This window comes from Ovis canadensis, chromosome 9 (assembly GCF_042477335.2).
Source record: "Ovis canadensis isolate MfBH-ARS-UI-01 breed Bighorn chromosome 9, ARS-UI_OviCan_v2, whole genome shotgun sequence".
Taxonomy (NCBI): domain Eukaryota; kingdom Metazoa; phylum Chordata; class Mammalia; order Artiodactyla; family Bovidae; genus Ovis; species Ovis canadensis.
Window position 1 is genome coordinate 20757399 of NC_091253.1, and position 72089 is coordinate 20829487.

The 72089-nt window shown below is 37.6% G+C and overlaps 2 pseudogenes; both read left to right on the plus strand.

Annotated features, from left to right (window-relative positions):
• The first annotated feature begins 2240 nt into the window (after positions 1 to 2240).
• LOC138445593 (mediator of RNA polymerase II transcription subunit 4 pseudogene) lies at positions 2241 to 3136 on the plus strand (annotated as a pseudogene).
• A 6358-nt stretch (positions 3137 to 9494) lies between these two features.
• On the plus strand, positions 9495 to 39501 carry LOC138446277 (stathmin-like; annotated as a pseudogene).
• Positions 39502 to 72089: the final 32588 nt, after the last annotated feature.

The following is a 72089-nucleotide window of genomic DNA, read 5'->3' on the forward strand; positions in this document are numbered from 1 at the left end:
TCTTGCCTCTTCTTTTCCTATACACATCCATATCTGTTTGTGTTTACAAGTACACAATTCTTAACAGCAAGCCATACTCCACTTTCCTGTCACTCTAATTTCTGGTAGTTTCCCTACCTAAATGGATATGGTTAAATGTAAAAGTATTTGGGTGAGATTAAGATCATAAAGTCTATAAAAACAGTTTTCTGTGCCTATAAGTGTAATGGGACAGTCAGAACAACCTAACGTCTCTAGGGTTTGTTTTTTTTTTTCATTAAAAATTCCCCTTCAGTTCAGTTCATTTCAGTCACTCAGTCATGTCTGACTCTTTACGACCCCATGAATCACAGCACGCCAGGCCTCCCTGTCCATCACCAACTCCCGGAGTTCACACAGACTCATGTCCATTGAGTCCGTGATGCAATCCAGTCATCTCATCCTCTATCGTCCCCTTCTCCTCATGCCCCCAATCCCTCCCAGCATCAGAGTCTTTTCCAATGAGTCAACTCTTTGCATGAGGTGGCCAAAGTACTGGAGTTTCAGCTTCAGCATCATTCTCTCCAAAGAAATCCCAGGGCTGATCTCTTTCAGAATGGACTGGTTGGATCTCCTTGCAGACCAAGGGACTCTCAAGCGTTTCCTCCAACATCATAGTTCAAAAGCATCAATTCTTTGGCGCTCAGCTTTCTTCACAGTCCAACACTCACATCCATAAATGACCACTGGAAAAACCAGAGCCGTGACTAGACGGACCTTTGTTGGCAAAGTAATGTCTCTGCTTTTAAATATGCTACCTAGGTTGGTGATAACTTTTCTTCCAAGGAGTAAGCGTCTTTTAATTTCACAGCTACAGTCACCATCTGCAGTAATTTCGGAAGCCAACAAATTAAGTCTGATGCTGTTTCCACTGTTTCCCCATCTATTTCCCATGAAGTGATGGGACCAGATGCCATGACCATTGTTTTCTGAATGTTGAGCTTTAAGTCAACTTTTTCACTCTCCTCTTTCACTTTCATCAAGAGGATTTTCAGTTCCTCTTCACTTTCTGCCATAAGGGTGGTGTCTTCTGCGTATCTGAGGTTATTGATATTTCTCCCAGCAATCTTGATTCCAGCTTGTGTTTCTTCTAGCCCAGAGTTTCTCATGATGTACTCTGCATAGAAGTTAAATAAGCAGGGTGACAATATACAGCCTTGACATACTCCTTTTCTTATTTGGAACCAGTCTGTTGTTCCATGTCCAGTTCTAAGTGTTTTTTCCTTACCTGCGTATAGGTTTCTCAAGAGGCAGGTCAGGTGGTCTTATATTCCTATCTCTTTCAAAACTTTCCATAGTTTATTGTGATCCACACCGTCAAAGGCTTTGGCATAGTCAATAAATCAGAAATATATTGCCAATAAGTTGTCTTCCAGTGTTTTGTCTGTAACTTCTGAGAAATAAGATCAGTTTTATAGACCTTTTCTTTTATTGTTGTGGGGCTTTGCAAGCTGCATTTTCTAGATTACTTTACTAATAGATATTCTATTAGTATCTAGAAATAAAAAGAATACTCAAAGGTACCAGCTGAAGCTACTCAAGCCCTCCCCTTGAGGTCTGACTATTTATTACTCTATGAGATTCTTCTGTGATTTAAAATTCTGGTAATCACACAGGTTTCTGATGTTCCCCTCTCCTTAGGATTAGTAACTACTCTTAAAGATACTACCATTATTTAACCTCAGGGTTACATTATTCTTTAGTCTCTCTGAAATCTGTGTAACTGATTCCCAAATTCAAATTCACTTGGGATGACCTAGTGTAGTGTCTGTATTCCCAATTAGCCATTGATTGATATAGTTACCTCTCAGACTTCAGGGATCCTCTGTGCTTTGTGGTGTATGTGTGTGTATTTGAGTTTCCTACAAGACTATAGGAAAAACTAAGTTTAGGGCTAGTTAGGCAGATGCCTTTGTAATCAAGAAGTACAAACTGTTTTAAAATACATACTTAAAAGGATGATTTGGGAGAATGGCATTGAAACCTGCATAATATCATATGTGAAATAAATCATCAGTCCAGGTTCAACGCATGATACAGGGGCTGATGAACTGGGATGACCCAGAGGGATGGTATGGAGAGGGAGGTGGGAGGGGGGTTCAGGATGTGGAACAGTGTACACCTGTGGAGGATTCATGTTGATCTATAGCAAAACCAATATAATATTGTAAAGTAGTTAGTTTCCAAGTGCGCAGCTGCGCGCACACCTGCCCGTGGGCACCATGGCGGCGGCGGCGAGCGGCGAGGAGGAGCGTCTGGGTGGCGGCTTGGGAGTGGCTGGCGGTAACAGCACGCGACAGCGGCTGCTCTCAGCGCTGGAAAATCTGGAGGTCTTGTCGAGAGAACTTGTAGAAATGCTGGCAATTTCAAGAAACCAAAAGTTGCTACAGTCTGGAGAGGAAAACCAGGTCCTGGATTTGTTAATTCACAGAGATGGGGAATTTCAGGAACTAATGAAATTGGCACTTAATCAGGGAAAATCCATCATGAAATGCAAGTTTTAGAAAAAGAAGTAGAAAAGAGAAACAGTGATATTCAGCAACTACAAAAACAGCTAAAGGAAGCAGAACAGATACTGGCAACAGCTGTTTATCAAGCAAAAGAAAAACTCAAGTCAATAGAAAAAGCAAGGAAAGGTGCTATTTCCTCTGAAGAAATAATTAAGTATGCACATAGGATTAGTGCAAGTAATGCTGTGTGTGCCCCACTGACCTGGGTCCCAGGGGACCCACGGAGACCATACCCAACTGATTTGGAGATGAGAAGTGGATTACTGGGTCAGATGAACAATCCTTCCACTAATGGAGTAAATGGTCATCTCCCAGGGGACGCACTTGCAGCCGGCAGACTGCCCGATGTCCTTGCTCCACAGTACCCATGGCAGGCAAGTGACATGGCGATGAGCATGCTCCCACCCAACCACAGTCACGACTTCCTGCTGGAACCTCCAGGGCACAACAAAGAAAACGAGGACGATGTAGAGGTTATGTCAACGGACTCTTCGAGCAGCAGCAGTGACTCTGATTAGAGGCCGTAAGACAAAAAGCATACAGAATTGAATACTATAGAAATCTGTTTTTTAAATGGCAAACGTGGAAAGCTAGCCAGGTGATGTTGGCTGTAGTGGAATTGTTCTGCCATTAAAAATCATAGTGGACTTTCTTTTTAAAGCCCAAAAGTTTGGTTTCAGTTCTAAACCACTAGGTTAATACTTTAAGAAAAATCACACTTTACTGTTGGGGTACAGCTTTTTCAGTTCAATGCTGTCTTAACTTGTTCTGTTCCAGTTGTGTTGGACTTGTGCATAGTACTGGAAATAAGATTTGAGGGGAATGACCCATGTGCATATCACTAATAGGCCTCCTGTAATTATTTAGAAAAGCATAAACAAGAGCAGCACGTCACTCAGTGTGCACTGTATACCAGAAACCTTCATTTGAAAGTAAAGGCTGTTATTTTCTGTCACAGGAAGAGGAGACGTCATCTCAGTTTATACTTTATGAATATTGTATTTTTTGTAAACAAACTTACTCTTGTTTGTAAAAAAATAAAAATTAAAATAAATAAACTTATTTTAAAAAAAGAGTCATGATTAAAGGGTTGCCTTTTGAACCACTGGGGGGGAAAAACCCTCTTTAGATAAATACAAACTCTCATTGAAATATGTAAGAAAAATTTTAGCAAAATTTATATTGTTCATGCTACAAATAATTTTCCATTTTCACAACTGTCAGTTATATTTAAATTTGTATACATTGTTAGCTTTTTACTCATGCTTCCTCTCACATGTTTTTTCTTCTGCCAAACACTGTTATTTATTGTCTCTGCTTCCATATATTTACAAACTGGCTTACTTCTTCATGTTTCCTATATCTGAGATCCATGCCAATTGATTTTATGAAAGCATTCTCCAGTGTACTCATAACTGCAGTTTCTCTTTATATTAAAAATAAATCCTCTAGATCTTAAGTTAAATTATTAAATGTGATCATTAAATATAATTAACTACACCAGATATTAGGTCTATGTATGTAAATAGAAAGATAATTTAGCTACTATGCCACATTTCCTGTATTCTCTCATTATTTAAAAACCTTTAAATGAGAAGAGACAAGTAGGACTCCAATGGGAAAATTCACATATAATCACTCCAAATAAACATTTTGTTCAGCAAGGACCTGGAACAGTATGCCAATGAAACTTCCATGAGAGTAGGTGAGAGATTATGTATGTAATTATTAGTATTACATCATTTGTCAATTCTAAAGCACTTACAAAATTTAGGAACTCAATCCACTGCCTGTGTTTATATTCTTATGTTTGAAATATCTATTATTTGGTAGCATATCTTACTCTGCTGTCTTTTCAGTTGTCATTAGCCTTATTCCTCCCTCTATTAATTTAGGGTTTGGTTTCTCAAATCCAAAGTCCCTACTAAAGTTTACAATGGCCCAAGTGCTTTGAGCACTTACTTTCTGCTCTTCCTGTTTGCTCATTGTGTTCAAATCTTACTGGCTTTCTCACTTTCCCTACATCTTCATGTGGCTGCTTCCTTTAACTTTATTCCATTCTCTGCTCAATTACTAACTCTCCAGAAATGTGACACCTGACCACAGTGTACATAATTCTCTAGTCCTTTCCTTGCACGTATCTCTACCAAAAGGTAGAATATGTTATATGTTTTGGATTCTGTGTCATCCACATTAGCATGTAAACTCCATCAGGCAGGTTCAAAACTTTTTCTATCCAATTACCACTGTATGCCCCATACCTGAAATGCAATGGAAATTAAGTAAATCAATATTGATGGGTTAATAAATACATAGCATTTAATAAGGTCCGCAACCAAGCTTAGGACTCAGGGCAATAAAAGTAAATGGGACTTTTCCTGTCTTCTCCCATACCTCTGTTCTATATTAGAGAAGCAGTGTTGTTGGCAAGGGTGGTGTGGTGGGTGGTGGTGGCTGTTGAGGAAGGGGAGAAGGATGATATGAACAAAACCTAAATGATTAGAGCAAGCATCAATGTCTGTTTCATCTTCACAAGCCCTGTTATCTAACTCTGGTGAAATCTGGGGATATTTTTCAGTATTATTCTTGGCTTAATTTACTGAGAATCAAGTAATAAATGGAGCCAAAGAAGTAAAAATTTAGAAAAAAATCTCTACACATTGAGTTTTGCTGCTTATGACAACCTCCTTACTATTCACTGATTCATTTCACATAAGCTCCTCCTGAAAAAATCAAAATTATTATTCATTATTTACAGATTAAAAATCAAATCTTACATGGGATAAGTTAATTGTGGGTCATTATCTTATTTGTAAATATTTCCAGCCTGTTGGTGCTAATGTTTTACTTTTAAGTCCTACCTTTCTGGGGTATTGTGAATAATTTATCTGACACCAGGAATCAGCTAACTACTGAAAACTGACCAAAATATTTCAAGTTAGCAGTTATGAGTCAACACAGAGCACAGACAGGTGACTTATCCCAAGAGTCAGAGCCTTTCTTTATCACACTGTATCCTTGGACACATGTGTTTCTTATTGAAGACTAAGTTAACAAATGAGTCTACACTGTTATTTGCCTATAGACAGCCCTTTGTCAAAGGGCACCAGCCCATCAGCCAGAGATGTATTCAAACTGATTCTCTTTTGGCAAGTCACACTTTTATCTCTCTCCCAATGCTCTGATGCATGTATAACTTTTATTGTGGTTTAGTTGATTGCCTGAAATTATTTTCCATTTCATGTAAATTTCCAAATGTCTTTGTGTGATTGGTGTTCACAGTTGAAAGAACATAAATTGTTCCCATTTCAGAAGGTGATATGTGAACATATTTCCCTGAGTTCCTTGAAACAAAGGCAGTTTTTGGGAAATCAAGTAATTGCTATTTATGTTTCTAGAAGTAGGTTTTACTTCGGTCTAAAATATCAACCTCATTTTGTGTATACTTGCATAACAAAATCTGTCGTCATTAGGTCAAATTATGTTTAACCGATTTGATATTCTTATCACATTTTAGAATTTTCCTAGGAGGTAAGTGTTAGTTTGGTAAGCTTAAGCATACACACTTAACATAAATTCAGATGGTCAGTTTAATTCAAAAAAAGTGAGGCAGGAATTGTAAGAAACCAAAATTACGAATTATTTAAGAAAAATGCTTATCTTGCTGCATTGTTTCAGTATGAAGTCTAATTTTTCAAGATTTTCCAGTTTAACTAACTTATCTATGTCATGGCACACTGATGGAGAATTTTACTAAGTTCAATGTTCCTGAGTCACTTCTATCAGGGAAACTGTGTAGAGCACATATGAGCTGTCATTTACCATTATCAGTTCTTCATTTATACCTTACAAGATGATGTGGCAGTTTTGGAATTTTTCTATGAGTGATGTTCCTGCACACATGTGTTATTGTGCATGCCTTGGCTTGACTAATAGTGTCATTTCCATTGTTCACTTATCTTGTTGAGAAATGATACATGCAAATTATATAATATTTTCATTTAATACTCATTATTTTCAATATAATTGTAGACATTGTAAATAAAATAGGAAAATAGACTTCATAGCATTCATCATTATCTTAGTGCTTATACTCATTAATAAATAATTCTGAGTCCATTCATACTGTGAATTTTAATTGATTAGTTTTCTTGCCTGGAGAATCCCATGGACGGAGGAACCTGGTGAGCCACAGCTCATAGGGACGCACAGAGTCAGACACAAGTGCAATTTCTTAGCACAGCACATTGATAGTTATGAATACCAGGGATACTTTTTCCACCAGATATAGTAAGTGTAGTTGCCTAAAGCTCACCCATGGCAATTTTATGAGCTTGTGAAAACGTTTTAATTTTAAACAATTTTTAGAAAACAAAGGAAAATATACATGATAATAATAAATAATAGTATTACAAATGTGTATAGCCTGGATTATATTATGTAATGTACATTATCTATGAGTTGCTATCTATATCTATATGTATCTATATCTATCTATCCAGCTATGTAGATAGAGAGAAGCAGAGAGACCCACAAAGGCAAAAGTATCTGAATCAATAATAGACCTAATATGACAAAAAGCCACTATTTTTAGAACATTATTACTTACTTCATTTATTTTCACCCCCATCATTACAGCTGCTTTGGATATCGTGGCCCTTCATTTACATTATATGCACATGATTTTATTGTATCCATCTGCCTTTTTCCCTTAAACTGGAACTTTAGTAAAAGATCATGCAACACACTAAGGAATATCATCCTGACAAAGTTGGCAATAATAGTGCAGTCCATCTGCATATGGGCATCTCCCACATGACTCTTGTTACCGTTGACAGAAACACATTCACCATCTCATTCAAATTTGCTAAGATGCTCTCAAGTAAATGCATCACCAAAAGCAGAAATAGTTCTCACCACTTCTATACAAAAATATCTTGAGTTGTCTATATAAGGAACCCCACGTGCCCAAAACTGTCCCATGAACCATTTTCACCTCTGAATGCAGGAGCTGTGGCCTCTGATGGCAGCTGTCCCAGTGTGTCTGGTCCTTGTGTTTTGGAATAACAGGGGCTACTGTATCTGGCCTGAATGAAAGTAGCACAGGGATTTTTTTTTTTGGGGGGGGGATTCTTTGTTTGTTTGCTTGTTTGTTTTCTTTTTAAACTCGTCTGCAACTACTTTCAACTTGTCCTTTCAATGCTTTGGTTGCTGGTTTTGTTTACTTTCACAGTAAACATTCACTTTCCTTCAAAGAGTCATGAAAAATAACATGTTTTAAATCATTATATGTATTCATCCAAATTTTTTGGCTCCTAGTTCTCTTCTTTCATCCTTCAAGCCAAAAATGGTGAGTTTGTACACTGCATCACTCTGACCTCCTCTTCGGTTTCCTTCCACTTTGGGGGAGTGATTATATTGAATCTCTAGTTAATCCAGGATAATACACTTCATTAAAGATCATTTGGTTAGACCTTTAATTTTATCTAAATCCTCTTTGTCCTTTATATTCATATGTATTTAATTTACATGTTCTGGAGGTTAGTATGTAACCATTTATGTTTGAAGGTCACTATTCTGACTACCATAGAGATGCATTGTAAAGTGTTCTCCTTGGATGAACTAAGGCTACTGAGTACTTCAATTAAACGTATATTTTGGATGATACCCTTTATTTTGTTTACAGTAGAAAACTGTTTTTATGGAAATAGAAGAGAGATGAATAAAGTGACTTTAAACTTTTAAAAACTAATATCATAGATACTATAATACATGAAGATTTTATGAATCAATATTTTACTTTAATTACGTTAAATTATATAGTTTATATCACAATGGGCAGATAACTAACATTTTTCCCAGTGAAGATTATTATCTTCCAATACAATTGAGAGCAGAAACAAACAACAACAACAAATTCCTAGAACTAAGTTCATGTGAATTGAGGAACCTGTGATATATTTGATGGGCCTTCTATAGTGTTTCAAATAAGATTGATACACATCTACTTAAATTGAATATTTACTAGGATTAATTTTCAGAATTGTGAAAGCATCTATTTTATGAGTACAAAGTAGAGGTAGTAGGAAAGATAGGACTTCTTGAAGAAAAGTTCTAGAAGAAAACAAAGACACTGCATTATATGACATCAGTCTCAGCAATAGATTTTCAGAACTGTGTCTGTAGGCAAAGGCAACAGAAACAAAAGTAAACAAATAAGACTATATTAGACCAAAAGGCTTTTGAAAAGTGAAGGAAACTATCAACAAAAGAAAACACAGCCTGCTGGTTGATAAAACATTTGCAAGCAATATAGGAATTAACACTGTTATAATAGAAGATTTTAATGTTCAAAATATGCAAAGTACTCATATAATTCAATATCAAAAGAACAAATAACTCAGTGGTAACGTGAACAAAAGGAGACGTCCCAGGTGGCTCAGTGGCTAAAACTCCACATTTCTTATGCAGGGGATATCGGTTCAATATCTGGTCAAAGAAAAAAGATCCCACATTCCATGGAGTGCAGCAAAAATAAAAGTTGGCAAAGGATCTGAATATTTTACCAAAGATGGCATACAGATAGCCAGCAGGTACATGAAAAGATGCTCAACATCACTGATCATCAGGGAGTGCAAATCAAAGTCAGAATATAATATCACCTGACACCTGTCACAACGACTATTATCAAAAAGACCACAAATAACAAAAGTTAGAATGGATGTAGACAAAAGAGAGCACTCATATATTGTTGAAATTTAAATTGCTACAGCAACTATGGTGTACAATATGTAGGTACCTCAAAAGTTAAAAATAGAATTGCTGTATGATTCAGCAATTCCACTCTTGGATATTTATCTGAAGAAAATTAAAACATTAATTTGAAAATATATATGCAACCCAATATTTGTGGCACCACTATTTACAAGAGTCATGATATAGAAGCTACTAGACAAATGGATAAAGATGGTGATAAATGATGATGATGATGATGATGATGTATGTGTGTCCACACACACAAAAGAATATTACTCAGGCATAAAGGGAATGAAAATTTGCCATTTGCAACAAGATGAGTGAATATAGGACATATTGTATTAGGTAAAATAAGTCAAACAGAGGTAGACAGATACTCTATGGCTTGCATATATGTGGCTCTAAAAAATCCAAACAAATAAGTGGTAATAAAAAAACAGAAATAGAGTCATGGGTGATACAGGGAATAAATAAGTGGTTGTCAGAGAGAAGAGTGATGGACTGGTGAGAGAAATCAGAGAGGGAGTTTGAGGAACAAACTTTTAGTACAAAATAGATGAATCACAGGTATGAAATCTTCAATGTGGGGAATATAGTCAATAACAGTGTAATTTATTTGTATGCTAACATATAGTAACTAGAATTATTGTGATGATAATTATGAAATGTATAGAAGTACTGAATTATTATTCCATGTAATAGGAACTAAAGTGTTGTAGATAAGTTGCATTTCAAAAAGAAACAAATAAAGAAATTTACAGGAAAATATTCAGATTTGTGGTCAGCAGAGGTGGGAGTTTGGGGAAAGTGGATTGGATGTAGACAATCAAAAGATAAAAAGGTACAGTTATAAGATAAATGAATACTAGGGATGTAATGGAAAAAATTATAAATATAATTAAAAATATTGTATGTTACATATAAAAAATGTTGAGAGTAAATCCTAAGCTTTCTTTAAAAAAAGAAAAAAAATCTTTTTAAACTCTGAAATACTAGAGTATGACATTAAAATTGATTATGATTTTACATGAAGTTTAAAATAAAAAAAAGATAGATTTCAGTAGAGAAGAAAAATATTCTAATTTCTTAAGATTAAATATGTGCAGGATAAAATTCAAGTTAACCCTGAAAATAAATACGAAAATTATTTGTTACACATAAGAATAGTAATTCAGAAGATAGAACATGTGGTTTTATTCGCTTTCAAGTGTTTTTAAATAAACGTCAAAGCCAAAAATTAATTTGTGAAAAATAAAATTTGCAATATCTTTACAAGAATGCGTTCATTTCCAACAGATTTTCAAAACAAATGGTAGTCATCATTATCAAATGGATTTTTAAGTTTGGAAAAGCTATTCCTCACTAGACATATCTCTTGACTATGGAGAATTTTTTCTTTCAAACTGATTTTGTCTTATTCTTTTTACCCAGGCTTCAAAGTACAGGAAGTTGCATTTGTTTAACCTACTTAACTGACAGTATTGTATAAAATACATAGCAAGCACAAAACAGCAACTGAATAAGACATTACCACCCAACAGAATTGAAAACTGCATAAAAGAGTTGGAATTATTCATATTTTGGCAAGAAATGTCTGTCACTCTGCCTATACTATTATTTTCTTTCCTATTCTATACCTTTAAAATGACATGTTGACATGAGTTATTTTTACCAGTAACAATTGAAGCTAGAACGTATTGGAAAACATTTTGTATGTTATTTTAATACTTGACATAAAAACTGTAAGTTGAAATCATGAAATTGTTGTATTACCTCTATCTTTTGATCCTACCCTCCCCTCATCCATTTGGGATTGCTTTATTCCTTGTTTGAAGGTCCCAAGCTATCATATTCATTCTATTTGTAAATTGAATATTGCACGGGATTTTGTATTGCTCAGAATAAATGCAATGCAATTCTAATTTTAAAAATATATATATTTAAATGACACTTTAAAAGAATCCAAATATGTAACGTGGCCATACTGCTGACTTTTAAACATTAGTATACAATCTCAAATAGTGTCCCCATTTAGAGCCTGTATGAATCCGTTCAACCCTGAAGGTGATATGCTCTTACTGTAAAAATGAAGGTAGCTTTTTAGATATGAAAATTAAAAAAAAAAAAAGGGCTACCTTCCTCAGTATACTTTCAATACAACTAAAATTTTGGTTTGGGGAGAAAAATGTAACTAATTGATCTGATATCATTAAGAAGTGTAAGACTATGTCAAAATTTAAAGTTTCATGAGACAAACTAACACCCTCAGTACACATTTTTTTTGCCCATTTGGTAAAAAATGCTGTCAGGAACCCTGATGTTATACTATAATCTCACAGTTGAGACCCTATCCTGAATTCTCTTAACAACAGTCTCTTAGAGGAGGTAAATGATTTCCATGAGACTTCATGTTTTTAAGTAGATAGTTGTGAATCCCTATGTCCATGGGATTTCCTGGCAAGAATACTGGAGTGTATTCTGTTGGTGGGAATGCAAACTAGTACAGCCACTATGGAGAACAGTGTGGAGATTCCTTAAAAAATTGTAAATAGGACTACCTTATGACCCAGCAATCCCACTGCTGGGCATACACACCGAGGAAACCAGAATTGAAAGAGACACATGTACCCCAATGTTCATTGCAGCACTGTTTATAATAGCCAGGACATGGAAATAACCTAGATGTCCATCAGCAGATGAATGGATAAGAAAGCTGTGGTACATATAGACAATGGAGTATTACTCAGCCATTAAAAAGAATTCATTTGAATCAGTTCTGATGAGATGGATGAAACTGGAGCTGATTATACAGAGTGAAGTAAGCCAGAAAGAAAAACACCAATAGTGTATACTAACACATATATATGGAATTTAGAAAGATGGCAATGACGACCCTGTATGCAAGACAGCAAAAAAGACACAGATGTGTATAACGGACTTTTGGTCTCAGAGGGAGAGGGAGAGGGTGGGATGATTTGGGAGAATGGCATTCTAACATGTATACTATCATGTAAGGATCGAATCACCAGTCTATGTCTGACGCAGGATACAGCATGCTTGGGGCTGGTGCATGGGGATGACCCAGAGAGATGTTATGGGGAGGGAGGTGGAAGGGGGGTTCATGTTTGGGAACGCATGTAAGAATTAAAGATTTTAAAATTAAAAAAAAATAAAAAAATAAAAACCCTAAAAAAAAAAAAGTATACTGGTGTGTATTGTTATTTCCTTCTCCATGGGATCTTCCCAACCCAAAGATCAAACCAGCGTCTCCTGCATTGGCAAGCAGATTCTTTACCACTAAGATCACTGAGAAGCCCTATGAATTTTACTGATCTTTAATTTTTAATGAATGCTGTCACCTTACTTCCAAAGTGTCTTTGTCAGCACGATTTCATCTATGTCATCATTTTATTTGGAATTCCTTCTCTCCTGTACAGTATTGTGTGCAGAGTTCATTTCCCGATGTAATGAACTGGACTAAGTAGACTTAGTTACAGCTATGAAGTCAAAAGCAACCCAAGTGCAGAGTAAAATCAACCAGTCTCCTAAGACATAACATAACCTCCCAGTTATTATCCTAACATACTGAAACCTTGTTCTGATTTCCGCATATGTGAAGAGTATTTTGTTTCTCTCAAGAAATTGTGCAACAAAATAATATAGTGAATCCCCATGTGAATTGTGATTCTTCTCATATTTTGCTTTCAAAAATTGCCAGGAACACAGTACACATCTGTAAAAAGCACCACAAAGTTTCCTATGATATTTATTGAAATAAATTTCACTAAAAAGAATTTTAAGATTAAAGTTGATAGATATTAAGTTACCTAAGGCATCAATCTAACAATCAATAAACTTTAACCATCAAGGTAAAAATGCAATTAATTACCTGTCATACCAGAAAACAAGCTAGTTCCTTAGAGGTTTACTCACATAGAAGTTTCTTCTATAGGAATTGTAAAGCACTGACACAGAAGGGGAAATAGTATGTGAGGTGTGTGTGTGTGCTTAGTCACTTAGAAAATACTATATTTCCTTCAAATTTCTTTGAAATAGTAAGGGCTATACTTTCAAACATTTGTATGAATATGCTGAAGTTACAAATAAAATTCTAAGAAAGTGCATTGGGAATTGAAGAACTTCAAATCAAATTATAAAATAAATAGTTTAAAAGTTTTGGAGATAAAAGGATAATATATCACACAAATCATATAATACTTAATGAAAATTATTTAGTATAAATTTATTTATTTTAATTGGAGGATAATTACTTTACAATATTGTATTGGTTTTGCCATAGATCAACATGAATCTGCCACAGGTATACACGTGTTCCCCATCCTGAACCCCCTGCCCACCTCCTACCCCATACCATCCCTCTGGGTCATCAGAGTGCACCAGCCTCGAGCATCCTGTTTCATGAATCAAACCTGAACTGGAGATTAATTTCACATGTGATATTATACATGTTTCAATGTCGTTCTCACAAATCATTGCACCCTAGCACTCTCCCACAGAGCCCAAAGGATTGTTCTATATATCTGTGTTTCTTTTGCTGTCTCAAATACAGGGTTATCATTACCATCTTTCTAAATTCCATATATATGCGTTCAGTTCAGTTCAGTTGCTCAGTCATGTTCGACTCTTTGTGACCCCATGAATTGCAGCATGCCAGGCCTCCCTGTACACACCAACTCCTGGAGTTCACTCAAACTCGTGTCCATTGAGATGGTGAGCCATCCAGCCATCTCATCCTCTGTTGTCCCCTTTTACTCCTGCCCCCAATTCCTCCCAGTATCAGAGTTTTTTCCAATGAGTCAACCTTGCCATGAGGTGGCCAAAGTACTGGAGATTCAGCTTTAGCAGCATTCCTTCCAAAGAAAACCCTGGACAGATCTCCTTCAGAATGGACTGGTGGGATCTCCTTGCAGTCCAAGGGACTCTGAAGAGTCTTCTCCAACACCACAGTTTAAAAGCATCTGTTCTTTGGCACTCAGCTTTCTTCACATTCCAACTCTCACATCCATACATGACCAATGGAAAGTCCAGAGCTTTGACTAGATGGACCTTTGTTGTTAAAGTAATGTCTCTGCTTTGAATATGCTATCTAGGTTGGTCATAACTTTCCATCTAATGAATAAGTGTCTTTTAATTTCATGGCTGCAGTCACCATCTGCAGTGATTTTGGAGCCCCCCAAAATAAAGTCTGACAGTGTTTCCACTGTTTCCCCATCTATTTCCCATGAAGAGATGGGACCAGATGCCATGATCTTCGTTTTCTGAATGTTGAGCTTTAAGCCAACTTTTTCCCTCCCCTCTTTCTCTTTCATCAAGAAGCTTTTGAGTTCCTCTTCACTTGGTGTCATCTACATATATGAGGTAATTGATATTTCTCCCAGCAATCTTGATTCCAGCTTGTGCTTCTTCCAGCCCAGCATTTGCATGATGTACTCTGCATATATGTTAAATAAGCAGGGTGACAATATACACACGGTCAACCCCGAAATCAGATTGATTATATTTTTTCCAGGCAAAGAGGGAGAAGCTCTATACAGTCAGCAGAAATAAGACCGGGAGCTGACTGTGGCTCAGATCATGAACTCCTCACTGCCAAATTCAGACTTAAATTGAAGAAAGTAGGTAAAATCACTAGACCATTCAGGTATGACCTAAATCAAATCTTTATGACTATACAGTGGAAATGGGAAATAGATTTAAGGGACTAGATCTGATAGATACAGTGCCTGATGAACTATGGACTGAAACTCATGACATTATACAAGAGACAGGGATCAAGACTATCCCCATGGAAAAGAAATGCAAAAAAGCAAAATGGCTGTCTGGGGAGGCCTTACAAAAAGTTGTGAAAAGAAGAGAAATAAAAATCAAAAGAGAAAAGGAAAGATATAAGGATCTGAATGCAGAGTTCCAAAGAATAGCAAGGAGAGGTAAGACAACATTCCTCAGTGATCAATGCAATGAAATAGAGGCAAACAACAGAATGGGAAAGACTAGCGATCTCTTCAACAAAATTAGAGATACCAAGGGATCACTTCATGGAAAGATGGGCTCGATAAAGGACAGAAATGATATAGACCTAACAGAAGCAGAATATATTAAGAAGAGGTGGCAAAAATACACATAACTGTGCAAAAAGGATCTTCACCACCAAGATAACCAAAAGGGTGTGATCACTCATCTAGAGCCATACATCCTGGATGTGAAGTTAAGTGGGTCTTGGAAACCATCACTATGAAGAAAGCTAGTGGAGGTGATGAAATTCCAGTTGAGCTATCTCTTTTTTTTAAAATATAAATTTATTTATTTTAATTGGAGGTTAATTACTTTACAATATTGTATTGATTTTGCCATACATCAACATGAATCCTCCACAGGTATACACATGTTCCCCATCCTGAACCACCCTCCCTCCTCCCTCCCTGTACCGTCCCTCTGGGTTGTCCCAGTGCACCAGCCCCAAGCATCCAGTATCATGCACCAAACCTGGACTGGCGATTCTATTTCAAATCCTGAAAGATGATGCTGTGAAAGTGCTGCACTCAATATGCCAGCAAATTTGGAAAACTCAGCAGTGGCCACAGGACTGGAAAAGGTCAGTTTTCATCCCAATCCCAAAGAAAGGCAATGCCAAAGAATGCTCAAACTACTGCACAATTGCACTCATCTCACATGCTAGTAAAGCAATGCTCAAAATTCTCCAAGCCAGGCTTCTGCAATACATGAACCGTGAAATTCCAGATGTTCAAGATGGTTTTAGAAGAGGCAGAAGAACCAGAGATCAAATTGCCAACATCCGCTGGATCATGGAAAAATCAAGAGAGTTCCAGAAAACTTATATTTCTGCTTTATTGACTATGCCAAAGACTTTGACTGTGTGGATCACAATAAACTGCGGAAAATTCTGAAAGAGATGGGCATACCAGACCACCTGACTTGCCTCTTGAGAAACCTATGTGCATGTCAGGAAGCAACAGTTAGAACTGGAGATGGAACAACAGACTGGTTCCAAATAGGAAAAGGAGTACGTCAAGGCTGTATATATATGTGTTAGTATACTGTACTGGTGTTTTTCTTCCTGGCTTTTTTCACTCTGTATAACAGGCTCCAGTTTCATCCGCCTTAATGAGATTTTTTAAACATAATAAATTCACAATACAATGAACATATAAAAATGTTATACAAAATTTGATATCTCAGAAACACGCTCAAAATAAGAAAATATGGTATTACAATAAGGAGATAAGACACAACTCTTCAATACATTTTCATGGAACAATTGAGTATATAAAAAAATATAATGCTTCATCTCCCAACATTTAGACATTAAATTGTTAAATGATTCAAATTTTAAATATAAATGAAGCAGAATAGAATACGTAAAATATTGAATAGTTAGTGATCTGAGATTTATCAAGGAAAGTTGCTTGCAAACCATTAAAGCAGGAGAAGCTAGAAAAGATGGATATAACTGACTATACAAAATGCGATATATATCTATCATGAAAAGAGAACCACAAACAAAACTGGGACTAACAGATACTTAAGTTGACATCTAAAACACAAATGAGTGTATGTTTTCATAATGTACAGGGAAACTATTCTAAATATGCTGTAAAATGCAAAATCAGTGAAGGAAAAGTGTGCTAAGGCAATTACCCAAAACAAAACATCTGCATGAAAATACATTAAAATTCAAAATATATATTCATTAATAGGCAAATTAAAGCCAATAAACAACATCACTTGTTTTATTTGGTGGGAATTTTTACAGCTCCAGGCCTGGGAGACAGCATCTTAAGGGACCCTGAAAGAACTGCTCCGAGAAGGCGGAGATCAGGAGAAAGAATCAGGTTATATAGAAGTTTGCAACAGAGGGCAGTTAGTCTGAGCACCAAAAGCATTTTTGTAGGGCTTCTCTGGTGGCTCAATAATAAAGAATCTGCCTGCCAATGCAGGAGGCACAGGCTCTGTCTCTGATCCGGGAAGATCCCACATGTCGCAGAGCAACTAAGATGGTGCACCACAACTACTCAGCCTGTGCTCTAGAGCCCGAGAGCTGCGACTACTGAGTCCACAGGCTGCAACGACTGAAGCCAATGCTCCTAGGGTCTGTGCTCTGCAACAAGAGAAGCCACCACAGTGAGAAACCCGTGCACCACAACTAGAAAGTCAGTTCAGTTCAGTCACTAAGAGGTGTCTGACTCTTTGCGACCCCATGGATGACCACAGGCCTCCCTGTCCATCACCAACTCCCGGAGTTTACTCAAACTCATGCCCATTGAGTGGGTGATACCATCCAACTGTCTCATCCTCTGTCATCCCCTTCTCCTCCCACCTTCAATCTTTCCCAGCATCAGGGTCTTTTCCAATGAGTCAGCTGTTTGCATCAGGTGGCCAAAATATTGGAGTTTCAGCTTCAACTTCAGTCCTTCCAATGAACATTCAGGACTGATTTCCTTTAAGGTGGACTGGTTGGATCTCCAAGCAGTCCAAGGAACTCTCAAGAGTCTTTTCCAACTCAACAGTTCAAAAGCATCAGTTCTTCAGCATTCAGTTTTCTTTATAGTCCTAATATCACATGCTTACATGACTATTGAAAAAAATCATAGCCTTGATTAGACACACCTTTGTTGGCAAAGAATTGTCTCTAGTTTTTAATATGCTGTCTTGGTTAGTCATATTTTTTCTTCCAAGGAGCAAGCATCTTTTAATTTCATGGCTGCAATCACCATCTGCAGTGATTTGGGAGCCCAAAATTAGTTTTCAAAACTCCTTTCCTTAGTAGTATTTTAATTGTGCTGTTTGGCTTTTTTAAAACAAATCAAACTCTCCATAAAGATAAATTTTACAATTGTTGTTTATTTAGATTTCAACACTTTAAGGGGAAAAAAAACCGCAAAACTTAAGAAAAAAGATATATTATTGATATTAACTGATATTTAACTTTAAAAGTTCTGAAATTGAATAAAATATCTTGTCACTGTTAAGTTGCAAATAGGATGTTTATAAAACATTTCTGTAGATGTCAAAATAAATTTTCACTCTTTATACATTTTAATTGCTCTGCTTAAACAGGTTGAAACAATTATATGTATTAGTCAAGACTACCGAATTTAGGGAAAAAATGTTTGCAAGGAAGAAAATCAGTTCTTTTCTCTATCTTTTATATTCATCAGATGAAACTTTGAAAGATAAAATTTTAATTTGTCTTTTGACAGATTTTGTTATTTGTCTGATCCACAACACTTTTCAAGTTATGTTGACATATTAAACTAGATAGCATATTGAAAAGCAGAGACATTACTTTGCTAACAAAGATCCCTCTAGTCAAGGCTATGGTTTTTCCAGTGGTCAAGTATGGATGCCAGAGTTGGATTGTGAAGAAAGCTGAGCGTGGAAGAATTGATGCTTTTTGAACTGTGGTGTTGGAGAAGACTCTTGAGATCCCTTGAACTCAAGGAGATCCAACCAATACATTCTGAAGGAGATCGGCCCTGGGATTTCTTTGGAGAGAAGGATGCTGAAGCTGAAACTCCAGTACTTTGGCCACCTCATGCAAAGTGTTGACTCATTGGAAAAGACTCTGATGCCGGGAGGCATTGGTGGCAGGAGAAGGGGACGACAGAGGATGAGATGGCTGGATGGCACCGCTGACTCGATGGACGTGAGTCTGAGTGAAATCCGGGAGTTGGTGTTGGACAGGGAGGCCTGGTGTGCTGCAATTCATGGGGTCGCAAAGCGTCGGACACAAATGAGCGACTGAACTGACTGACTGATTAGCTAACTTTAAATAAACCTAAAGTGCCAGCTGTTATTCTTGACAAATGTGGGTGAGATTATTCTAGTCACAAAGATTTCTGAAATCTGTAGGATGTTTTTAAAAATCTTTTGGTAATTTTATTTTTGAACATGAACAAAGACTTTTTTTTTTAATTTTTTCTTGTAGAAAAATTTGAGTCCATTTTGTGCTTAGTACAAACAAGCATACTAAATATTTTCAATTGTTTCCAACTCTTTCCTGTCCTATGAACTATAGCCTGCTAGGCTCCTCTGTCCATGCTATTCTCCAGACAAGAATACTGGATTGGGTTGCCAGGCCCTCCTCCAGGGGATCTTCCCAACCCAGGAATTGAAACTTTGTCTCTTACTTCTCTGACATGGGCAGGCGAGTTCTTTTCCACTATAGCATCACCTGGGATGTCCTTTGTGTTTTGTATAAGGGAACAAAAAATATAAATCAGCTTCAAAGACTGAGGCACAATGCTTTCTCCTACTTATAGTCACATAAATCTAACATAAGCATGCATTATATAGCACTATGTACCCTGTCTATACAGAAACTGATCTGGATTTACCATCTGTCTGTTTAAGGTAGGTTTTAGCATTTAAAATTCACCCAAACTTTGTTCCCATAACAGCGGTTCTGTTTTGCAGCTTTTATTGTTTTGCACAGTGTGTGGGTGTGTCCTCTTTCCCATATTATTATCCAATCTCTGTGAAGTGAGGATTCATGTGTTATCCTTAAAAAGAGTGTTTTATATTCATTGTAACTGAAGTATATAGTTAAGATATGGATAAAATTTTAGTTATAATATTTTTATGTGTCAACATTATTATGGCACATTATTTCAAGCTTTGGCCTTGTGGAACTGAATCTTAACTATTACTTTGATTGCAATATAATAAATTCAAGAATGGAATACAAAAGTTTTCTTCTTGTAAATTTATTTATATAATTTTGTCAATAGAAAGTTAGCTTTAATTCATGCCTGCCAATGTTAAATCTGCGGGCAACATTCATTAACGTCTTTAACAAAATTTTAAAAAGCTAACCAAAATTGTTTATTTTCTCATACAAAAAAATGTAAAAAGATAATTTTATGACTTATCAAAGTATTTTATAATAATTGCTTGAAACAGATTTTGTATATAAAATATTTCAGAGCATATCATATTTTAACAAATATAATACCAGTATTATAAGTCAGAGAAGAATTACTGATGTTAAATAGTACATGATATTTTTGTAACACTTGATTTGATGTATCTCCTGCTCTATCTTGGTGTATATTCTATTCTTCTGATTTATATTTTGGAATCAGTAGTAGATTTACAGTGAAGAAACAAGAAGTTCTCCCTGTCCCATTCACTGCTGCTAAATATTTTACAGTTCTACAAAACATGATCTATAAACCATCATCTTTTTCAGGAAACATGTTCCAAAAGAACCAAATACATGAGAAAATCAATGAAGTTTATCATTTTCTATAACATAACAAGCAGTATGTCTCACAGCATCAAATTATTTTAAAATAGGATGAAATTATCTATTCTAGCCTATAGATCAGCATGATAAAATCTATGAGAACATTTGCAAATGAATTTCTCTGTTCTCCTTTATTATTCCCATCATAAAGGTGTAAATTTCTGTGGGGCAAATTTCAATTCAAATTAATTTCCCTTATACAAAGCTATGACTTAGACGGTAAAGGATCTTCATGAAATGTGGGAGACTCATATTCAACCCTAGGGTCAGGGAAATCCCCTGGAGAAGGGGATAATGACCCACTCCAGTATTCTTACCTGGAGAATTCCATGGACAGAGGAGCCTGGTGGGCTACACTCTATAGGTTCTCAGAGTGAGATATGACTGAGTGACTAACACACTTTCACTCAAAATTATAAAATGTGTGTGTGTGTGTGTATGTTTTGGCTTTGTTGCTGTGCATTGCTCAGTCATGTCTGACTCTTTGCAACCCCATGGACTGTAGCACATCAGGCTTCCCTGTCCTTCATCAACTCTGGGAGTTTACTCAAACTCTTGTCCATTGAGTCAGTGATGCCACTGAACCACCTCATCTTCTGTCATCCTTCTCCTCCTGCCTTCTATCTTTCTCTGTATCTGGGTCTTTTCCAATGAGTCAGCTGTTCACACCAGATGGCCAAAGTATTGGAGCTTCAGCTTCAGCATCAGTCCTTTCAATGAATATTCGGGGCTGATTTCCTTTAGGATTGACTGGTTTGATTTCCTTGAAGTCCAAAAAACTCTCAAGAGTCTTCTTCAACATCACAGTTTGAAAGCATCAATTCCTCCAAACACAGACTTTTTATGGCCCATTTCTCACTGACTACTGGAAAAACCACAGCTTTGACTATAGGGATCATTGTAAGCAAATAATGTCTCTGCTTTTTAATATGCTCTCTAGTTTTGCTATAGCTTTTCTTACAGGGATAAACCATCTTTTGGTTTCATGGTTGCAGTCACCATCCTCAGTGTTTTGGACTTATATTACTTTCTTAAACAAAGAGAAAGTGTTAGTTGCTCAGTCGTGTCTGACTCTTGCAATTCCATTGACTGTAGCCTACCAGGATCCTCTGTCCATGGAATTCTCCAGGCAAGCATACTGGAGTTGGCTTTCATTCCCTTCTCCAGGGGATCTTCCTGACCCAGGCATCAAGCTGAGGTCACACACATTGCAGGCAGATTTTTTACTGACTTAGCCAAATTTAATTCTTGACCTCATTGTATTAATACTTTTTCTTATGTTGTCATGGCATATATAATACATTCTATGTCTTGAAAATCATCATGGGGATATTAAAGACTTTATACACTTATTTAAGTTCATGCATTTATTTATTTATTTTTATTTATTTATTTTTCTTTTCTAGCTACATCACAAGACTTGCAGGACCTTAGTTCCCTGACAAGAGATCGAATCCAGGATTGGCAATACTAAACACTGGAAGGCCAGGGAACCATGTTTAGCATACTTTTAAGATTTTTTTTTCTGAAGGTCACTATTACCTACTTTACACATACTTTTTTTTTTTTAATTTTGTCCTGAATAAATTGTTAAAGACTAAAATTGGAAGCTATTTTCAAAGTAGTGTGACTTACATTGTTGGCAACAGAAAATTAGTCTTCTCAATAATAATTAGGTTCAATTCAGTTCAGTTCAGTACCTCAAATCGTGTCCGAATCTTTGTGACCCCATGAATTGCAGCACTCCAGGCCTCCCTGTCCAACACCAACTCCCGGAGTTAACTCAAGCTTCCATCCATTGAGTTTGTGATGCCATCCAGCCATCTTATCCTCTGTCGTCCCCTTCTACTCCTGCCCCGAATCCCTCCCAGCATCAGAGTATTTTCCAATGAGTTAGCTCTTCGCATGAGGTGGCCAAAGTACTGGAGTTTCAGCTTTTGCATCATTCCTTCCAAAGAATACGCAGGACTTATCTCCTTGAGAATGGACTGGTTAGATCTCCTTGCATTCCATGGGACTCTCAAGGGTCTTCTCCAATACCAGAGTTCAAAAGCATGAACTCTTCAGTGCTCAGCCTTCTTCACAGTCCAACTCTCACATCCATACATGACTACTGGAAAAAATATAGCTTTAACTAGATGGACCTTTGTTGGCAAAGTAATGTCTCTGCTTTTGAATATGCTATCTAAGTTGGTCATAACTTTTCATCCAAGGAGTAAGAGTATTTTAATTTCATGGTTGCAATCACATTTGCTGTGATTTTGGAGCCCCCCAAAATAATGTCTGACACTGTTTCCCCATCTATGTCCCATGAAGTGATGGCACCAGATGCCATGATAATAATTTATTGAATATTGAGCTTTAAGCCAAATTTTTCGCTATCTTCTTTCACTTTCATCAAGAGGCTTTTTAGTTTCTCTTCACTTTCTGCCATAAGGGTGGTGTCATCTGCATATCTGAGGTTATTGATATTTCTCATAGTAATCTTGATTCCAGCTTGTGTTTCTTCCAACCCAGCATTTCTCATGATGTACTCTGCATATAAGTTAAATAAGCAGGGTGACAATTACAGCCTTGACATATTCCTTTTTCTATTTGGAACCAGTGTGTAGTTCCATGTCAAGTTCTAACTGTTGTTTCCTGACCTGCATATAAGTTTCTCCAGAGGCAGGCCAAGTGGTCTGGTATTCCCATCTCTTTCAGAATTTTCCACAGTTGATTGTGATCGACACAGTCAAAGGCATTGGCATAGTCAATAAAGAAGAAATAGAAGTTTTTCTGGAACTCTCTTGCTTTTTCCATGATCCTGTGGATGTTGGTAATTTGATGTCTGGTTCCTCTGCCTTTTTTAAAACCAGCTTGAACATCTGGAAACTTATGGATCACTTATGGCTGAAGCCTCGCTTGGAGAATTTGAGCATTACATTACTAGCGCGTGAGATGAGTGCAATTGTGTGATTGTTTGAGCATTCTTTGTCATTGCCTTTCTTTGGTATTGAAATGAAAACTGACCTTTTCCAGTCCTGTGGCCACTGCTGAGTTTTCCAAATTTGCTGGCATATTGAGTGCAGCACTTTCACAGTATCATCTTTCAAGATTTGAAATAGCTCCACTGGAATGTCATCACCTCCACTAGCTTTGTTCATAATGATGCATTCTAGGGCCCACTTGACTTCACATTCCAGGATGTCAAGCTCTAGGTGAGTGATCACACCATCGTGATTACCTTGGTCATGAAGATTTTTTTGTACAGTACTTCTGAGTATTCTTGCCACCTCTTCTTAATCTCTTCTGCTTCTGTTGCATCCATACCATTTATATACTTTATTGACCCCACCTATGCATGAAGTGTTCCCTTGGTATCTCTAATTTTCTTGAAGAGATCTCTAGTCTTTCCCATTCTGTTGTTGTTGATTTTTTTTTTCCTTTATTTCTTTGCATTGATTGCTGAAAAAGACTTTCTATTTTTCTTGCTATTCTTTGGAACTCTGCATTCAGATGCTTATATCTTTCCTCTTGTCCTTTGCTTTTCACTACTCTTCTTTTCATAGCTATTTGTGAGGCCTCCTCAGACAGCCATTTTGCTTTGTTGCATTTCTTTTCCATTGGGATGGTCTTGATCCTGGTCTCCTGTACAATGTCACGAACCTAATTCCATAGTTCATCAGGCACTCTATCTATCAGATCTAGTTCCTTAAATCTATTTCTCACTTCCACTGTATAATAAAAAGGGATTTGATTTATGTCATACCAGAACGGTCTATTGGTTTTCCCTACTTTCTTCAATTTAAGTCTGAATTTGGCAATAAGGTGTTCATGAACTGAGCCAGTCAGCCCCGGTCTTGTTTTTGATGACTGCATAGAGCTTCTCCATCTTTGGCTGCAAAGAATATAATCAATCTGATTTCGGTGCTGACCATCTGGTGATGTCCACATGTAGAGTCTTCTCTTGTGTTGTTGGAAGATGGTATTTGCTATGACCAGTGAGTTCTCTTGGCAAAACTCTATTATCCTTTTCCCTGCCTCATTCTATATTCCAGGGCCAAATTTGCCTGTTACTCCAGGTGTTTCTTGACTTCCTGGAAATCTTTTATGGGTGTTAGTTCTAAAAGATCTTGTAGGTCTTCATAGAACAGTTCAACTCCAGCTTCTTCACCATTACTGGTTGAGGAATAGACTTGGATTACTGTGGTATTGAATGGTTTGCCTTGGAAACGATCAGAGATCATTCTGTCACTTCCAGATTGCATCCAAGTATTGAATTTCAGACTCTTCTGTTGACCATGATGGCTACTCCATTTCTTCTAAGGCATCCCTGAATGCAGTAGGAGATATAATGGTCATCTGAGTTAAATTAACCCATCCCAGTCCATTTTAGTTCACTGATTCCTAGAATGTTGACGTTCACCCTTGCCATCTCTTGTTTGACCACTTCCAATTTGCCTTGATTCATGGACCTGACATTCCAATTTCCTATGCAGTATTGCTCTTTACAGCATTGGACCTTACTTTTATCACCAGTCACATACACAATTGGGTGTTGTTTTTGCTTTGGCTCCATCCCTTCATTCTTTCTGGAGATATTTCTTCACTGATCTCCATTAAAATATTTGGCACCTACCGACCTGTGGAGTTCCTCTTTCATTATCCTGTCATTTTACTTTATCTTACTGTTCATTTTGCTTCTTCATACAGTTCTCAAAAGCAAGAATACTGAAGTGGTTTGGCATTCCCTTCTCCAGTGGACCACATAATTTCAGACCTCTCCACCATGACTCACCTGTCTTGGGTGGCTCCACAGGACATGGCTTAGTTTCGTTAAGTTAGACAAGGCTGTGTTCCTAGCAAACACCCTCTTCCAACAAAACAAGAAGAGACTCTACACATGGACATCAGCAGATGGTCAACATCCAAATCAGATTGATCATATTCTTTGTAGACAAAATGGAGAATCTTTATACCATCAGCAGAAAAAAAGACCAGGAGCTGACTGTGACTCAGATCATGAACTCCTTACTGCCAAATTCAGATTTAAATTGAAAAAAGTAGGGAAAACCACTAGACCATTCAGGTATGACCTAAATCAAATCCTTTATGATTACAGAGTGGAAGTGAAAAATAGATTTAAGGGCCTAGATCTGATAGATAAAGTGACTGATGAACTATGGACTGAGGTTCATGACATTGTACAGGAGAGGGATCAAGACCATCCCAATGGAAAAGAAATACAAAAAACAAAATGGCTATCTGGGGAGGCCTTACAAATAGCTATGAAAAGAAGAGGAGTGAAAAGCAAAGGACAAGAGGAAAGATATAAGCATCTGAATGCAGAGTTCCAAAGAATAGCAAGAAGAGATGAGAAAGCCTTACTCAGCAATGAATGCAACGAAATAGAGGAAAACAACAGAATGGGAAAGACTAGAGATCTCTTCAAGAAAATTAGAGATACCTAGGGAACATTTGTTACAACGGTGGGGTTGATAAAGGACAGAAATGGTATGGACCGAAATGAAGCAGAAGATATTAAGAAGAGGTGGCAAGAATACACAGAAGAACTATACAAAAAAGATCTTCATGACCAAGATAATCATGACAGTATGATCACTCACCTAGAGTCAGACATCTTGGAATGTGAAGTCAAGTGGGCCTTAGAAAGCATCACTATGAACAAAGCTAGTGGAGATGATGGAATTCCAGTGGAGCTATTTCAACTCCTGAAAGATGATGCTGTGAAAGTGTTGCACTCAATATGCCAGCAAATTTGGAAAACTCAGCAGTGGCCACAGGACTGGAAAAGGTCAGTTTTCATTTCAATCACAAAGAAAGGCCATGCCAAAGAATGCTCAAACTACTGCACAATTGCACTCATCTCACACGCTGGTAGAGTAATGCTCAAAATTCTCTAAGCCAGGCTTCAGCATTACATGGACCTTGAAGTTCCGGATGTTCAACCTGGTTTTAGAAAAGGCAGAAGAACCAGAGATCTAGTTGCCAACATCCCTTGGATCATGGAAAAAGCAAGAGAGTTCCAGAAAAACTTCCACTTCTTCTTTATTGACTATACCAAAGCCTTTGACTGTGTGGATCTCAATCAACTGTGGAAAATTCTGAAAGAGATGGGAATACCAGAGCACCTGATCTGCCTCTTGAGAAACCTATATGCAGGTCAGGAAGCAACAGTTAAAACTGGACATGAAACTACAGACTGCTTCCAAATACGAAAAGGAGTATGTCAAGGCTGTATATTGTCACCTTGCTTATTTAACTTCTGTGCAGTGTACATCATGAGAAACGCTGGATTTGAAGAAGCACAAGCTGGAATCAAGATTGCTGGGAGAAATATCAATAACCTCAGATATGCAGATGGTACCACCCTTATGGCAGAAAGTGAAGAGGGACTAAAAATCCTCTTGATGAAAGTGAAAGAACAGTGTGAAAAATTTGGCTTAAAGCTCAACATTCAGAAAACGGTGATTATGGCATTTGGTCCCATCACTTCATGAGAAATAGATTGGGAAACAGTGGAAACAGTGTCAGACTTTATTTTTTGGGGCTCCAAAATCACTGCAGATGTTGACTTCTGCCATGAAATTAAAAGATGCTTACTCCTTGGAAGGAAAGTTATGACCAACCTAGATAGCATATTCAAAAGCAGAGACGTTACTTTGCCAACAAAGGTCCATCTAGTCAAGGCTATGGTTTTTCCTGTGGTCATATATGGATGTGAGAGTTGGACTGTGAAGAAGGCTGAGTGCTGAAGAATTGATGCTTTTGAACTGTGGTGCTGGAGAAGACTCTTGAGAGTCCCTTGGACTGCAAGGAAATCCAACCAGTCCATTCTAAGGACATCAGTCTTGGATGTTGTTTGGAAGGAACGATGCTAAAGCTGAAAATCCAGTACTTTGGCTACCTCATGCAAATAGTTGACTCATTGGAAAAGGCTCTGATGCTGGGAGGGATTGAAGACAGGAGGAGAATGGGATGACAGAGGATGAGATGGCTGGATAGCATCTCTGAATCGATGGACATGAGTTTGAGTGAACTCCAAGAGATGGTGATGGACAGGGAGGCCTGGCGTGCTGTGATTCATGGGGTCACAAAGAGTTGGACATGACTGAGTGACTGAACTGAACTGAACTGAACTGTGTTCCTAGTGTGATTAGATTGACTAGGTTTCTGTGATTATATTTTCAGTGTTCTGCCCTCTGATGTCCTCTAGCAACACATACCATCTTACTTGGGTTTCTCTTACCTTGGTCTTTTGGTATCTCTTCACGGCTGTCCAGCAAAGTGCAGCTGCTGCTCCTTACCTTGGATGAGGGGTATCTCTTTATTGTCACCCCTCCTGGTCAGTTACAAACCTCAGAGATTCAACATATAAAGTATTATCTTTTCCAAAATGTTCTGACTGTATTCAATTATATTACTCAATTGAGTAAAATGTATTATTTTTGTCCTAATGAGGATTCAGCTATTTCCTTCTCTACTTGATTGCTGTTTAGTTGCTGTCATTTCTTACTCATTTTGACCTCATGGACTGCAACACACCAGGATCTTTGTCCTAGCATCATCATCAGTGTGCTTAAACTCATATCCATTGAGTCGGTGATGCCATCCAACCATCTTGTCCTCTGTCATCCCCTTCCCTCCCTGTTTTCTATCTTTCCAAGCATCAGGGTCTTTTCCAATGAATTGACTCTCAACATAGGATGGCCAAAATTTTGGAGCTTCAGCTTCACCATCACTCTGTCCAGTGAATATTCAGTGTTGATTTCTTTTAGGATTGACTGGTTTGTTAGAAATATAAAATGATGCATGTCATAATAGACATATGGAACATGCTTAAGTCTTAAGGAAAATGTACATTTTATACATATTGTTTTAGCAATTCAAATATATATAGCATTAAAAAGTAGGCATAACTTCTCATTTATTTTCTCCTTTATAAATAGTAGAATGATCAATAGAATAGGCTTTGAGTGGGTGATAAGTTGCTTCAGTCACATATGACTCTTTGTAACCCTATGAATTGTAGCCGCCCCCCACCCCCCGGCCAGGCTCCTCTGTCCATAGGATTTTCTAGGCAAGAATACTAGAGTGGGTGACCATTTCTCCCTCTAGGGGATCTTTCTGATCCATGGATCAAACCCACATCTCTTAAATCTCCTGCATTGGCAGGCAGTTTCTTTACCATGAATGCCACCTGGGAAGCTCATGGGCTTTGGGAATATTCAAATAATATTTTGTTAGGTAATATGTATGTGCATGTATATTCACTCATTAATTCATTCAATTACTTTTTAATTGAAGTAGTTAGCATTCTTATTAGCATATATCTGTCCCATTGTGTAAGTCTTAGACGGAAAACTCAGAATAGAACTAAAGAAAATTTCAGAAGGATTAGTGAGTCCATCTTTTCTATGTCAGCTTACTTCAAGCAGGGTTTTCAAAGCACTAATGTTCCTATTAGCGACACAGACATACAGAACAAATGTATGGACACCAAGGAGGAAAAGGGGATAGGATGGGTGAGATGAACTAGAAGATTAAGTTCAACATATATACTGATAATATGTATAAAGTAGATAAATAATGAGAATATACTGTGTAGGTCAAGGAACTCTGTTCAAGACTCTGTGGTGACCTAAATGGGAAGGAACTACTGAAAAAGAGGAGATGTTTGTAGAGCTGACTCACTTTTCTGTACAGTAGAATCTAACACAACATTGCAAAACAACTATACTCCAATAAAAACGAATTTAAAATATTTTTAAAAAGAAATAAAAGGCTGAGTCTGAACAAATATTTTCCCATTTACCTTCTATGAGTTATCAGATTTATTTTTTTATTATTTTAGTAAAAACTACAACATTCTAACAAATAAATGATCAAACAAATTGTGATGCTTAAGGAGAAATTCCATGATTATTCAGCTTTTATTTGAGAGCAAGATAGGTCATTAAAATCAGTTTGCCTTTAGTTTCTTCTATGAGATTTATAACAAAAAGATAAGCTGAACTTTGGAGATTATGACTAGTTTCTATTATCATATAGCTTTCTGACATTTTATTATTACTTTCCAAGTTGATATAATTCAATCACTGCACAGTGTTCATAGCGTATAATACTGTCTTGTAAAGCAAATGTGAAGTAAAAAACGTTATCATAATGATAAAATTCTAAAAGTAATCGAGTAATTTTTCACTATATCCTTTAAAAAATACTTGCAGTTATGCATACAATTACAGTCTCAAGAACTATTTTTAAGGAAACTTTGTTTAGCTTGACTTGGTGAAATTTTCCATATTGCAAACATTTGTGAGCAATGCATCTGTTAATGAGGGGGAAAGATCCCTTTCACTCTTGCCCTGGAGGGTTGGTGAAAAGATGATTTATTTATTTTTTTTTTTAGTTTGCTTTCATGCATATGAGACTGTTTCATTTTTGGTACCAGAGATTGCTTCATGAAAAACTATGGAATTTTCCAGGTAAGAGTCCTGGAGTGGGTTGTCATTTCCTTCTCCAGGGGATCTTCCCAAACCAGGGATCAAACCTGGGTCTCCTGCACTGCAGGAAGATGCTTTACTGTCTGAGCCACCACGGAATTCCCATGAAACACTAAGGTAGTATAATCAGTGAAGGGTTTTACCAAATACATACGAATACACATTCGGCACTGTAGAATCTTATATTTGAAATACTTTTGGTTTCTGCTTCACTTCAATATCATGGATAACATACTAGATTTTTGTGATGAATAGTTTTAAATTAAAACGTTGAAACCACTATGGTGGGATAACTCACGTAGAGCCAGACATCCTGGCATGTGAAGTGTGAAGTCAAGTGGGTCTTAGGAAGCATTACTATGAACAAAACTAGTGGGGATAATGGCATTCCAGGTGAGCTATTTAAAATCCTAAAATATGGTGCTCTTCAAGAGTTGCACTCGACACGGCAGCAAATTTTGAAAACTCAGCAGTGGTCACAGGACTGCAAAATTTCAGTTTTCATTCCAATTCCAAAAAAGGGTTGTGCCAAAGAAATTTCAAACTACAACACAATTCCTTTCCTATCACATGCTAGCAAGATAATGCCCCAAATCCTTCAAGCTCAGCTTCAAAACTACTTGAACCAAGAACTTCCAGATGTACAAGATAGATTTAGAAAAATCAGAGAACAGAGATCAAATCACCAAAATTCATTGGATCACAGAAAAACCTAGGGAATTCTAGAAAAACACTTACTTCTGCTTCATTGATTATACTAAAGCCTTCCACAATGTGGGTCACAACAAACTGCAAAAATTCGTAAAGAGAAGGGAATGCCAGGTCACCCTATCTACCTCCTGAGAAACATGCATGCAAGACTGGAAGGAAAGAGATAGAAACAAGACATGCAACAATGGATTGGTTCAAAATTTGTAAAAGAGTACATCAAGGTTGTAGATTGTCCCTCTGCTCATTTAACTTATATGCAGAGTATATCATGTGAAATGCTGGACTGTGTGAAGCTCAAGCTGGAATCAAGATTGCCAGGAGAAATATCAATAACATCAAATATGCAGATGACATCACCCTCAAGCCAGGAGTGAAGAAGAACTAAAAAGCCTTTTGATGAAGGTGAAACAGAAGAGTGAAAAAGCTGGCTTAAAACTCAATTAAAAAAAAAAAAAAAAACTAAGATCATGGAACACAGTCATATCACTTCATGGCAAATAGACGGGGAGAAAATAGAAACCATGGCAGACTTTATCTTCTTAGGCGCCACAATCACTGCAGACAGTGACTACAGTGATGAAATTAGAAGATGCTTGCTCCTTGAAAGAAAGCTATAACAAACAGAGGCAGCATATTTAAAAATACCAGAGACATCACTTTGCTGACAAAGGTCCTTATTTGTCAAAATTACTTTTTTTTTTTTTTCTCCAGTAGGCATGTAAACATGTGTTCAGTTCAGTCTCTCAGTCATGTCCAACTCTTTGCAACCCCATGAACCTCATCATGCCAGGCCTCCCTGTCCATCACCAACTACCAGAGTCCACCCAAACCCATGTCCATCGAGAAGGTGATGCCATCCAACCACCTCATCCTCTGTCTTCCCCTTCTCCTCCTGCCCTCAATCTTTCCCAGCATCAGGGTCTTTTCAAATTAGTCAGCTCTTCTCATCAGGTGGCCAAACTATTGGAGTTCCAGCCTCAACATCACTCCCTCAAATCAACAACCAGGACTGATCTCCTTTAGAATGGATTGGTTGGACCCCCTTGCAGTCCAAGTGACTCTCAAGAGTTTTTTCCAACACCACAGTTGAAAAGCATCAATTCTTCAGTGTTCAGATTTCTTTAGTCCAACTCTCACATCCATATATGACCACTGAAAAAACCATAGCCTTGACTAGATGGACCTTTGCTGGCAAAGTAACGTCTGATTTTTCTGCCTAGGTTGGTCATAACTTTCCTTCCAAGGAGCAAGCGTCATTTAGTTTCATGGCTGAAATCACCAACTTCAGTGATTTTGGAGCCCAGAAAATTAGTCAGCCACTGTATCCCCTGTTTCACCATCTATTTGCCATGAAGGGACCAGATGCCATGATTTTAGTTTTCTTAATGTTGAGCTTTAAGCCAAATTTTTCACTCTCCTTTTTCACTTTCACCAAGAGGCTCTGTAGTTCTTCCTCATGTTCTACTACAAGGGTGATGTCATCTACATATCTGAGATTATTGATATTTCTCCAGCCCAGAGTTTCTCATGATGTACTCTGCATATAAGTTGAATAAGCAGGGTGACAATATACAGCCTTGACGTACTCCTTTTCCTATTTGGAACCAGTCTGTTCTTCCATGTCCAGTTCTGTTGCTTCCTGACCTGCATACAGGTTTCTCAAGAGGTAGGTCAGGTGGTCTGGTATTCTCATCACTTGAAGAATCTTCCACAGTTTATTGTGATCCACACAGTCAAGGGCTTTGGCATTTCAATAAAGCAGAAATATATATATATATATATATATATATATATATATATATATATATATATATATATATATATTTTTTTTTTTTTTTTTCCTGAAACTCTCTTGCTTTTTCAATGATCCAGAGGATGTTGACAATTTGATGCCTGGTTCCTCTGCCTTTTCTAAAACTAGCTTGAACATCTGGGAATTCATGGTTCACATATTGCTGAGGCCTAGCTTGGAGAATTTTGAGCATTACTTTACTAATGTGTGAGATGAGTGCAATTGTGTTACTTTACTAATGTGTGAATGAGTGCATTCTTTGGCATTGCCTTTCTATGTGATTGAAATGAAAATTGACCCTTTCCAGTCCTGTGGCCACTGCTGAGTTTTCCATATTTGCTGGCACATTACATGCAGCACTTTCACAGTGTCATCATTCAGGATTTGAGTGTTGGACAAAAAGAAGGTTGAGCACTGAAGAATTTATGATTTCACACTGTGGTGCTGGAGAAGCCTCTTGAGAATCCCTTGGACAGCAAGATTAAACCAGTCAATCCTAAAGGAAATCAACCCTCAATATTCATTGGACAGACTGATGCTGAAGTTGAAGCTGTAATACTTTGGTCACCTAATGTGAAGAGCCTACTCATCGGAAAAGCTCCTTATGTTGGGAAAGACTGACAGCAGGAAGAGAAGGGGGCAACGGAGGGTGAGATGGTTGGATGGTATTACCAACTGGATGGATTCGAGTTTGAACAAACACTTTGATCTAATAAAGGACAGGGAAGCCTGGTGTGCTGCAGTCCATGGAATCACTAAGAGTCAGACACAACTGAGCAACATTTTTATCTGTGTTTTCAATTCTTATCAGTTTGATTGCTATGTGTCTCAGTGTTTTTCTCCTTAGTTTTATTCTGCCTGGGACTCTCTATGCTTCATGCACCTGGTTGATTATTTTCTTTTCCATGTTAGGGAATTTTTCAGCTATTATCTCTTCAAATATTTTCTCAGGTCTTTCCCTCTCTCTTCTCCTTCTGGGACCCACCCCTATAATGTGAATGTTCATGCATATCCCCAGAGGTCTCTGAGACAGTCTTCATTTCATTTCTTTCTTTCTTTCCTTTTTTTTTTTTAATTCTGTTCTGTGGCAATAATTCCCAACATTCTGTTCTCCAGGTAATTTATCTATTCCTCTTTCTCAGTTATCCTGCTATGTATTGTGTCTCATGTATTATTCATCTCTGTTTGTTTGTTCTCTCATTTTTCTAGGTTTTTGGTAAAGTTTCTTTCATCCTCAGCTTCCCTGGTGGCTCAGACGGTAAAGTGTCTACCTGCAACGTGGGAGAGGTGGGTTCACTTTTTTCCTTTCCTTGAATCTTCTCAACTTTTCCCTCTATTCTTTTTCCAAGATCCTGAATTATGTTCACTATCATTGTTCTAGATTCTTTTTCCTGGGAGGTTGCCTATCTCTACTACATTTAGTGATTTTTCTGAGGTTTTATCTTGTCCCTTCATTTGGGACATGTTTCTTCTTTTTTATACTGTTTAATTTTTGAATATGTGGTTTTACTTTAGTCTCTGTGGGATTACAGTTCTTCTTTCTTCTTCTGTTGGCCCTCTGGTAGAGGAGACTAAGCTTGTGCAACTTTCCTGATGGAAGGCACTGGTGGTGGGAAAAACTGGGCCTTACTCTGTTGGGCAAGGCCTTGCTCAGTAAAGCTTTAATCCATTTATCTCTTTCCTGGTTGTTGTTTGGCCTGAGGTGAATCAGCCCTTGGGTATATGGACTCTATGGTTGGTTATTGGTAACTTCCAATAGGGTTTTCTTCCCTGGTGGCTCATACAGTAAAGCATCTGCCTGCAATGTGGGAGACCCAGGCTCGATTCCTGGGTTGAGAAGATCCCCTGGAGAAGGAGATGGCAACCCACTGCAGCACTCTTGCCTGGAAAATCCCATGGATGGAGGAGCCTGATAGGCTACAGTCCATGGGGTTGCAAAGAGTTGGACATGACTGAGCGACTTCACTTTCACTTTCAAGAGGGTTTGCACCAAAGGGGTCATTCTTGGCCTGATCCTGCCAGGGTCCATCCCTGTTGTGAGCCCCTGCAAACCCACACCACCTCAGGAAAACCACCAATGCTAGCAGGTGTTTTTGGTTAAGTCTCCTGTGGAGTCACTGGTACTTTCCTCTGAGTCTTGGTGCATGGAAGGTTTTGTTTGTTCCCTGGTGGCTCAAACAGTAAAGTGTCTGCCTACAATGTGGGAGACCTGGGTTCAATCCCTGGGTTGGGAAGATTCCCTGGAAAAGAAGATGGCAACCCATTCCAATATCCTTACCTGGACAATCACATGGACAGAGGAGCCTCGTGGGCTACAGTCCATGGGGTTACAAGAATCAGACACGACTGAGTGACTTCACATACACACACACACGTGCATACACACACACACACACACACACACGCACACACACGTGGGGTCTCTGTATCTCTCAGTCCTCTGATGTCTTGTAATCAAATCCCTCTGGCTTTAAGTCATATTCCCTGGGGATTCCCAGTCACTTCTTTGGATCACCAGGTTGGGAAACCTTATGTGGAGTTTTGAACACTCTCAACAGATGAAAAATTTCTTTCTTTTTGTTTGTTTATATAAATTTATTTATTTTAATTGGAAGCTAATTACTTTACAATATTGTATTGATTTTGTCATACATCTACATGAATCTGCCACGGGTGTAAACGTGTTCCCCATCCTGAACCCCTCTCCCACCTCCCTCCGCATACCATCTCTCTGGGTCATCCCAGTGCACGAGTCCTGAGCATACTGTATTATTCATTGAACCTGGACTGGGGATTCGTTTCACATATGGTATTAAACAGGTTTCAGTGTCATTCTCCTAAATCATCCCACTCTCGCCCTCTCCCACAGAGTCCAAAATGCTGTTCTATACATCTGTGTATCTTTTGCTGTCTCGTATACAGGGCTATCATTTCCATCTCTCTAAATTCCATATATATGTATTAGTATACCACATTGGTGTTTTTCTTTCTGGCTTACTTCATTCTGTATAATAGGCTCCAGTTTCATCCAACTTATTAGAACTGATGCAAATGTATCATTTTTAATGGCTGAGGAATAATCCATTTTGTATATGTATCACTACTTTCTTATCTATTCATCTGCTGTTGGGCATCTAGGTTGCTTCCATGTCCTAGCTATTATAAACAGTGCTGCAATTAACATTGAGGTACATGTGTCTCTTTCAATTCTGGTTTCCTCAGTGTGTATACCCAGGAGTGGGACTGCTGGGTCATATGGCAATTCTATTTCCAGTTTTTTAAGGAATGTCCACAATGTTCTCCATAATGGCTGTACTAGATTGCATTCCCACTAACAGGGTAAGAGGGTTCCCACTTCTCCACACCCTCTCCAGGATTTATTGCTTGTAGACTTTTGGATAGCAGCCATTCTGACTGGTGTGAAATGATACCTCATTGTGGTTTTGATTTGCATTTCTTTGATGAGTGATGTTGAGCATCTTCATATGTGTTTGTTAGCCATCTGTATGTCTTCTTTAGAGAAATGTCTGTTTAGTTCTTTGGCCCATTTTCTTTTTAATTTTTATTTTTACTTTATTTTACTTTACAATACTGTATTGGTTTTGCCATACATTGACTTGAATCCACCACGGGTGTACATGTGTTCCCAAACATGAACCCCATTGGGTTGTTTATTTTTCTTGAATTGAGCTGCAGGAGTTGCTTACATATTTTTGAAATTAATTATTTGTCAGTTGCTTCATTTGCTATTATCTTCTCCCATTCTGAAGGGTGTCTTTTCACCTTGCTTATAGTTTCCTTTGTTATGCAGAAACTTTTAATTAGATCCCATTTATTTATTTTGCTTTTATTTCAAATAGTCTTGGAGGTGGGTCATAGAGGATCCTGCTGTGATTTAAGTCAGAAACAGTTTTGCCTATGTTCTCCTCAAGGAGTTTTATAATTTCTGGTCTTATGTTTAGATCTTTAATCCATTTTGAGTTTATTTTTGTGTATGGTGTTAGAATGTGTTCTAGTTTCATTCTTTTACAAGTGGTTGACCAGTTTTCCCAGCACCACTTGTTAAAGAGATTGTCTTTAATCCATTGTATATTCTTGCCTCCTTTGTCAAAGATAAGGTGTCCATAGGTGCATGGATTTATCTCTGGGCTTTCTATTTTGTACCATTGATCTATATGTCTGTCTTTGTGCCAGTACCATACTGTCTTGATGACTGTGGCTTTGTAGTAGAGCCTGAAGTCAGGCAGGTTGATTCCTCCAGTTCCAGTCTTCTTTCTCAAGATTGCTTTGGCTATTTAAGTTTTGTTTTTGTTTTTGTTTTTGTTTTCCTATTTCCATACAAATTGTGAAATTATTTGTTCTAGCTCTGTGAAAAATACCCTTGTAGCTTGATAGTTAGTACATTGAATCGATAGATTGCTTTGGGTAGTATACTCATTTTCACTATATTGATTCTTCTGATCCATAACATGGTATATTTCTCCATCCATTAGTGTCCTCTTTGATTTCTTTCACCAGTGTTTTATAGTTTTCTATATACAGGTCTCTAGTTTCTTTAGGTAGATTTACTCTTAAGTATTTTATTCTTTCCATTGCAATGGTGAATGGATTTTCCCCTTAATTTCTCTTTCTATTTTCTCATTATTATTGTATAAGAATGCAAGGGATTTCTGTGTGTTGATTTTATATCCTGCAACTTTACTATATTCATTGATTAGCTCTAGTAATTTTCTGGTGGAGTATTTAGGGTTTTCTATGTAGAGGATCTTGTCATCTGCAAAGAGTGAGAGTTTTATTTCTTCTTTTCCAATATCAGAGCCAATACAGACCAATATCACTGTTGAACATAGATGTAAAAATCTTTAATAAAATTCTAACAAACAGAATCCAATAACACATTAAAAAGATTATACACCATGACCAAGTGGGCTTTATCCCAGTGATGCAAGGATTCTTCAATATCCACAAATCAATCAATGTAATTCACCACATTAACAAATTGAAAAATAAAAACCACATGATTATCTGAATAGATGCAGAGACAGACTTTGACAAAATTCAACATCCATTTATGATAAAATGTCTCCAGAAACAGGAATAGAAGAAACATACCTCAACATATTGAAAGCTATATATGACAAACCCACTGCAAACATTATCCTCAATAGTGAAAAATTGAAAGCATTTTCCCTAAAGTCAGGAACAAGACAAGGGTGCCCACTTTCAGCACTACTATTCAACATAGTTTTGGAAGTTTTGGCCACAGTAATCAGAGCAGGAAAAAAAAAAGAAGAAGAAGAAGGAATCCAGATTGGAAAAGAAGAAATAAAACTCTCACTCTTTGCAGATGACATGATCCTCTCCATAGAAAACCCTAAAGACTACACCAGAAAATTACTAGAGCTAATCAATGAATATAGCAAAGTTGCAAGATATAAAATCAACACACAGAAATCCCTTGCATCCCTATACACTTAAAATGAGAAAATAGAAAGTTAAATTAAGGGAATAATTACATTCACCATTTTGCCTTTCTAAAGTCGCAATTTATCTTTTAAAATTCCATTATTTTTTTATGATTTTTTGGTACTATTAGCTCAATAAGTTCTTTTAATGTGGTAAGAAGTAGTTATACTTGAGAGACACATCATATAATGAATAATTTATACTGGGAAAAGAAATACTGCAAGTAAATTAAATATATTCTCTCTGTTTTTTTTTCTCTTTTTTTCTCATACCTTCTACTAAAATTTAAACATTTGAAATAGACTGAAATAAATACATACATTTATATTTGTATCTGTAAACATTTAAAAATAATAGCTATATGTCCACATATAATATTTATCTTTACCACTATCAATCCTAAAAGATGATGCTGTTAAGTTGCTACACTCAATATGCCAGCAAATTTGGAAAACTCAGCAGTGGACACAGATTGCAAATGTCAGTTTTAATTCCGATACCAAAGAAAGCGAAAGCCAAAGAATGGTTACACTACCACACAATTCCATTCATTTCACATGCTAGCAAGTAGTGCTCAAAATTCTCCAAGCTAGGCTACAACTGTATGTGGAACAAAAATGTCTGGATGTTCAAGCAGGATTGAGAAAAGGCAGAGGAATCAGAGATCAAATTGCCAACATGTATTGGATCATAGAAAAAGGAAAAGAGTTATAGAACAACATCTACTTTTGCTTTATTCACTATGCCAAAACCTTTGACTGTGTGGATTACAACAAACTGTGGAAAATTCTTCAAGAGATGGGAATTCCGGACCACCTTACCTGTCTCTTGGGAAACCTGTATACAGGTCAAAAGCAACAGTTAGAACTGGACATGAAACAATTGACTGGTGCACATTCTGGTCTGTTGGTGCTCAGAGTGTGGCTGGGCGGCTTGAACTGAGCAGGGTTTTTCTTTCCCGTGAATCATGTAGAGTACACTTCCAGTCTCTTGTCTTCTCGTCACCATAGCTTCTTCTGAATCTAGGTGAAGGAATTGGAGAAACATGCCTCTGGCCAGGTTTTTGAGCTGATTCTCAGCCCTCAATCAAAAGAATCTCTCCCAGAATTTCCCCTTTCCTCTCCTAAGAACAAGGATCTTTCCCTGGAGTAAATTCAGAAGAAATTAGAAGCTGCAGAAGAAAGACACAAGCCCCATGAAGCTGAGGTCTTGAAGCAGCTCCATGAGAAACGGCTGTATGAGAAAGAAGAGCTTCAGAAAATGATAGAGAAGAACAACAACATCAGTAAAATGGTGGAAGAGAAGCTGACTCACAAGATGGAAGTCAACAAAGAGAACCCAGATGCACATACGTCTGCCAAACTGGAGCGTTTACGAGAGAAACACAAGCACATTGAAGAAGTGTGGAAGAACAAAGGATTCAAAGTTCCTGCTGATGAGACTGAAGCCAACTAATTTGTTTTGAGAACTGACTTTCTCCCCCTCCCCTTCCTAAATATCCTAAGACTGCATTGGCCAGTGTCATTTTACTTTCCCCCCCTGACAAATATTCTAGAAGCTGATGTAGGACTGTATAGGTAGATTCAGACGATATGGTGTTGATTTAGTGGAAAAGGGAAGAAATAAAATGTGTATTACTCTTTTTATAAAGTGTTGAAGTCTTTCTAATGTAGCTATTTTTCTTGTTGCATTTTTTTCTACTTCAGTACACCTGGTGTGCTGGGTTAATGGCTAGTACTGTATTGGTTCCATGAAAACATGCCTATAAAAAGAGGATGTAGAGGCTTCTTTCAAATTATTAGATGTTGAATATGTGTTGTCTTTTAAATCCTAATTATGTTCCAATCTTACAGATGCTACAGTACTTGAATGGTTAATAAAACTGCACAGTGCTATTAAAAAAAAAAGAGAGAGAACAATCTGTTTCAAAATTAGCAAAAGAGTATTACAATACTATATATTGTCACCCTGCTTGTTTAACTTATATGCAGAATACAACATGTGAAATGCCAGACTGGATGAAGCACAAGCTGGAATCAAGATTGCTGGGAGAATTATCAACAGTCTCAGATATGCAGATGATAAAAAGAGAAACTAAAAAGCCTCTTGATGAAAGTGAAAGAGGAGAGTGAAAAAGCTGGCTTAAAACTCAATCCTCAAAAAGCTAAGATTGTGGCATCCAGTCCCATCACTTCATGGCAAATAGATGGGGAAACAGTGACAGACTATTTTTCTTGGACTCCAAAATCACTGCAGATGATGATTACCACCATGCAATTAAAAGACCCTTGCTCCTTGGAAGAAAAGCTACGATAAACCTAATTAGTTCAGTCACTCAGTTGTGTCTGACTCTTTGCAACCCAAGGAACTGCAATATATCAGACTTCCCTGCCCGAGATCAACTCCTAGAGCTTGCCGAAACTCATGTCCAGCTGGTGATGTCATACAACCATCTCATCCTCTGCGATCCCTTTCTCCTCTGGCTTTCAATATTTCCCAGCATCAGAGTCTTTTCTAATGAGTTAGCCCTTCATATCAGTTGGCCATAGTATTGGAGCTCCAGGTTCAGCATTAATCCTTTCAATGAATATTCAGGGTTTATTTCTTTAGGATTGACTGGTTTGATTTCCTGATAAATTTAGACAACATATTAAGAAACAGAGACATAACTTTGCCAAAAACAGTCCATATAGTCAATGCTATGTGTTTTTTTCAACTACTCATGTATAGAGGATGTGAGAGTTGGACCATAAAGAAGGTTGAGTGCTGAAGAATTGATACTTTTGAACTGTAGTGCTAGAAACGACTCCTGAGAGTTCCTTGGACTACAAGGATATCAAACCTGTCAGTCTTTTTTTTTTTTTTTACCTGTCAGTCTTAATGGAAATTAGTTCTGAATATTCATTGGAAGGAATGAAGATAAAACTCCAATAAATTAGACACCTGATGCAAAGAACTGAATCATTGAAAAAGACCATGATGCTGGAAAAGATTGAATGTAGGAACAAAAAGGGATGAGTTTGAGAAATCTCTGGAAGATGGTGAAGGACAGGGAAGCCTGGAATGCTACAGTCCTTGATGTCACAAAGAGCTGGCACGACTGAGTGAGTAAACAACAGCAGCAACATCAACTTTGCTATGTACTGTGTACAACATGGAAGTTATACTTAATCTGACTGATACGCAGATACAGTGTACTTACCCAACTCCTGAAAGCTTCCGATGTTATCTCAATAAGACTACTGACTATTCAAAAATTTTAGAATGTATTTTTCAATGTATAAGACTAAATTCAGAAAATAATAGAAAGATCATACGTGAATTAAAAATTATTTCTTAAACTCAATTTCATAGCAATTAGGTATCACTTCAGTTCAGTTTGGACTTAAACTCAATTTCATAGCAATTAGGTATCACTTCAGTTCAGTTCGGACTTCCCTGGTGGCTCAGATGGTAAAACATCTGCCTACAATGCAGGAGGTCTGGGTTCGATCCCTGGTTAGGAAGTGCCGGGAACCAGTGTGAGGAATCCCACCCGTGATAAGGTCATGTGGCAGAGATCTGATGGGCAAGGAGAGTCAAATCTCAGGGCCTCCCCCTGGTATTTCCTGAGCATCTACCCAAAAAAAACAAAGTGTGCCGGCCTTTGTACTTTGCTTTTCCACTCTTCTGACACACTCTGGAAAAAGTCATCTCAAGGCTTTAGTCTTCTGCATTTGAAAGGGTGTTTCAATCCAAAAACCACTCTGATGGCTTTCTAGCCTGCTTGCAGGACTTGTATAGCTGCACATGTGATTGTTTGAGGCCTCCTGACTGCGGGAGGCACAGGTAGCTTAAAACATCCTAGGAATGTAGGGGCTTCTGAGGAGTCAAAATCATTAGAATAGGACTGATTAAAGATTCCATTTGTTGAGCCAATACTTGCTGACAAATTTTCATATCTTTTATTTGTAAAGATAGTTGGTATATAGAAAAACAGGTAGTAGACCTGGTATTAGCAACATTAAATCTTTGAGTTAAGTACTTTCTTTGTTATAACCCACTGCACCTTTGTTCTATAGGAATGTAACTTTATTTAGTACTTTGAGGGTGATGCAGAGTAAAGAAAAAACACTTCTAGGGAAAAGGAGTTTTCTGGTTGATAGACAATTATCCAGGAAGAGAGCCATAAAAATGTTAACAGGCCTCTTGGCCAGAAGATAATGCAAACTGCCTGAGACCTTTTGTATACGGGAGGGTATGCAAAAAGGCAGTCTGGTTTCAATGAGGGTCAGGACTGCTGCCCCTGCATAACTCTGCATATTCCATTATTTCTTTATGTACAACTTGAGATATATAAGCTGATTTTAAAAAATAAAGTTTTTGGAGTCTTGCACCAATGCTGGGCTTCCCCATGTCGTTCTTTTCTCCCCTTTTTCGGCTGAATTCCCATCTGGAGCTGAGGCTCACCATGTCTACTTACTTGCCCTGGCTGCTAGGATCCACGTGAAAGGGAGCCTAAGGTGGGGCACCCTTCGATATTCAAGTGGGCGCCAATGGCCTAACGTAGATGGTGCAAACCTCTTGTCTCAGTTTTCCCCATAAACCAAGTTATTTAGCCTCTTTTTCTCCACCTAAATTTCCTACTATACTATTTCTTCCTAATCTAATCTTATATCTCTAAATAAATAAGTTTCCTCACCTATCCATCTCCCCTTCAAATCACCCTGGATCCACTGGGACTGGACCCTGGCAGGGAAGATTTCCTGGAGAAGGAAATGGCAACCCACTCCAGTACTCTTGCCTGGAAAATCCCATGGACTGAGGACCTTGTTGCAGGCTACTGTCCATGGGGTCATAAAGAGTCAGGCACTACTGAGAGACTTTACTTTCAGTTCAGTTCAGTCGCTCAGTCATGTCTGACACTTTGCGACCCCATGAATCGCAGGATGCCAGGACTCCCTGTCCAACACCATCTCCCGGAGTCCACACAAACTCATGTCCATCGAGTCAAAGACGCCATCCAGCCATCTCATCCTCTCTTGTCCGCTTTTCCTCCTGTCCACAATCCCTATCAGCATCGGAGTTTTTTCCAATGAGTCAACTCTTTGCATGAGGTGGAAAAGTACTGGAGTTTCAGCTTTAGCATCATTCCTTCCAAAGAACAGCCAGGACTGACCTCCTTTAGAATGGACTGGTTGGATCTCCTTTTAGTCCAAGGGACTCTTAAGAGTCTTCTCCAACACCACAGTTCAAAAGCATCAATTTTTCGGCGCTCAGCCTTCTTCACAGTCCAACTCTCACATCGATCCATGACCACTGGAAAAACCAGAGCCTTGACTAGACGGACCTTAGTAGACAAAGTAATGTCTCTGCTTTTGAATATGCTGTCTAGGTTAGTCATAACTTTTCTTTCAAGGAGTAAGTGTCTTTTAATTTCATGGCTGCAATCACCACCTGCAGTGATTTTGGAGCCCCCGCCCCCCAAAAAACATCTGACACTGTTTCCACAGTTTTCCCATATATTTCCCATGAAATGATAGGACCAGATGCCACGATCTTCGTTTTCTGAAAGTTGAGCTTTAAGCCAACTTTTTCATTCTCTTCTTTCATTTTCATCAAGAGGCTCTGTAGTTCCTCTTCACTTTCTGCCATAAGGGTGGTGGCATCTGCATATCTGAGGTTATTGATATTTCTCCTGGCAATCTTGATTCCAGCTTGTGCTTTTTCCAGCCTAGCGTTTCTCATGATGTACTCTGTATATAAGTTAACTAAGCAGGGTGACAATATACAGCCTTGACGTACTCTTTTCCTGTTTGGAACCAGTCTTTTGTTCCATGTCCAGTTCTAACTGTTACTTCCTGACCTGCATATAAGTTTCTCAAGAGGCAGGTCAGGTCCTCTGGTATTCCTATCTCTTTCAGAATTTTCCAGTTTATTTTGAACCACATAGTCAAAGGCTTTGGCATAGTCAATAAAGCAGAAATAGATGTTTTCTTCTGGGACTCTCTTGCTTTTTCCATGATCCAGTGGATGTTGGCAATTTGATCTCTGGTTCTTCTGCCTTTTCTAAAACCATCTTCAACATCTGAAGTTCACAGTTCACGTATTGCTGAAGCCTGGGTTGGAGAATTTTACTAGCATTGTGAGATGAATTCAATTGCGCCATAGTTTGAGCATTCTTTGGCATTGCCTTTCTTTGGGATTGAAATGAAAACTGATCTTTTCCAGTCCTGTGGCCACTGCTGAGTTTTCTAAATTTGCTGACATATTGAGTGCAGCACTTTCACAGCATTGTCTTTTAGGATTTGAAACAGCTCCACTGGAATTCCATCACCTCTGCTAGCTTTGTTGGTAGTGATGCTTCCTAAGGCCCACTTGACTTCAAATTCCAGGATGTCTAGCTCTAGGTGAGTGATCATACCATCATGATTATCTTGGTCGTGAAGAACTTTTTTGTACAGTTCTTCTGTGTCTTCTTTCCATCTCTTCTTATAAATTCTGCTTCTCTTAGGTCCATGCCATTGCTGTCCTTTATTGAGCCCATCTTTGCATGAAATGTTCCCTTGGTGTCTCTAATTGTCTTGAAGAGATTTCTAGTCTTTCCTATTCTGTTCTTTTCTTCTATTTCTGTGCATTGGTCGCTGAGGAAGGCTTCCTTATTTCTTCTTGCTATTCTTTGGAACTCTGCATTCAGATGCTTATTTCTTTCCTTTCCTCCTGTGATTTTTGCTTCTCTTCTTTTCACAGCTATTTGTAAGGGCTCCCCGACAGTCATTATGTTTTTTTGCATTCCTTTTCCATGGGGATGGTCTTGATCCCTGTCTCCTGTACAATGTCACAAGCATCAGGCACTGTATATATATGATCTAGTCCGTTAAATCTATTTCTCTCTTCCACTGTATAATCAAAAGAGATTTGATTTAGGTCATACCTGAATGATCTGGTGGTTTTCCCTACTTTCTTCAATTTAAGTCTGAACTGGGCAATAAGGAGCACATGATCTTGGCCACAGTCAGCTCCCAGTCTTGTTTTTGTTGACTGTATAGAGCTTCTCCTTCTTTGGCTTCAAACAATATAATCAATCTGATTTTAGTGTCGATCATCTTTTGATGGCCATGTGTAGAGTTTTCTCTTGTGTTGTTTGAAAAGGGTGTTTGATATTAACAGTGTGTTCTCTTGGCAAAATTCTATTATCCTTTTCCTTGCTTCATTCCATATTCCAAGGCCAAATTTGCCTTTTATTCCAGGTGTTTCTTGACTTCCTACTTTTGCATTCCAGTCCCTTATAATGAAAAGGACATCTTTTTTGGGTGTTAGTTCTAAACGATTTTGTTGGTCTTCATAGAACCATTCAATTTCAGCTTCTTCAGCATTACCAGTTAGGGCATAGACTTTGATTACTCTGATGTTGGATGGTTTGCCTTGGAAATGAACAGAGATCATTCTGTTGTTTTTGAGATTGCATCCAGTACTTCATTTCGGACTCTTGTGGATCACAATGGCTACTCCATTTCTTCTAAGGGATTCCTGCTCGCAATAGTAGATATAATGGTCATCTGAGTAAATTCACCCATCCCAGTCCATTTCAGTTCACTGATTCCTAGAATGTCAACGTTCACCCTTGCCATCTCCTGTTTGACCACTTCCAATTTACCTTGATTCATGGACCTAACATTTCAGGTCCTATGCATTACTGTTCTTACAGCATTGGACCTTGCTTCTATCACCAGTCACATCCACAAGTGGGTATTGATTTTGCTTTGGCTCCATCCCTTCATTCTTTCTGAAGTTATTTCTTCACTGATCTCCAGTAGCATATTGGGCACCTACCCACCTGGGGAGTTCCTCTTTCAATATTCTATCATTTTGCCTTTTCATACTGTTCATGGGGTTCTCAAGGCAAGAATACTGAAGTGGTTTGCCATTATCTTCTCCAGTGGACCACATTCTGTGAGATCTCTCCTCCATGACCAGCCCATCTTGGGTGGTCCCACAGGGCATGGCTTAGTTTCATTGAATTAGACAAGGCTGTGGTCCTAGTGTGATTAGATTGACTAGTTTTCTGTGATTATGGCTTCAGTGTGTCTTTCCTCTGATGCCCTCTTGCAACACCTACTGTCTTACTTGGATTTCTCTTACCTTGGGCGTGGGGTATCTCTTCACGTCTGCTCCAGGAAAGCACAGCTGCTGCTCCTTTCCTTGGATGAGGGGTATCTCCTCACTGCCACCCCTCCTGATCTTGAACCTGTTGTAGCTCCTCTAGGCCCTCCTCTCCCATGCAGCCACCACTCCTTGGACATGGGGTTGCTGCTCTTGGCTGCTGCCCCTGACCTCAGGTGTGGGGTAGCTCCTCTAGCCTGCTGCTGTGCTGTCACAGCCTGCACTCTCGGCCGCCATCCCTGACCTTGGACACGGGTAGCTTCACTCGGCCAACACCCCTTACCTCAGACTTGGGGTAGCTTCTCTCAGCTGCTGCCCCTGACCTCAGATGTGGGATAGCTCCTCTTGGCCATTGCCCCCTGGCATAGGGTCCTCCTGGCTTCTGCCTTTGACCTCAGACATGGGGTAGCTCCTCTCGTCCATGCTTGGGCACCGTTGCAGCTGTCAGCACAATTAGGTATACTAGTATATAAATTTATGTTTAATAATGAATGATGTTTATTCCAGAAATAATTTTAAAGAAAAAAAAAACAAAAAACAAAAAACAACGTGAAATATTTATCAAGAAGTCTGTGGTTGAATACACAGTGAGACACACACATCATAGGCTACTGTGACACATACATATTGGAATCAAATCAACTGAATTGTATAGACTGTAGAGATAAAATGGTCTAGTGGGTAGCAGGATTCTATTCTCATGAAACTGAAATTGTGATAGTTTCACCCTCAACAGAAAAAAAATCCACTTTTTAGGAATAAGAGACTGCTTGTAGATCAACTTTATTTAGAACATTTCAAAAAATCTGAGAAGAAAAAAAAATGTTCAGTTTAAACTTGTGAGTAGTATTTTTCTCCAAACCAAGGTATAGAGCAAGACAGATACACAGAGTGATAAATCCATATTCTCATAAGGCTAAGAAACTCAACAGCACTTAGGCCAGGCTCACAGGGCTAAACAGGAAAAGTCACCATGTGGTATTTAATTAAAATAGGCTGCATAATAAAATTCTTTGCTTAAATGGACTGAAACCTCAAAGGGAAAGCAGCTTAGATAAAGAGTGATTTGGAAATAGGCAAAAATATAGATAGACTTTGATTATAGTCCCTTTTTCAGTTCAGTCAGTTCAGTCACTCAGTTGTGTCCAACTCTTTGTGACCCCATGAATTGCAGCACACCAGGCCTCCCTGTCCATTACCAATTCCCAGAGTTCACTCAAACTCATGTCCATCGACTCAGAGATGCCATCCAGCCATCTCATCCTTTGTTTCTTCCCCTTCTCCTGCTGCCCCCAAACCCTCCCAGCATCAGAGTCTTTTCCAATGAGTCAACTCTTTGCATGAGATGACCAAAGTACTGGAGTTTCAGCTTTAGCATCATTCTTTCCAAAGAACAGCCAGGACTGACCTCCTTTAGAATGGAATGGTTGGACCTCCTTGCAGTCCAAGGGACTCTCAAGAGTCTTTTCCAACACCACAGTTCAAAAGCATCAATTCTTCGGTGCTCAGCTTTCTTCACAGTCCAACTCTCACATCCATACATGACCACTGGGAAAACTATAGCCTTGACTAGACTGACCTTTGTTGGCAAAGTAATGTCTCTGCTTTTGAGTATACTATCTCCTGGTTGGCTAGGTTGGCCATAATTTTCCTTCCAAGGAGTAAACATATTTTAATTTCATGGCTGCAGTCACTATCTGCAGTGATTTTGGAGCACCCCCCCCAAAAAAAAAAAATAAAGTCTGACTCTGTTTCCACTGCTTCCCCCTCTTATTTCCCATAAAGTGATGGGACGAGATGCCATGATCTTTGTTTTCTGAATGTTGAGCTTTAAGCCAACTTTTTCATTCTCCTCTTCCACTTTCATCAAGTGGCTTTTGAGTTCCTCTTCACTTTCTGCCATAAGAGTGGTGTCATCTGCGTATCTGAATTTATTAATATTTCTCCCAGTAATCTTGATTCCAGCTTGTGCTTCTTCCAGCCCAGCGTTTCATATGATGTATTCTGCATATAAGTTAGATAAACAGGATGACAATATAAAGCCTTGATGTACTCCTTTTCCTCTTTGCAACCAGTCTGTTGTTCCATATTCAATTCTAACTGTTGCTTCCTGACCTGCATATAGGTTTCTCAAGAGGCATGTCAGGTGGTATGTTATTTCCATCACTTGAAGAATTTCCAGTTTATTGTGATCCACACAGTCAAAGGCTTTGGCATAGTCAATAAAGCAGAAATAAATGTTTTTCTGGAACTCTCTTTATTTTTAATTTTAAGCAATCTCAATTCTTGAAGTTGGTTCTAGTGATACTTAATAACTAGTGTTTTGCCTAGATTTAAAGAAGCAAATGTATGAAATTGGAAAAGAAATTAATTTACTCTCATATCTCATATAAGAGTGTTATTTTTCTTATTCTTGTAATTTTCTACAAGCAATTTTGAAAATGTTATAGCAAAAGATACATAAATAACCATAGACACAAGGAGAAAAGACGACTTGCTATTGAACAATAACAAAATAGAGATAGCAATGATCCCCAGAGGTTTGAAATATAGGGATTAGCCTTTAAATTAGTATGATTTCTCTGTTCACAGGAATAATGAAAAGATGAATAAGTTATTAGAACATTGAATAAAATTTCTAAAACTGAAAAAAGTAGTAATCAAGTAAAAACTAAATATTGAAGTATAACACCAAATAAATACAGACGAACACAGAGTTGTGTGTGTGCTCATTCATTTCAGTCATGTCTGACCCTGTGACACTATGGAATGAAGCCCACTAGACTCCTCTGTCCATGAGAATCTCCAGGCAAGAATACTGGAATGAGATATCATTTCCTCCTCCACAATAGCCAAACACAGAAGTATAATAATTTGTTATATGCAATATAGAATGAAATTCAAAAGTTGAATGAGTGGAAAATATATGAGATAGTGTGAGTGTTAAAGAGAATAAAATAATGTGTAAAAAGCAGGTATTTGGAATCCCCAAAGGAAAGGTCTAAAAGCAATATTAGCAGGGATAATATACAATGATTGTGCACAAAGGATAAGCAATATCAAAAAAGTTTCAAAAATTTATTAACACAAAGGCAAATTTTAAAATTTCTACATTTATCTCTATTCTTCTGTCTCTTTACCATCTATTCATTTCTGTGTCTGTGTATCTACAACATGTATCTACTTATATTATTTATTTATAAACTGCTTGACATTTCACAGCAAAACTGATGAAAAGTAATAAGGAAATGAAATTGTTTTCAGAAAAAAATATTTTTCTTAAAATATAATTTACATACCATAATATTTATTCTTTTAAACTATACAATAAAGTCATTCAAAGCAAATTCAAAATGTCTCACATTCTTCATTATTAATTACAGAACACTTTCGTTACTCCTAATTTTTCTTCCCCTAAGCCTCTGGCAAGCATTGATCTATTTTCTGTCTCTAAAGATTTACTCATTCTGGATATTTCCTATAAGTGAAAAGATAAAATGCACAATATTTTGTGCCTGGCAGTTTTCAGTTAGCATAATGTTCTCAAGATTCATTCATGTTGTAGTGTGTATCAACAGTACAACCTTTTCTTATTCTTGAAGACTATTCTATTGCATGATGTATAACATTTATTTATACAATTGATTTGGGCTATGACAGTTAATGTGTAAGTTTTTGTGTAGATATATCTTTATTTTCTCTCAATATATTCCTAGAAATAAAGTTTCAGCATTAATGCCATTTGAGTTTTATGTCATTTTCATGTGTCAGAAGTAGTATTCTTTTTTTTTTTTTCTTCAACCATTTGAAAATGTAAAAATAATTCTTAGCTCATGGACAGTGATAAAATAAACAGCAAGCATGTTTGGGAATGCATGTAAGAATTAAAGATTTTAAAATTTAAAAAATAAAAAACTAAAATTAAAAAAAAATAAACAGCAAGCATTATCTGGTACAAATGCCATGATGAATCAATCTTTACACCACATTTCTGGAGGAGAAGAGCTACACTGCAGCTCCTCTTAGGCAGCAAACCATGTCCTTTATGTTCACTTCACACCACCATAAATCTGCCCAGGCCTTCCTTCCTTGATTTTTTTTTTCTTTCTTTAACTAAGAAGATTGAACTATAATTTTTGCACATGGGAAACAAATCAACAACTGTATCTGTTTAATTTCATCCTAGCATCATTAATATGATGAAAAAAAAAAGATAATCAACTTTCTTTTAGGGAATGCAAAAGTAGGAAGTCAAGAAACACCTGGGGTAGCAGGCAAATTTGGCATTGGAATATGGAATGAATCAGGTCAAAGGCTAATAGAGTTTTGCCAAGAAAATGCACTGGTCATAGAAAAAACCCTCTTCCAACAACACAGGAGAAGATTCTACACATGGACATCACCAGAAGGTCAACATCGAAACCAGATTGATTATATTCTTTGCAGCCAAAGATGGAAAAGCTCTATACAGTCAGCAAAAAAAAAAAAAAAATACCGGGAGCTGACTGTGGCTCAGATCATGAACTCTTTATTGCCAAATTCAGACTTAAATTGAAAAAAGTAGGGAAAACCACTAGACTGTTCAGGTATGACCTAAATCAAATTCCTTATGATTATACAGCAGAAGTGAGAAATAGGTTTAAGGGACTAAATCTGATAAATAGAGTGCCTGATGAACTATGGACAGAGGTTTGTGACATTGTAGAGGAGACAGGGATCAAGAATATCCCCATGGAATAGAAATGCAGAAAAGCAAAATGGGTGTCTGAGGAGGCCTTAAAAATAGCTGTGAAAAGAAGAGAAGTGAAAAGCAAGGGAGAAAAGGAAAGATATAAGCATCTGTATGCAGAGTTCCAAAGAATAGCAAGAAGAGATAAGAAAGCCTTCCTCAGCAATCAGTGCAATGAAATAGAGGAAAACAACATAATGGGAAAGACTAGAGATCTCTTCAAGAAAATTAGAGATGCTAAAGGAACATTTCATGCAAAGATGGGCTTGATAAAAGACAGCCATGGTATGGACCTAACAGAAGCAGAAAACATTAAGAAGAGGTGGCAAGAATACACAGAACTGTACAAAAAAGATCTTCACGACACAGATAATCAAGATGGTATGATCACTCACCTAGAGCCAGACATCCTGGAATGTGAAATCAAGTGGGCCTTAGAAAGCATCACTACAAATAAAGCTAGTGAAGGTGATGGAATTCCAGTTGAACTATTTCAAATCCTGAAAGAGGATGCTGTGAAAGTGCTGCACTCAATATGCCAGCAAATTTGGAAAACTCAATAGTGGTCACAGACCTGGAAAAGGTCAGTTTTCATTCCATTACCCAAGAAATGCAATACCAAAGAGTGCTTAAACTACCGTACAATTGCATGATATTAAAAGACGCTTACTCTTTGGAAGGGAAATTATGACCAACCTAGCCAACCATTAGATACCATATTCAAAGCAGAGACATTACTTTGACAACAGAGTTCCATCTAGTCAAGGTTATGGTTTTTCCATTGTTCATGTATGGATGTGAGAGTTGGACTGTGAAGAAGGCTGAGCGCCAAAGAATTGATGCTTTTGAACTGTGGTGTTGGAGAAGACTCTTGAGAGTCCCTTGGACTGCAAGGAGATCCAACCAATTCATTCTAAAGGAGTTAATTTTGGGTGTTCATTGGAAGGACTGATGCTAAAGATGAAACTCCAGTACTTTGGTCATCTCATGTGAAGAGTTGACTCATTGGAGAAGACTCTGATGCTGGGAGGGATTTGGGGCGGGAGGAGAAGGGGACGACGGAGGAGGAGATGGCTGGATGACATCACTGACTGTATGGACATGATTTTTAGTGAACTCCAGGGGTTAGTGATGGACAGGGTGGTCTGACGTGCTACAATTCATGGGGTCGCAGAGAGTCAGACACGACTGAGTGACTGAACTGAACTGATAAAATAAATTATGTTGAATGTAGATGCTTTAAACTCTACACAAGGTATACTCAAAAAGAAGAGAACTTATCATTTTTTTAAAAAGTAAAATTGTAAATACATAGAAAGTAAAAGAAAACCTGGTAAAACAATTAAGATTATTTAAAAATAAAATAAAGACAGAAAAAATAACTCAAATAACGAGACCTCAAGAAGTGCAAAATAAAGTTTGAAAATCAGAGTTGGGAAACAACAATGAGATATTTGGAGTCAGAAATAGCTGTGGTAATGACACAGAATCCTGAACTTAAAATTATGTGGTTCAGTTTGGAAGGGATTAGATTGCAGACAACATAATATGAATTGAAAAAAAAAATAGATTGCATACAGAATGAAATAAAATATGTGTTAGAATGGAAAGAACAGAATACTAATATAGGAGGAGATTGCATTGCAGTGAAGAGAGAAGAGAGTTGATGGTTTTAGTGCAGAGGTCATGGCTGATTAACAATTTCCAGATGCTACCTAGCTTCAGGAAGAGGTAACTCATTTAAAATTCAAATTCTCATCTGAAAATTTACCTCTAGGGCTCAGGACACTTCAGCACCTATGAAAACAATCTTAAAGAATAAATAAAATCATCACTCACCTCTCCTTGACAGTAGGACTATTCTAGAGAATAAAAATATAAATAAAGCATGCTTGGGGCTGGTGCATGGGGATGACCCAGAAAGATGTTATGGGGAGGGAGGTGGGAGGGGGGTTCATGTTTGGGGATGCATGTAAGAATTAAAGATTTTAAAATTTAAAAAATAAAAAAACTAAAATTAAAAAAAAAAAAAGTATTTATATAGTAGTATTAATAATCTATTAACTGAGAAAGGGAATTTTGAAGCAGTATATCCTTATTAGGTGTATCTAATATATGTGTGTGTGTTTGTCAATGTGAAAGATGAATTGAAATTTGTACAGACCTATTAACATGAGCTTGAAGACAAATAGACATGGTCTTTCCCATGATACCTCAGTTGGTAAAGAATCTGCTCACAAGGCAGAAGACCCCAGTTCAATTCCTGGGTCGGGAAGATCCTCTGGACAAGGGATAGGTTACCCATTCCAGTATTATTGGGCTTCCCTGGTGGCTCAGCTGGTAAAGAATTCCCCCGCAATGCAGGAGACTTGGGTTCAATCCCTGGGTTGGCAAGATCCCCTGAAGAAGGGAATAACTACCCACTCCAGTATTCTTGCCTGGAAAATTACATGGACTGTATCCTTCATAGGGCCACAAAGAGTCAAACATGACTGAGCAACTTTCGCATCTCCAAAGACCTTGAACCATGCCTTGTCAAAGAGTTACCAAGTTTTCCAAATGTATTTCACAAAACAAAATTTTTCCTACATTTCAAACTCAAGAAGATAAAACCTTAAGCTTCAACTACTGTAAGCTTCATTGATTTTCAAAACTGTCACACAGATGATCTTATTTGTCCCATACAATCTGGAGAAATGACAGTGTTGGCTGAGCTAATGCAGTTTGTGAAAATACTCACAGAAGTATTAAGAGAATAAAAGACAGTTTGTATTTACTTTCTAAGGGATTAAAGAGTCTGGCACATAGAGTACTGTTTGTTTGGAAGGGTGGGGGTTTGATTCTTTATTGAGTTTCAAAGGGCAATATTCTGGAAGGAGGGGATACCCCAGAGATACATCTGGGCTTACTGCACTTCTATAGGAAGCAATTTTTCTAATCTAAAAATCTTCAGTGATTTTCCAGAACTTAGATGTCTGAAAGAGACTTGATAGTGGCACTTGTCAGGCAGTATTATTTTAAATAATGTAAGACGGATTTACAAATAGGACAGTTAGTACCATTTCTACTTATACATGAAAAAATTTAAACACAAAATTTTGAAGTCAAATACATAATTGGAAAACAAAAGAATGGGAAAGATGAGAGATCTCTTCAAGAAAATTGGAAGTATCAAGTGAATATTTGAGGTAAGGATGCACACAAGAAAGAACAAAAATGGTAAAGACCTAACAGAAGTAGAAGAGATTAAGAGGTGGCAAGAATACAGAGAAGAATTACACAAGAAATATCTTAATGACTCAAATAACCACAATGATGTGGTCACTCACCTGCACCAGACATGTGGTGTGAATTCAAGTGCACCCTAGGAAAAATTTACTATGAACAAAGCTAGTGGAGGTGATGGAATTCCAGCTTTGCTATTTCAAATCCTAAAAGATGATGCTGATAAAACGCTGTGCTCAATATGTCCGCAAATTTGGAAAACTCAGTAGTGACCACAGAACTATAAAAGTTCAGATTTCATTCCAATCCCAAAGATAATGGCAAAAAATCTTCAAACTACCATACAATTGTGCTCATTTCACATGTTAGCAGAGTTATGCTAAAAAATTCTTCATAATAGACTTCAGCAGTATGTGAACCTAGAACTTCCAGATGTACTTGCTGGATTTTGAATATGTAGAAGAACCAGAAATTGCCCAAAATTTTGCATCATGGAGAAATCAAGGGAATTACAGAAAAATGTATATCTACTTCTGCTTCACTGGCTATGCTAAACCCTTTGGTTGTGTGGATTACAGCATTGGAAATTCCTTAAAGAGATGGGAGTACCAGATTGCCTTACCTATCCCCTGAGAAATCTGTATGTCAGACAAGAAGTGACAGTTAGAACCAGATATGAAACAACTGGCTGGTTCCAAATTGGGAAAGGAGTACAATAAAGTTGTATATTATCACCCTGCTTATTTGACTTATATGCAGAGTGCATCATACTAAATTCCAGGCTTGTGAATCACAAGCTGGGAACAAGTTTTCCAGGACAAATATCAACAACCTCAGATATTCAGATGACAGCAATCTAATAGAAGAAAGTGAAGAGGAACTAAAAAGCCTCTTGATGAGGGTGGAAAAGAAAGGTGAAAAAAGGTGGCTTGAAAATCAACTTTAAAACAACAAAGATTATGGCATCTGGTTCCATCACTCATGGCAAATAGAAGGGGAAGAGGGGGAAGCCATGACAGAATTTGTTGTGCACCCTACGCCCCCCACCCCGCCTTTGGTTCCAAAATTACTGCAGATGGTGACTGCAGCCATGAAATTAAAATACACTTGTTTTTTGGAAAGAAAGATATGACAAACCTAGAGAGTGTATTAAAAAGCGGAGACATCATTTTGCTGACAAATGCTCATATAGTCAAAGCTTTGTTTTTTTCCAGTAGTCATGTATGGATATGAAAGTTTGACTATAGAGAAAGCTGAGCACTGAAAAGCAGATGCTTTTGAATTGTTTCTGGAAAAGACTTCTAAGTGTCTCTTGGACTGCAAGAACACCAAACCAGTCGACCCTAAGGGAAATCAACCCTGAATATTCAGTAAGAATACTGCTGCTGAAGCTGAAGGTACAGTACTTCATTCACCTGATGAGAAGAACCAACTCGTTGGAAAAGACTATGTTGCTGGGAAAGATTGAGGCAAAAAGAGAAGGGGGTGGTAGAGGATGAGATGGTTAGATAGTATCATCAGCTCAATGGACATGAATTTGGGCAACTTTGTCCTCCAGGAAATAGTGGAAGACAGAAGTGTCTACTGTGCTGCAGTCCAAGGTGTCACAAAGAGTTGGACACAACTTAGCAACTGAACAACAACACATAATAAATATCGAGATATTTGGATCAGACTTTCTGGAAATATCGGAGAGATGGACTTTAAAAATTCATCTCTTGGGCATTTCATAGGATTATGGGAAATAATTTTTAATGTAGAATATAGAGGCATATAAGACAGTTAAAGAAAAAGAGTCAAGTTTAAGTTAAGAAAAACAGAAGTCTGAATAAAGAACCTAGATATTAACATTTAATAGTAAATGTCAAGATGTCTACAAAGAATATTGAGATGAAATGACCATGAATAAGGTAACAGAATTCACATGGTGTCAGTCAGCACTGCCAGAGAGTCAGCAAATAAAAAGAGCAGGTTTTTGATATGGAACCTTGGCAGGTTACTGGTCTAATTATCTGCAGTTGTGAAGTTTTATGGCCTTGGACATGCTCTGTGTCAGATTCTTAGGTAAAAAAATAGGGAAAATAGTGTTGCAACATTAATGTTTCAAAGAAACTAATCTAAAAACAATGCAAAGTATCTGGAACAGGTTCAATGCATGATACTGGATGCTTAGGGCTGGCGCACCTGGATGACCCAGAGGGATGGTATGGGTTGGGAGGAGGGAGGGGGGTTCAGGATAGGGAACACATGTATACCTGTGGTGGATTCATGTTGATGTATGGCAAAATGAATACAATATTGTAAATTAATTAAACTCCAGTTAAAATAAATAAATTTATTTAATAAAAAATACAAAAAATATTTATTGGTAGGTGATACTTACATATTTTGGACATCAACCTCTTGTCTGAAACATGGTTTAAAATATTTTCTCTCAATCTATTGGTTGCCTTTTCACTTTGTTGATTTTTACCGTTGCAGTACAGAGCTTTCTAATTGGAAAAGGTAACATTTGTCTGTTTTTCATGTTGTTGCCTGTGCATTGGTGTCAAATTCAAGAAACCAGTTTTAAGACCACTGTCAAAAAGTTTCCTCTGCATGCTTTCTTTGAGGATTTTTATAGTTTTGAGTGTTACATTTAAGTCATTAATACACTTTTGAATTGCTTTTGTGTGTCTGTTACGTGAGAGGAATCCAATTTCATTCTTTTGCATACGGATTTTCAGTTTTCCCAACACAGTCTTTTGAAAACATTATCCTTTCTCTATGTTGTATTCTTGGCACCTTGCCACAAATACATTGAGTTTATAATAATAAATTTATTTCTGAGTTTTGTTCTGTTCTGTTGGTCTATGTGTGTATCTTTATCCCAGTACTGTACCATTTTAATTACTATAATTTTGTGATATATTTTGAAATCAAGAAGTATGCTGCCTCCAGCTTTGTTCTTCTTTATCAACTTTTCTTTGGCTATTTAGTGCCTTTAATTATTTCACATGAATTATAGAATTATTTTTCTATTTCTGTAAAATATTGTGATCTTGATAAGGATTGCATAGAATACAAAAATGTCTTCCATTTATTAGTGTGTGCCTTAATTTATTTCATTAGTGTTTAATATTTTTCACGTACAAGTCACTTAATTCCTTGCTGAAGTATATTCTGAGAATTTTATTCTTTTTTGCTATTATTTTAAATATAATCATTTCCTTAATTTCCTTTTGTTAGTACACGGAAACACCAGTGATTTCTATATGTTTATTTTGTATTCTATTTATTAGTTCTAACAGTTCATTGTTGCTGTTATTGGCTGTGAAGTTTTTAGAGTTTTCTATGTGTAAAATCATGTCATCTGCACTTTGAATGCAAACACAAGGAACTGAAACAAGGGCAGTAACTAGTATGGCATACCTAGAGCTCTCTTCTTGCATTCATGTGAGAATACCCAACTAAGTCACTGGATATGTCTTATCTAAGCAAATTGTAAAAGTTCAGAATCAAAAAGCCTACAGATTTTGATAGTAGTTCAGTTCAGTTCAGTCGCTGAGTCATGTCTGACCTTTGCGATCCCATGAATCGCAGCACGCCAGGCCTCCCTGTCCATCACCAACTCCCAGAGTTCACTCAGACTCACCTCCATCGAGTCTGTGATGTCATCCAGCCATCTCATCCTCTGTCATACCCTTCTCCTCCTGCCCCCAATCCCTCCCAGCATCAGTCTTTTCCAGTGAGTCAACTCTTCTCAACTCTTCTAATGAGCCAAAGTACTGGAGTTTCACCTTTAGCATCATTCCTTCCAAAGAAATCCCAGGGCTAATCTTCTTTAGAATGGATTGTTTGGAGCTCCTTGCAGCCCAAGAGACTCTCAAGGTGTTCTCCAACACCACAGTTCAAAAGCATCAATTCTTCGGCACTCAGGCTTCTTCACAGTCCAACTCTCACATCCATACATGACCACAGGAAAAACCATAGCCTTGACTAGATGGACCTGAGTCATCAAAGTAGAGGTCTTCATATACTCAGTTTGACATTTTTTTTTTTGATCAAAATAGTAACACAGATTTTATTTTATTTTTTTGTATTCCTTTTCTCCTTCTAATTTTTTTAAATTTTATTTTTACTTTATTTTACTGTACAATACTGTATTGGTTTTGTCATACATTGACATGAATCCACCACGGGTGTAGCAGCAATAAAACTCAAAAATTAATGAATTTTTCTGAGTCAGAGAGTTCTCTCAAAAGGCTTTTTGTGACTTATACTGAAATTGAAGAGAGGGGCAAGGATCATGTGGTATGTGATGAGGATTTTCAATCTGAAGGGGAGATCCCAAAGTAGAGAGCTAAAAAGAACTCAGAACCAGGAGCATTCAATGAGACTTCTTTACTCTGTAAAATACCAACAAATATGAACAATTCTCCTAGGAAAAACTTAAAAATTGCCTAATTTCAAGGTTTGCCATTAGGAAACAAAATACTCGGTAGGTAAGTTCCTTCTATAGTTTGTCAAGAGTTTTTATCATGAAAATGTGTTGAATTTTGTCAGTTTTTTTTTAGTACTTTTTGACATGATCATGTGATTTTTAATCTTTTATTCTGTTATTGTGGTGTATCAGATTGATTGATTCATGTATACTGAACTATCCTTGCATGCTTTATGATTCTACTAATGTACTGTAGAATACAGTTTTACTGTGAATTTTTGCACCAACGTTCATTGTTGCTTTTCAGTCACCCAGTAGTGTCTGACTTTTCATGACCCTGTGGACTGCAGCACAATATTGTAGTTTTTATTTCCATGTAGTGTCTTTTTCTGTCTTTGGTTTCAGGGCAATGCTGGCTTCAAAAATGTGTTTGGAAATATTTTCTTCTCATTTTTTGGAGGACTTTGAGGAGGATTGGCATTAATTCTTCTTAAAATGTTTGATAGAAGCTGGTCTTGAAATTTTGTTTATTCTGAAACTTTAATTACTTATTCAATCTCCTTATTCATTTTTTTAATCTGTTCAGATTTTCAGTTTCATAGTGATTCAGTTTTTGCAGTTTGTATATTTCCAGAAATGCATATATTTCTCCTATATTATCTAACTTGTCTGATAATTATTCCTAATAATCTTTTATGATGATTTCTAAAAGATATTTCTGTTTTATGAGCTGTCAAGAAGATACTACTAAGTGAAATAAGCCAGTCTCAGAAAGACAAATATTTCATGACTCCACTTATATGAGGTATCTAAATTGTTCAGAGTCATAGAAGCCAAGAGCAGAATGGTGGTTGCCTGGGGCTGTGGGGAGAGAGAATAGAGAAGTTGCTGTTTAACAGGTACAGAGGGTCCAATAATGTAAGATGAGCAAGTTCTAGAGATATGTACAACATTCTGCCTGCAGTTAAAATTACTGCATTTTGCTCTTAAACCTTTGTTAGGGATGTAGATTTCATGCTAAATGCCATTGCCAAAATAAAAAATACTTTAGAGACACCTCATTGTTAGAATAGAATAATGAATCATTGCTTCTAAATTAGAAACAATTCCATAATGCAAATTTATAAAAGTAAAAAGAGAGCATTGTATTATGCATAGAATACATATTTTGTGTTGAAAATAAAATTAAAAGTAAAAATAGAACCATTCTTATGATTTTAACTGGGGTAAAAATTTGAGAACTTTTTTTTTTTTTTTTCTTAAATCACAATACACTCCTCTGGAAATATCCAGGTTATGAACAATTTTTAGGAAGTTTTAAATCCCATTATGTTTATGTTCCACCAAATATAGCATATTTGAATTGAGTTAAGACAATACTATTCAACTATTTTTAAAAACAAAGTCATCTACAAATGTTGACTTTTTTTTTTTTTATGAACATTAGTCTGTATATACAAAGGACAAAACATCAATAGTAGGCCAAGACTTGGCAGCTGAGAGCCTTAGTGGCTAATAAGATCTACATTTCTATTACATTATAAAATAATATGACAAGGACAATTTTTCAATATTTGCATTTATTATTAACCAAATAATTTTGAAACAAATAGTTTGGCTTCTACTTACGCATTTCTCAAACATGCTGTGGATCTAAGCAGACATAGTAAAGGCAAGAGCTTCTAATTGAGTCAGAGAAGCATGGGTCAGTTCAGTTCAGTTCAGTTCAGTTCAGTTAAGTCGCTCAGTCATGTCCGACTCTTTGCGACCCCATGAATCGTAGCACGCCAGGCATCCCTGTCCATCACCAACTCCCGGAGTTCACACAGACTCACGTCCATCGAGTCCATGATGCCATCCAGCCATCTCATCCTCTGTCGTCCCCTTCTCCTCCTGCCATCAATCCCTCCCAGCATCGGAGTCTTTTCCAATGAGTCAACACTTTGCATGAGGTGGCCAAAGTACTGGAGTTTCAGCTTTAGCATCATTCTTCCCAAAGAAATCCCAGGACTGATCTCCTTTAGAATGGACTGGTTGGATCTCTTTGCAGTTCAAGGGACTCTCAAGAGTCTTCTCCAACACCACAGTTAAAAAGCATCAATTCTTTGGCTCTCAGCCTTGTTCACAGTCCAACTCTCACATCCATACATGACCACAGGAAAAACCATAGCCTTGACTAGATGGACCTTAGTCAGCAAAGTAATGTCTTGGCTTTTGAATATGCTAACTAGGTTGGTCATAACTTTTCTTCCAAGGAGTAAGCATCTTTTAATTTCACGGCTGCAGTCACCATCTGCAGTGATTTTGGAGACCCCCAAAATAAAGTCTGACACTGTTTCTACTGTTTCCCCATCTATTTCCCATGAAGTGATGAGACCAGATGCCATGATCTTCATTTTGTGAATGCTGAGCTTTAAGCCAACTTTTTTACTCTCCTTTTTCACTTTAATCAAGAGGCTTTTTAGCTCCTCTTCACTTTCTGCCATAAGGATGGTGTCATCTGCATATCTGAGGTTATTGATATTTCTCATAGTAATCTTGATTCCAGCTTGTGTTTCTTCCAGTCCAGCGTTTCTCATGACGTACTCTGTATATAAGTAAAATAAGCAGGGTGACAATATACAGCCTTGATGTACTCCTTTTCCTATTTGGAACCAGTCTGTTGTTCCATGTCCAGTTCTAACTGTTGCTTCCTAACCTGCATACAGATTTCTCAAGAGGCAGGTTAGGTGGTCTGGTATTCCCATCTCTTTCAGAATTTTCCACAGTTTATTGTGATCCACACAGTCAAAGGTTTTGGCATAGTGAATAAAGCAGAAATAGATGTTTTTCTGGAACTCTCTTGCTTTTTCCATGATCCAGCGGATGTTGGCAATTTGATTTCTGCTTCCTCTGCCTTTTCTAAAACCAGCTTGAACATCAGGAAGTTCACGGTTCATGCATTGCTGAAGCCTGGCTTGTAGAATTTTGAGCATTACTTTACTAGCATGTGAGATGAGTGCAGTTGTGTAGAAGTTTGAGCATTCTTTGGCATTGCCTTTCTTTGGAAATGGAATGAAAACGGACCTTTTCCAGTCCTGTGGCCACCGCTGAGTTTTCCAAATTTGCTGGCATATTGAGTGCAGCACTTTCACAGCATCATCTTTCAGGATTTGAAACAGGTCGACTGGAATTCCATCACCTCCACTAGCTTTGTTCGTAGTGATGGTTTCTAAGGCCCACTTGACTTCACATTCCAAGATGTCTGGCTCTATATGAGTGATCACATCATCATGATTATCTGGGTCATGAAGATCTTTTTTGTACAGTTCTTCCGTGTATTCTTGCCACCTCTTCTTAATATCTTCTGCTTCTGTTAGGTCCATACCATTTATGTCCTTTATCGAGCCCATCTTTGCATGAAATGTTCCCTACGTATCTCTAATTTTCTTGAAGTGATCTCTAGTCTTTCCCATTCTGTTGTTTTCCTCTATTTCTTTCCATTGATCCCTGAAGAAGGATTCTTATCTCTTCTTGCTATTCTATGTATCCCATATAATGCTTCTTCTTCCAAAATTTTGCTTACTTTTGCTTTATGCAGGTATCAGATTAGGGTTTTACAGATTTGTCAATGGGTTCTTAAAGAGTGAAAATTCATCCAAAGTAATATTCGGCAATGATGATGAAGTTAAATTGGTTAACTGTGGGATGAAGTTTTAAGAGAACAGAGTAGAAAACTTTGGGGATGAAAGTAATGGAAAGAGGTTGAAACTGGAAAAATGAAATCCTAAAAAAGTATGGGAATAGGAGTATATTAGGGCATACTAGAGAGTAGGAATATATGAGAGACTTACAGTTATACATTTGGGGCAGAGACCTAGTATTATGAAAATATAAGGCATAATTAAATGACACAAAATTTGGCAAATGAGCCAGTCAGTAGTAGTTTGTAGGAATTCTCTCTCTGATCTTTGATTATTCTGGAATACAATTTTATCCTGAGGTAAAATTAGCATCTGGAGTACTGTTATTTCATTATTTTTATTATTTAAATGAGTCTTCCATTTCTGTAATCAAGTTTAAATAAGCAGTGTGTGTGTGTGTGTGTGTGTTAGTTGCTCAGTTGTGTTTAACTCTTTGTGACCCCATAGACCATAGCCTGCTAGGCTCCTCTGTCCATGGAATTCTACAGGCAAGAATATATTGCAGGCAGATTCTTTACCATCTGAGCCATCAGAGAAGCCTGTAATTAGGTATTAAGTCCTGTTAATTGCATCTCATTCATTTCTAGTCTCTCTCTTCTCTCACCATTTTTCTGCCACTGGTTTAGCTTAAAAAGGTGAAGCTAAGAATAACTAAAAATCATCATATAAATGCTTGGTTGGTTTTTCTAACTCCCAAATCTTCAAAGTTGTGTTCTTGCTCAACTTGTTTCTTACTGTTAATGAAATATCTAGACATTTCATATAAGCAATGTTTATGATCTGGAAAGGTTCTAGCATCGTTTCCTGTTATATTCATTAAAGCAAGGTTTTGATACTACCAAACTCAGCAATTCTCAACAATGTAATGTAATCCCCAAGCCCTAATGCCTTTGCTCAAAGTTCTGTCTACTTCTCTCTAACTTTGAACATGCCATGTAGATTTAGGCTCACTTTTTAAGATGTAACAATTTTATTCTACATATTTGTTTACTTATCTTTCTCTCCTATTCCATGAGCTCATTGACAGGTTATTGTCCTTGCTTAATTTTTATCTACAATCCTGTTCAAATTAAACAGTTGATGAATAACTCTCTGTTGAGTCAATAATTGAATAACATGATCTTTATAGAACTTTGTCATTGAAAAATCTGAGGACAATTTTTGCAAATTTTTAAATGATCAAAGAAATCAATTACCTTACAAAAATTATTTGTATAAGTTAACAACACATATTATAGACAATGTCTGCAAAGCTAGGCAACAAAATTGATCCATGAATTTTAATAAGTGCTTCTAATATCCATTTAATCCATTTTGGAAGGAAAGAACTCAGGACAAAATTCTACTGATACATTTAGCATTCTCAGTAATAGTAATCACTTCAAGATTGTAGGTGGTGAACCTGCCTGTTCAATGTCAAATTTGAAAGCTCTGGAGGAAACAATGATACATGTTAGGTGTGGGCAGGACAATCATTCCTTTGTCTTTTCATCATTTCCATTAGAATCAGGCACTACATGTCAGGATAGCAGCTTTGATGAAAGAGTTATGTTAAGGCTTAATCTAGATAAAGGACAGATAATACTGAACTGTCAGTGGAAACAGAGATTGTGAACTGAAATAAAGCCATCATTCCTCTGCAAAGACATGGTAACTTCCTGCAATTCTGAAGACATGGAATGATTTTTAGTTCCTCAGACCATTTGCTTGTGAAATGACAGCATATATACTTTGAAAATCAAACACACCTATGCTGTACTGTTCATGTTTCAAGATGTAATGTTTGCAATTGTTTTGATTTATAAACCCATGTATCAATTACTCATGGCACCTCCATTTTTCTTATTTTGGAATAATATTGTATTTTTTTTTTTTTTTTTGCTAACGTGACCTCTTTAATTCCTTATGAACTATTAATTTTGGTTGCATGACTTATTTCATTTAAATACAAAAATAAATCATGCTGAAAGTGACTGTTTTACTAATCAGTAAAATTATATATTGTGATGCAAATCTCAAACTCTGATGTCCATTTTTTTTTTAACATTTCTGTTGGATAAAATAATCTGCTCTTGTTATCAACTATTGGGAATGCTTAATGGGTATAATTAAATAGTACTTAGTTAAGGGACTGCTCAAAAGCTATGCTGACTATGAAAAATTCTTCTGTTCTCATTCCTCCTTTGTTCAAATACTATTGCAATTTAGAAGAGATATGTCAATAATCAATGAGTAACAGGGCCTATAATATGATCTTTAAATATATTAAATGCATAATTATAAAACTGATCTTTATATAAAGTCAATGAAGTTATTCAATTAAAAAATACTTCACAGATGGCCTGCTTTAGAATTAACTATAATAAACCAATCATTTCAATGTAGAAGATAAAATTATTAAGGCATAATTTTTCCTTCTATTGCCACTTCTTTCTTCTTCCCTTCCATCCTTCCTTTAGGCCTTACTTCCTCCTTTCCTTTGTATATTTTTCTTTAATATTTCCCACATTTGCTTGACACTTACAAACATTTTTTTCCCCTTTTACCTTCCATTACATGGTTTTCTATTTTCCCCTTCAAAATGAAACTGTCTTAGGATTTCTGAAAAGAATAGATTATTAAATACTAAGTATGTAATCATACTTCCCTGGTTGCTCAGTGATGAAAAGAATGTGCCTGCAATGCAGGAGAGGTGAGTTCAATCCCTTGGTCAGAAAAAGCCCCTGGAGAAGGAAATGCTAGCCTACTCCAGTAACTTGGCTGTGAAATCCCATGACCAAAATAGCCTGGCAGGCTACAGTCCATGGAGTCACAAAGACTTGGACAAGACTTAGAAATGAAGGGGCAACAATTATGTGATCACACAAGGAAATCATTTACTTCGGTACACCTTTATAATCGTTGGCACTATGAAATTTGAAAAGAAATATAGAACTTAAACCCTTTATTTGAGTTTATATTATGAACTTACATACTAGTAAGCAATTAAGATACACAAACGTGTAGGTGCAGCTTCAAGAAATCTGTGATGGACACAAGTGGCACAAAGTGCAGTTAGTATTAATGCAAGATATCTCTTTAGGCTGTCATTCTGATGGGTTAGATGCAAAATTAATAGAAATATTCTGAACAATATCAGATGATAACATATTTTAATGATGTGAAGGTCATTTGTGGGATGAAGAAAAGACCACAATAGTTTCATCTATTTAACACTCACATTTAAAATCAGAGAGTACAACGTTTCATATAACTAACACTATAAACAGTCTTTTTATGAATACACTGTGCTTAAATATAACCCAGAATTATTCTCCTCAATTTGTTTATTGGATTTTAAGCAGAAATGTCACTAATGATCACTCTTGCCATTTTACACTGTGTTTAGCAATTGAATGCAGAAAGCTGTATATTAGAAATCAAATCAATACTGTTGTTAAAAACATGGTAGCACCAAGAATATATTTTATAAGAAAAGGAATTTTCTTTACATTAAAGTAAGATAAGAGAGCATCCATCTTCCTGGCCACCAAGGCAGAGAGAGTTAAAAGGAGATACTCATCTGCACAGTTGTACAGTTCTGCACTCATTGTACTCATTTCGCTCGGTATCAAAGTAACTGATACACAATTGCACTAGCTCATACACTAGCAAAAAAATGCTCAAAATTTTCTAAGCCAGGCTTCAACAGTATATGAACTGTGAACTTCCATATGTTCAAGCTGAATTTAGAAAAGGCAGAGGAACCAAAGATCAAATAGCCAACATCTATTAGGTCATTGATGGAGAAGGCAATATATATATATATTTAAATTTTATTTTTTTACTTTACAGTACTGTATTGGTTTTGCCATACATTGACATGAATCCACCACAGGTATACATGAGTTCCCAACCCTGAACTCCCCTCCCACCACCCTTCCCATAGCATCTCTCTAGTGTTCTTGCCTGGAGCATCCCAGGGAAGGAGGAGCCTGGTGAGATGTCATCTATGGGGTCGCACGACTGAAGAGACTTAGCAAAAGCAGCAGCAGCATTGGATCATCGAAAAAGCAAGAAAGATCCAGAAAAACATCTACTTCTGCTCTATTGACTATGCCAAAGCCTTTCACTTTGTGGATCACAACAGACTATGGAAAATTCTTCAAGAGATAGGAATACCAGGCCACCTTACCTGCCTCATGAGAAATCTGTATGCAAGTCAAGAAGTAACAGAACTGGTGACAGAACAACAGACTGGTTCCAAATTTGGAAAGCAGTATGTCAAGGGTGTATATTGTCACCCTGCTTATTTAACTTATATGAAGAGTTCATTATGCAAAATGCCCAGCTGGATAAAGCAGAAGCTGGAGTCAAGATTGCCAGGTGAAATATCAATAACCTGAGACATGCAGATGACATCATCCTTAAGGGAGAAAGCAAAGAAGATCTAAAGAGACTTTTGATTAAAGTGAAAGAGGAGAGTGAAAAAGTTGGTAAAACTCAACATTCAAGAACTTAAGATCATGGCATCTAGTCCCATCACTATATGGCAGATACAAGGGGAGACAATGGAAACAATGACAGATTTTATTTTGGGGGGCTCTGAACACTGCAATTGTGACTGCAGCCAAGAAATTAAAAGACTCTTGCATCTTGGAAGGAAAGTTATGACCAATCTAGACAACATATTAAAAAGCACAGACCTTACTTTGCCAACTTAGGTCCATCCAGTCAAAGCTATATTTTTTTCCAGTAGTCATGTATGGATATGAGAGTTGGACTATAAAGAAAGCTGAGAGCCAAAGAATTGATGCTTTTTAACTGTGGTGTTGGAGGAGATTCTTGAGTCCCTTGGACTGCTAGGAGATCAAACCAGTAAATCCAAAAGCAAATCAGTCCTGAATATTTATTGGAGGAACTAATGCTGAAGCTGAGGCTCCAATACTTGGGCCACCTGATGGAAAGCGTTGATGCACTGGGAAAGACCATGATGCTGGGAAACATTGGAGGCAGGAAGAGAAGGGGACAACAGAGGATGAGATGGTGGGATGGGATCACCAACTCGATGGACTTGAGTTTGAGGAAGCTCCAGGAATTGGTTATGGACAAGGAAGCCTGGTGTGCTGCAGTCCATGGGGTCACAAAGAGTCAGATATGACTGAGCAACTGAACTAATTGAACTGACTCAGATAAAATACTTAGCAAACAACCTTATATAATACATGAAGACAGACATTGTATTTGTTATGTACTGGTACATGATGATGTTACCACATATTTAGTGATTAAAAACAACACACATTTATAACTTTACACTTTCTGTGGGTAAAAAGTTCATGGAACAGCTCAAATGAGTCCTCAGTTTAGAGTCTGACTGGATCAAGGTGTTGGCTGGGCTGTGAGCTCATTCAAGTCTCAATTCTACTTCCAATCTCCCTTAGGTTATTGGCAGCACTCAGTTCCTTCCAGGATGGTGAACTAGGGACATCTATTCTTATTTGGCTGGTTCTCTCCATACATTCGTTCACAACATGACAGTTGCCTTCTCCAGAGCCATCAGACTAGAGTCATAACAACCTTCATGTTACAACCTTATGTGATATTATATATATATATATATATATATATATATATATATATATATATATATATAATCACATACATCTTTTTGTCTTTGCTTTATTACTGGTGAGGTCCTATCCATACTTCTAGTGTAGAAATGTAGTTTCAATGCAGGAGATGCAGGTTACATCCATGGGTTGGGAATAGGAAATGGCAACCCACTCCAATATTCTTGCCTGGAAACCCCCATGGACAGAGGAACCTGGTAGGCTACAGGCCATTGAGTCAAAAAGAGTCTGACAAAACTGAAAAACTGAGCACACTTATACTCTTACTTACAAAAAAGTAGAAGGGGTCATGCAGGTGTGTGAACATCAGGAGACTGGGGCTGTAAAGCCCACCTTAAAGTTTACACCTCACACACATTATAAATCAGTTATAACCAAAACAAACAAACAAACAAACAAAGAAAGCCAAAATGCTTGTGCATGAATATTATTTGATTCAGTTCAATAAGAGGTTAATAATATCTCAGAATTATTGGACACTATGGGAAGTAGCTATTTGTAAGGGCTCCCCAGAGAGCCATTTTGCTTTTTTGCATTTATTTTCCATGGGGATGGTCTTGATCCCTGTACAATGTCACGAACCTCATTCTATAGTTCATCAGGTACTCTATCTATCAGATCTAGGCATTTAAATACATTTCTCACTTCCACTGTATAATCATAAGGGATTTGATTTAGGTCATACCTGAATGGTCTAGCGGTTTTCCCTACTTTCTTCAATTTAAGTCTGAATTTGGCAATAAGGAGTTCATGATCTGAGCCACAGTCGGCTCCTGACCTCGTTTTTGTTGACTGTATAGAACTTCTCCATCTTTGGCTGCAAAGAATATAATCAATCTGATTTCGGTGTTGACCATCTGGTGATGTCCATGTGTAGAGTCTTCTCTTGTGTTGTTGGAAGAGGTTGTTTGCTATGATAAGTACATTTTCTTGGCAAAACTCTATTAGCCTTTGCCCTGCTTCATTCCACATTCCAAGGCCAAATTTGCCTGTTACTCTGGGTGTTTCTTGACTTCCTACTTTTACATTCCAGTCCCCTAGAATGAAAAGCACATCTTTTTTGGGTGTTAGTTCTAAAAGATCTTGTAGGTCTTCATAAAATCGTTCAACTTCAGCTTCTTCAATGTTACTGGTTGGGGCATAGACTTGGATAACTGTGATATTGAATGGTTTGTCTTGGAGACAAACAGAGATCATTCTGTCGTTTTTGAGATTGTGTCCAAGTACTGCATTTCAGACTCTTTTGTTGACCATGATGGCTACTCCATTTCTACTGAGGGATTCCTACCCGCAGTAGTAGATATAATGGTCATCTGAGTAAATTCACCCATTCCAGTCCATTTTGGTTCTGATTCCTAGAATGTCGACGTTCACACAAGCCATCTCTTGTTTGACCACTTCCAATTTGCCTTGATTCATGGACCTGACATTCCAGGTTCCTATGCAATATTGCTCTTTACAGCATCAGATCTTGCTTCTATCACCAGTCATATCCACAGCTGGGTATTGTTTTGCTTTGGCCCCATGCCTTCATTCTTTCTGGAGTTATTTCTCCACTGATCTCCAGTAGCATGTTGGGTACCTAATGACCTGGTGAGTTCCTCTTTGGGTATCCTATCATTTTGCCATTTCACACTGTTCATGGGGTTCTCAAGGCAAGAATACTGAAATGGCTTGCCATTCCCTTCTCCAGTGGACCACATTCTGTCAGATCTTTCCACCATTACCCACGCATCTTGGGTTGCCCCACGGGCATGGCTTGGTTTCATTGAGTTAGACAAGGCTGTGGTCCTAGTGTGATTAGAATGACTAGTTTTCTGTGAGAATGGCTTCAGTGTGTCTACTTTCTGATGCCCTCTGGCAACACCTACCATCTTACTTGGGTTTCTCTTACCTTGGGCGTGGGGTATCTCTTCACGGCTGCTCCAGAAAAGCACAGCCACGGCTCCTTACCTTGGCCAAGGGGTATCTCCTTACTGCTGCCATTCCTGACCTTAAGCAAAATAGCTATGAAAATAAGAGAGGCAAAAAGTAATGGAGAAAAGGAGAGATATAAGCATCTGAATGCAGATTTCCAAAGAATAGCAAGAAGAGATAAGAAAGTCTTCTTCAGCCATCAGTGCAAAGAAATAGAGGAAAACAACAGAATGGGAAAGACTAGAGATCTCTTCAAGAAAATTAGAGATAGCAAGGGAACATTTCATGCAAAGATGGGCTCGATAAAGGACAGAAATGGTATGGACCTAACAGAAGCAGAAGATATAAAGAAGAGGTGGCAAGAATACACAGAAGAACTGTACAAAAAAGTTCTTCACCACCCAGATAATCAGGATGATGTGATCAGTAATCTAGAGCCAGACATCTTGGAATGTGAAGCCAAATGGGCCTTAGAAAGCATCACTATGAACAAAGCTAGTGGAAGTGATGGAATTCCAGTACAGCTATTTCAAATCCTGAAAGATGATGCTGTGGAAGTGCTGCACTCAATATGCCAGCAAATTTGGAAAACTCAGCAGTGGCCACAGGACTGGAAAAGGTCAGTTTTCACTCCAATCCCAAAGAAAGGCAATGCCAAAGAATGCTCAAACTACTGCACAATTGCACTCATCTCACACGCTAGTAAAGTAATGCTCAAAATTCTCCAAGCCAAGCTTCAGCAATACATGAACCGTGAACTCCCTGATGTTCAAGTTGGTTTTAGAAAAGGCAGAGGAACCAGAGATCAAATTGCCAAGGTCTGCTGGATCATGGAAAAAGCAAGAGAGTTCCAGAAAAACATCTATTTCTGCTTTATTGACTATGCCAAAGACTTTGACTGTGTGGATCACAATAAACTGTAGAAAATTCTGAAAGAGATGGGAATACCAGACCACCTAACCTGCCTCTTGAGAAATCTGTATGCAGGTCAGGAAGCAACAGTTAGAACTGCACATGGAACAACAGACTGGTTCCAAATAGGAAAAGGAGTACGTCTAGCCTGTATATTGTCAGCCTGCTTATTTAACTTATATGCAGAGTACGTCATGAGAAATGCTGGACTGGAAGAAACACAAGCTGGAATCAAGATTGCCAGGAAAAATATCAATAACCTCAGATATGCAGAAGACACCACCCTTATCGCAGAAAGTGAAGAGGAGCTGAAAAGCCTCTTGATTAAAGTGAAAGAGGAGAGTGAAAAAGTTGGCTTAGAGCTCAACATTCAGAAAAAGAAGATCATGGCATTGGATCCCATCACTTCATGGGAAATAGATGGGGAAACATTAGAAACAGTGTCAGACTTTATTTTGGGGGGCTCCGAAATCACTGCAGATGGTGTTTGCAGCCATGAAATTAAAAGACGCTTACTCCTTGGAAGAAAAGTTTTAACTAACCTATATAGCATATTCAAAAGCAGAGACTTGACTTTGTCGACTAAGGTCCATCTAGTCAAGGCTATGGTTTTTCCTGTGGTCATGTATGGATGTGAGAGTTGGACTGTGAAGAAGGCTAAGCGCTGAAGAATTGATGCTTTTTAACTGTGGTGTTGGAGAAGACTCTTGAGAGTCCCTTGGACTGCCAGGAGATCCAACTGGTCAATTCTGAAGGAGATCAACCCTGAGATTTCTTTGGAAGGAATGATGCTCAAGCTGAAACTCCAGTACTTTGGCCACGTCATGCGAAGAGTTGACTCTTTGGAAAAGACTCTGATACTGGGAGGGATTAGGGGCAGGAGGAGAAGGGGACGACAGAGGATGAGATGGCTGGATGGCATCATGGACAAAATGGACGTGAGTCTGTGTGAACTCCGGGAGATGGTGATGGACAGGGAGGACTGGCATGCTGCGATTCATGAGGTCACAAATAGTCGGACACAACTGAACGACTCAACTGAACTGATGGGAAGTAGATGGGGAAACAATGGAAGCAGTCAGATCTTATTTTGGGGAGCTCCAAAATCACTGCAGATAGTGATTGCAGCCATGAAATTAACAGACACTTACTCCTTGGAAGGAAAGTTAGGACCAACCTAGATAGCATATTCAAAACAGAGACATATCTTTGCCAACAAAGGTCTGTCTAGTCAGGTCTATGTTTTTTGTATTTTTTGTTTTTGTTTTTGTTTTCCAGTGGTCATGTATGAATGTGAGAGTTGGACTGTGAAGAATGCTGAGAACTAAAGAATTGATGCTTTTGAACTGTGGTGTTGGAGAAGACTCTGAGAGTCCCTTGGACTGCAAGGAGATCCAACC